The sequence below is a fragment of the Meles meles genome, chromosome 5 (assembly GCF_922984935.1).
Source record: "Meles meles chromosome 5, mMelMel3.1 paternal haplotype, whole genome shotgun sequence".
Taxonomy (NCBI): Eukaryota; Metazoa; Chordata; class Mammalia; order Carnivora; family Mustelidae; genus Meles; species Meles meles.
The window spans coordinates 123,442,646-123,503,593 of NC_060070.1; the positions used below are offsets into that span (position 1 = coordinate 123,442,646).

General features: G+C 42.5%; 1 protein-coding gene and 2 pseudogenes across 1 annotated transcript; 1 reads left to right on the forward strand and 2 right to left on the reverse strand.

The window, feature by feature from the left end:
* Positions 1–23,969: 23,969 nt before the first annotated feature.
* On the forward strand, positions 23,970–24,858 carry LOC123942216 (annotated as a pseudogene).
* A 71-nt stretch (positions 24,859–24,929) lies between these two features.
* Positions 24,930–32,906, reverse strand: LOC123942217 (annotated as a pseudogene).
* A 2,064-nt stretch (positions 32,907–34,970) lies between these two features.
* On the reverse strand, positions 34,971–58,091 carry LOC123941376 (butyrophilin-like protein 1). Its single transcript, XM_046004426.1, is given in 12 exon segments — positions 34,971–36,852; positions 37,267–37,293; positions 40,614–40,640; positions 50,214–50,240; positions 50,333–50,353; positions 50,601–50,743; positions 50,745–50,799; positions 50,915–51,185; positions 53,316–53,322; positions 54,245–54,596; positions 56,512–56,677; positions 57,777–58,091. Coding segments are annotated over 12 exon segments (1,809 nt in total). The 5' UTR covers positions 57,807–58,091; the 3' UTR covers positions 34,971–36,169.
* Positions 58,092–60,948: the final 2,857 nt, after the last annotated feature.

Below are 60,948 nucleotides of genomic sequence, written 5' to 3' on the forward strand. Positions count from 1 at the left end.
CCTGAAGGTATCTTGATGTTTTTGTTAAGGGACTCAACTTTCCTAAGTTACAGGGGGATTAGAAACTGGTTTGCCTATAGGGGTAGCATTGATTGGAGAAAGGGGATTACCTTGAAGTTTAAATCTATATGTACAGTAGAAAATAAAAATTAAAAAATAATAAACTAAACTAAGTTAAAATTAAAAAAGAATTTTAAAAAAATAGAAAAGCAAAAGAAAAACACGGGTGTATGTATCAAAAAGTTCAGGTTAGAAGGTTATTAAAGAATTTGATGTACTGGACATCTCAGTGTGATGGTAAATAGGTTAAAAAATTATCTGTATGTATAAAAAAAAGAACCAGAATATTGGTAAAGAGTTAAAAATAAAAGTTGTATTTATGAAGCAGTGGTTGTTGTTCTCGTGTAGTCTTTTTTTTTTTTTTTCTTCCTTCCTGGTTGGTTTTCTGGGGGAGGGGCCTGCCACGTGGGTTTTCAGACAATGATGTTCCCTGAGTTAGGTCCTCCCGCTCCCCTCAAGAGGGTGAGCTCTGAGGAAACTGTTTTTTTCAGGCTTTTGTTCTCTGGAGGTTTTTATGTTCTTTCATCTGTTTTCTCTCGTCTTGACAGCTTTTGATGGTTTTTGGAGGTTTAGAGGAGAGCAAACTGCACCCCGACTTCCCTCTCAGAGAGAAGCCTCAGAATGTTTTGCAAAAGCTGCTGGAAGAGTCGGTTCTGAGTCACTGTCCCTGGGGATGCAGGAGCTCCTTGTTGTACCCAAAACCAGGGCAGCGGTGGCTGTCTAGGCAGCTCCAGACCGCCAGAGAGGTTCCGAGCAGAGATCGTGCACAGAGATTTTCCCGCTGTCCCGGGCTGGGAATGTCTGGTTTTTCCGGATGCCAGAGCTCCAGGCTAGCGCCTATGAGCACCTATCTCAAAGGAGGGTGTGGGATGCGTGCTTTTCAGGATTGCCGTCTGGCCAGGCTCCCAGCCCCTCATGGGAGCCAGACCCCACTCCTTCTCGGGCGCGTTGGTGGCTCAGGCGCACTGGCGGCTCAGGGACGGAGACCTGATTTCTCCGCCGCACTCTCTATGGCTCAGCGCCAGGGGAGGCTGTCCTGGGTCCGGGCACTTAGGTCCCTGACCCTAACTGCCCAGGTTCCCACTATTACCCCCCGTGATCCTTTGCTCTTTGCTTTTTGAGTGCTTTCAACCAGACTCCAAGTTAATGCTGGTCCCCAGATGCAGAGCACTCTCGTGTTGGGGTATTATGTTCCAATTGGTTGCCTCTGGTGGCTCCCTCCCCCTTTTGTTTATCTTCTGATATCAGTCCGATGCTCCCAGTCTGCTTTACCTGCCACTGGCGTCTTCTGCTCCTGTAGAGATCCAGACGTGTATAATTCTGATCTCGGGCTGATTTCATGGGTGGTCGGAGTTCTTTGGTAGGTAATCAGCTCACTATAGGGTACAGGTTGAAACGGTGCCTCCTCCTACTTCCCCGCCATCTTGACTCCCCAGAGCCTCTTGTCATATACTTTTTTTTTAATTTTTTTTATTTTTTTTATTTTTTTATTTTATTTATTTTTTCAGCATAACAGTATTCATTGGTTTTGCACAACACGCAGTGCTCCATGCAAAACGTGCCCTCCCAATTACCCACCACCTGTTCCCCCAACCTCCCACCCCTGACCCTTCAAAACTCTCAGGTTGTTTTTCAGAGTCCATAGTATCTTATGGTTTGCCTCCCCTTCCAATTTTTTTTTTATATAAATATATAATGTATTTTTATCCCCAGGTGTACAGGTCTGTGAATCGCCAGGTTTACACACTTCACATCACTCACGATAGCATATACCCTCCCCAATGTCCATAACCCCCTCCCCCTTTCCCAATCTCATGTCCCCCCAGCAACCCCCAGTTTGTTTTGTGAGATTAAGAGTCATTTATGGTTTGTCTCCCTCCCAATCCCATCTTGTTTCATTTATTCTTCTCCTATCCCCCTAACCCCCCATGTTGCTTCTCCATGTCCTCATATCAGGAAGATCATATGATAGTTGTCTTTCTCCGATTGACTTATTTCACTAAGCATGATACCCTCTAGTTCCATCCACGTCATCGCAAATGGCAAGATTTCATTTCTTTTGATGGCTGCATAGTATTCCATTGTGTATATATACCACCTCTTCTTTATCCATTCATCTGTTGATGGACATCTAGGTTCTTCCCATAGTTTGGCTATTGTAGACATTGCTGCTATAAACATTCAGGTACACGTGCCCCTTCGGATCACTATGTTTGTATCTTTAGGGTAAATACCCGGTAGTGCAATTGCTGGGTCATAGGGTAGTTCTATTTTCAACATTTTGAGGAACCTCCATGCTGTTTTCCAGAGTGGTTGCACCAGCTTGCATTCCCACCAACAGTGGAGGAGGGTTCCCCTTTCTCTGCATCCTCGCCATCATCTCTCATTTCCTGAGTTGTTAATTTTAGCCATTCTGACTGGTGTGAGGTGATATCTCATTGTGGTTTTGATTTGTATTTCCCTGATGCTGAGTGACGTGGAGCACTTTTACATGTGTCTGTGGGCCATCTGGATGTCTTCTTTGCAGAAATGCCTGTTCATGTCCTCTGCCCATTTCTTGATTGGATTGTTTGTTCTTTAGGTGTTGAGTTTGCTAAGTTCCTTATAGATTTTGGATACTAGCCCTTTATCTGATGTGTCGTTTGCAAATATCTTCTCCCATTCTGTCAGTTGTCTTTTGGTTTTGTTAACTGTTTCCTTTGCAGTGCAAAAGCTTTTGATCTTGATGAAATCCCAATAGTTCATTTTTGCCCTTGCTTCCCTTGCCTTTGCTGTTGTTCCTAGGAGATGTTGCTGCGGCTGAGGTCGAAGAGGTTGCTGCCTGCGTTCTCCTCAAGGATTTTGATGGATTCCTTTCTCACATTGAGGTCCTTCATCCATTTGGATTCTATATTCGTGTGTGGTGTAAGGAAGTGGTCCAATTTCATTTTTCTGCATGTGGCTGTCCAATTTTCCCAACACCATTTATTGAAGAGGCTATCTTTTTTCCATTGGACATTCTTTCCTGCTTTGTCGAAGATTAGTTGACCATAGAGTTGAGGGTCGATTTCTGGGCTCTCTATTCTGTTCCACTGATCTATGTGTCTGTTTTTGTGCCAGTACCATGCTGTCTTGATGATGACAGCTTTGTAATAGAGCTTGAAGTCAGGAATTGTGATGCCACCAACGTTGGCTTTCTTTTTCAATATTCCTTTGGCTATTCGAGGTCTTTTCTGGTTCCATATAAATTTTAGGATTATTTGTTCCATTTCTTTGAAAAAAAATGGATGGCATTTTGATAGGGATTGCATTAAATGTGTAGATTGCTTTAGGTAGCATCAACATTTTCACAATATTTATTCTTCCAATCCAGGAGCATGGAACATTTTTCTATTTCTTTGTGTCTTCCTCAATTTCTTTCATGAGTACTTTATAGTTTTCTGCATATAGATTCTTAGCCTCTTTGGTTAGGTTTATTCCTAGGTATCTTATAGTTTTGGGTGCAATTGTAAATGGGATTGACTCCTTAATTTCTCTTTCTTCTGTCTTGTTGTTGGTGTACAGAAATGCAACTGATTTCTGTGCATTGATTTTATATCCTGACACGTTACTGAATTCCTGGACAAGTTCTAGCAGTTTTGGAGTGGAGTCTTTTGGGTTTTCCACATATAGTATCATATCATCTGTGAAGAGTGATAGTTTGACTTCTTCTTTGCCAATTTGGATGCCTTTAATTTCTTTTTGTTGTCTGATTGCTGAGGCTAGGACTTCTAGTACTATGTTGAATAGCAGTGGTGATAATGGACATCCCTGCCGTGTTCCTGACCTTAGCGGAAAAGCTTTCAGTTTTTCTCCATTGAGAATGATATTTGTGGTGGGTTTTTCATAGATGGCTCTGATAATATTGAGGTATGTGCCCTCTATCCCTACACTTTGAAGAGTTTTGATCAGGAAGGGATGCTGTACTTTGTCAAATGCTTTTTCAGCATCTATGGAGAGTATCATATGGTTCTTGTTCTTTCTTTTATTAACGTGTTCTATCGCATTGATTGATTTGCGGATGTTGAACCAACCCTGCAGCCCTGGAATAAATCCCAATTGGTCGTGGTGAATAATCCTTTTAATGTACTGTTGAATCCTATTGGCTAGTATTTTGGCGAGAATTTTTGCGTCTGTGTTCATCAAGGATATTGGTCTGTAGTTCTCTTTTTTGGTGGGATCCTTGTCTGTTTTTGGGATCAAGGTGATGCTGGCCTCATAAAATGAGTTTGGAAGTTTTCCTTCCATTTCTATTTTTTTGAACAGTTTCAGGAGAATAGGAATGAGTTCTTCTTTAAATGTTTGGTAGAATTCCCCTGGGAAGCTGTCTGGCCCTGGGCTTTTGTTTGTTTGGAGATTTTTGATGACTGTTTCAATCTCCTTACTGGTTATGGGCCTGTTCAGGTCTTCTGTTTCTTCCTGGTTCATTTGTGGTAGTTTATATGTCTCTAGGAATGCATCCATTTTTTCCAGATTGTCAAATTTTTTGGCATAGAGTTGCTCATAGTATGTTCTTATAATTGTCTGTATTTCTTTGGTGTTAGTTGTGATCTCTCCTCTTTCATTCATGATTTTATTGATTTGGGTCCTTTCTCTTTTCTTTTTGATGAGTGTGACCAGGGGTTTATCAATCTTATTGATTCTTTCAAAGAACCAGCTCCTAGTTTCATTGATTTTTTCTATTGTTTTTTTGGTTTCTATTTCATTGATTTCTGCTCTGATCTTTATGATTTCTCTTCTCCTGCTGGGTTTAGGGTTTCTTTCTTGTTCTTTCTCCAGCTCCTTTACGTGTAGGGTTAGGTTGTGTACTTGAGACCTTTCTTGTTTCTTGAGAAAGGCTTGTACCGCTATATATTTTCCTCTCAGGACTGCCTTTGCTGTGTCCCACAGATTTTGAACCGTTGTGTTTTCATTATCATTTGTTTCCATGAATTTTTTCAGTTCTTCTTTAATTTCCTGGTTGACCCATTCATTCTTTAGAAGGATGCTGTTTAGTCTCCATGTATTTGGGTTCTCTCCAGCTTTCCTCTTGTGATTGAATTCTAGCTTCAGAGCGTTGTGGTCTGAAAATATGCAGTGAATGATCCTAATCTTATGATACCGGTTGAGACCTGATTTGTGACCCAGGATGTGATCTATCTGGAGAAGGTTCCATGTGCACTAGAGAAGAATGTGTATTCTGTTGCTTTGGGATGAAATGTTCTGAATATATCTATGATGTCCATCTGGTCCAGTGTGTCATTTGAGGCCTTTATTTCCTTGTTGATCTTTGGCTTGGATGATCTGTCCATTTCAGTGAGGGGAGTGTTAAAGTCCCCTACTATTATTGTATTACTATTTATGTGTTTCTTTGATTTTGTTATTAATTGGTTTATATAGTTGGCTGCTCCCACGTTACGGGCATAGATCTTTAAAATTGTTAGATCTTCTTGTTGGACAGACCCTTTGAGTAGTATATAGTATCCTTCCTCATCTCTTATTATAGTCTTTGGCTTAAAATCTAATTGATCTGATATAAGGATTGCCACCCCAGCTTTCTTCTGATGGCCATTAGCATGGTAAATTGTTTTCCACCCCCTCACTTTAAATCTGGAGGTGTCTTCGTGTCTAAAATGAGTTTCTTGTCGGCAACATGTAGATGGGTTTTGTTTTTTTATCCATTCTGATACCCTGTGTCTTTTGATTGGGGCATTTAGCCCATTAACATTCAGGGTAACTATTGAGAGATATGAATTTAGTGCCATTATTAGCCTGTAAGATGACTGTTACTGTATATTGTCTCTGTACCTTTCTGATCTACTACTTTTAGGCTCTCTCTTTGCTTAGAGGACCCCTTTCAAGATTTCCTGTAGAGCTGGTTTGGTGTTTGCAAATTCTTTCAGTTTTTGTTTGTCTGGAAGCTTTTGATCTCTCCTTCTATTTTCAGTGATAGCCTAGGTGGATAGAGTATTCTTGGCTGCATGTTTTTCTCGTTTAGTGCTCTGAATATATCATGCCAGCTCTTTCTGGCCTGCCAGGTCTCTGTGGATAAGTCTGCTGCCAATCTAATATTTTTACCATTGTATATTACAGACTTCTTTTCCTGGGCTGCTTTCAGGATTTTCTCTTTATCACTAAGACTTGTAAATTTTACTATTAGGTGACGGGATGTGGACCTATTCTTGTTGACTTTGAGGGGGGTTCTCTGCATCTCCTGGATTTTGATGCTTGTTCCCTTTGCCATATTAGGGAAATTCTCTCCAATAGTTCTCTCCAATAGACCTTCTGCTCCCTTCTCTGTTTCTTCTTCTTCTGGAATCCCAATTATTCTAATGTTGTTTCATCTTATGGTGTCACTTATCTCTCGAATTCTCCCCTCGTGGTCCAATAGCTGTTTGTCCCTCTTTAGCTCGGCTTCTTTATTCTCTGTCATTTGGTCTTCTATATCACTAATTCTTTCTTCTGCCTCATTGATCCTAGCAGTGAGAGCCTCAATTTTTGATTGCACCTCATTAATAGCTTTTTTGATTTCTACTTGGTTAGATTTTAGTTCTTTAATTTCTCCAGAAAGGGCTTTTATATCTCCAGAGAGGGTTTCTCTAATATCTTCCATGCCTTTTTCGAGCCCAGCTAGAACATTCAGAATCGTCATTCTGAACTCTTGATCTGACATATTACCAATGTCACTGTTGATTAGGTCCCTAGCCTTTGGTACTGTCTCTTGTTCTTTTGTTTGTGGTGATTTTTCCACCTTGTCATTTTGTCCAGATAAGAGGATATGAAGGATCAAATAAAATACTAAAAGGGTGGCAAACACCCCAGAAAAATGTGCTGTAACCAAATCAGAAGAGACCCCAAATTGTGGGGGGGTGAAAGGGGATAAAAAGAGGTTCATTGAGATACCACCTGACACCAGTTAGAATGGCCAAAATTAGCAAGACAGGAAACAACGTGTGTTGGAGAGGATGTGGAGAAAGGGGAACCCTCTTACACTGTTGGTGGGAATGCAAGTTAGTGCAGCCACTTTGGAGAACAGTGTGGAGATTCCTTAAGAAATTAAAAATAGAGCTTCCCTATGACCCTGCAATTGCACTGCTGGGTATTTACCCCAAAGATACAGATGGAGTGAAAAGAAGGGCCATTTGTACCCCAATGTTTATTGCAGCAATGGCTACGGTCACCAAACTGTGGAAAGAACCAAGATGCCCTTCAACAGATGAATGGATAAGGAAGATGTGGTCCATATACACAATGGAGTATTATGCCTCCATCAGAAAGGACGAATACCCAACTTTTGTAGCAACACGGACGGGACTGGAAGAAATTATGCTGAGCGAAATAAGTCAAGCAGAGAGAGTCAAGTATCATATGGTCTCACTTATTTGTGGAGCATAACAAATAACATGGAGGACATGGGGAGATGGAGAGGAGAGGGAGTTGAGGGAAACTGGAAGGGGAGATGAACCATGAGAGACTATGGACTCTGAAAAACAACCAGAGGGTTATGAAGGGGCGGCAGGGGGGTGGGGGGGGGGTGGGAGGTTGAGGAACCAGGTGGCGGGTAATAGGGAGGGCACGTACTGCATGGAGCACTGGGTGTGATGCCAAAACAATAAACACTGTTATGCTGTAAATAAACAAATAAAAATAAATATTAAAAAAATAAATAAATAAAAAATAAAACAAAGAAAAAATATAAAAAAGAAAGAAAAAATATATATATTTAGATAAACTAGTCAAAAAACGTTAAAAAAGAAAAGGGTAAAAGTTTTAAAAAATTTAGCAGAAGAAGAAAAAAGAAAAAAAGAAAAAAAATGAAAAAAGAAAAAAAAATTGAAGTAGCCGCAAGACTAAAGAATCACGGCGAGAAAGCCATGAGTTCCGTGCTTTGCTTTCTCCTCCTCTGGAATTGCGCTGCTGTCTTAGGAACTGAACCTGCTTTCCTTGATAGATGAACTTCGTCCTGGCTGGATATTTTGTTGATCTCCTGGGGGAGGGGCCTGTTGTAGTGACTCTCAATTGTCTTTGCCCGAGGCGGGATTGCATCGCCCTTACTTGGGGCCGGACTAAGTAATCGGCTCGGGTTCGCTTTTGGGAGCTTCTGTTTCCTGAACGCTTTCTGTAGAGTTCCGGAGGACGGGAATGAAAATGGTGGCCTCCTAGTCTCCGGCCCGGAGGAGCCGAGAGCCTGGGGCCCCACTCCTCAGCGCGCCCCCAGAGGACAGCACCTAATCACTACCGTATCTCCAGTCTCCAGCCGCGCTCCGAGCTCACCCAGTCCGCGACCAGTTCAAGGTAACCCTGAGCTGAGAGTTCAGTCCTCGGCTCTGTCTCTGCAGCCAGCTTCTCTGTTCTAATACCTGCGAGCTCTGTGACACTCCGACACCCCCGATCCTTCTGTGACCCTGCGGGACCTGGGGCCACGCTGACCCCGCTTGGGCTTCACAATATTTTAGTCTCTGGAGCAATGTCCGTCAGTGGAACAGACTTTTAAAAGTCCTGATTTTGTGCTCCGTTCCTCTGCCGCTTGCCAGGAGCCGGCCCCTTCCCCCGCGGTCTATCTTCCCTTCGTTTTAGATTCACTTCTCCGCCAGTCCTACCTTTCAGAAAGTGGTTGATTTTCTGTTTCTAGAATTGCTGTTCTTCTTCTCTTCGATCTCCCGTTGGATTTGTAGGTGTTTGCAATGTTTAGATGAGCTATGAAGCTGATGTCCTGCTACCTGATGTAGTCTCAGCCTGCTACTTCTCCGCCATCTTGACTCCTCCCCCTTGTCATATAACTTTATCAGTCTTTTTGTTTGTCTGTTTTTGTTTGTATACTTCATAAATCTTACCTTGGGGCACATTTGGGCTGAGCCTTCTCTTTAATCTTCCCTTTTTCTCCTGTCTCTCTCTCACTCTCTCTCTCTTTTTCTTTCTTTCTTTTTTTTTTTTTGTCTCTTTCTTCTCTATTTCTTTTTCTTTTCTTTTTTCTCTCTGGGTGGTGAATCCTGATTACACAGAAGCATTCCACGGTGCACCTTGACTGCACCATAATCGATACATCCAGCTGCCTCTGTTCAGTCATCTCTCACCAAAATGACTAGGAGGAGGAATACCTAACAGAAGAAAAATACAGAGGATGGGCCTTCTGCAACAGAGCTAATGGTTATCGACATAGACAATAGGTCAGAAAAGGAATTCAGACTAACAATTATCCAGGCAATACCTAGGTTGGAGAAAGCCATGGATGACCAAACAGAATTGATTAGGGCAGAACTGAAAGCCACCAGGGATGATGTTCAAAATGCTCTCAATGGGTTCCAATCTAAACTAAATTCTCTAAAAGCTAGGGTAACTGAGACAGAAGATAGAATTAGTGATCTGGAGGACAAACAGATAGAGAGAAAGGATCAGGAGGAAGCCTGGAACAAACAGCTCAGAAGCCACGAAAACAGAATCAGGGAAATAAATGATGCCATGAAACGTTCCAACATCAGAATTATTGGAATCCCTGAAGGGGAGGAAAAAGAAAGAAGTCTAGAAGATATAGTGGAAGAAGTTGTCTATGAAAATTTTCCCAATCTCACGAATGGAAACAATGTTCGTGTACTAGAGGCAGAGCAGCTTCCCCCCATGATTTTAGATTCTCAAAAGTCCTCACGACACCTAATAGTTAGAATGAGGAATTATGTTTCAAGAGAGACCCTCTTAAAAGCAGCTAGGGCAAAGAGGCTCCTTACATAGAGAGGAAAGCCCATTAGAATAATGTCAGACCTGTCCACAGAGACCTGGCAAGCCAGGAAGGGCTGGCAAAATATATTCAGAGTACTAAATGAGAAGAACATGCAGCCAAGAATACTCTATCCAGCAAGACTGACATTCAAAATGGATGGAGAGATAAAGAGTTTCTAAGACCGGCAAGGCTTAAAAGACTATGCAACCACCAAGCTGACACTGCAGGAAACATTAAGGGGGGGTACTATAAAAGAGAAAAAATCCTAAGAATATCATTGAACAGAAATATAGAGACAATCTAGAGACAGAAAGACTTCTAAGGCAACACGTTGTCAATAAAAACCTATCTCTCAATAATCACTCTCAATGTGAACGGCCTAAACGCGCCCATAAAATGACACAGGGTTGCAGATTGGATAAAGAGACAGGACCCATCCATATGTTGTCTAAAAGAGACCCATTTTAAACCTAAGGATACACCCAGACTGAAAGTGAAGGGATGGAGAAGCATCTTTCATGCCTCTGGGCCTCAGAAGAAGGCCGGGGTAGCGATTCTCATATCAGATAAATTAGATTTTAAACTAAAGACTGTAGTCAGAGATACAGAATGGCACTACATAATTCTTAAAGGGCCTATCCACCAAGATGATCTAACAATTGTAAATATCTACACCCCCAATATGGGAGCAGCCAATTACATAAGAAAACTATTAATCAAGAAAAAGGGTCATATTGATATGAATATATTGATAGTAGGAGATCTTAATATGCCTCTCTCAGTAATAGACAGATCATCAAAGCAGAAAATTAATAAAGAAATAAGAGCATTGAATGAAACATTGGACCAGATGGACCTCATAGACATATACAGAACTTTCCACCCTAAAACAACAGAATACTCATTCTTCTCAAGTGCACATGGAACCTTCTCCAGCATAGACCACATACTTGGTCACAAACAGGACTCAACTGATACCAAAAGACTGACATTATTCCCCGCATATTCTCAGATCACAATGCTTTGAAATTGGAGCTCAATCACATGGAAAGTTCAGAAGGAACTCAAACACCTGGAAGCTAAAGACCACCTTGCTTAAGAATGCTTGGATCAACCAGAAGATCAAAGAAGAACTTAAACAATTCATGGAAACCAATGAGAATGAAGACACTTCAGTCCAAAACCTATGGGATACAGCAAAGGTGGTTCTAAGGGGGAAATACAAAACCATCCAAGCCTCCCTCAAAAAAATGGAAAAATCCAGAATACACCAGCTGTCTCTACACCTTAAAGAACTGGAGAATCAACAACAAATCAAACCAACTCCACATGTAAGAAGGGAAATAATCAAGATTAGAGCAGAGATCAATGAGGTAGAAACCAGAGATACAGTAGAACGTATCAATGAAACTAGAAAATGGTTTTTTGAAAGAATCAATAAGATTGATAAATCATTGGCCACACTAATCCAAAAGAAAAGAGAGAAAGCCCAAATTAATAAAATTATGAATGAACAGGGAGAGATCACAACTAACACCAAGGAAATAGAAGCAATCATCAGAAATTATTACCAACAGTGGTATGCCAGTAAGCTAAGCAACCTAGATGAAATGGATGCATTCCTGGAAAACTATAAACTCCCAAAATTGAACCAGGAAGAAATTGACAACCTGAATAGACCGATAGCTAGTAATGAGATTGAAGCAGTGATCTAAAACCTCCCAAAAAACAAGAGCCCAGGACCTGACGGATTCCCTGGGGAATTCTACCAAATTTTCAAAGAAGAAGTGACCCCAATTCTCCTGAAGCTGTTCCAAAAAATTGAAGCAGAAGGAAAACTTCCAGACTCTTTTTATGAAGCCAGCATTACCCTGATCCCCAAACCAGGCAAAGACCCTACCAAAAAGGAGAATTTCAGACCAATATCACTGATGAATACGGATGCTAAGATTCTCAACAAGATCCTAGCAAACAGGATCTAGCAGCACATTAAAAAGATTATCCACCATAACCAGGTGGGATTCATCCCTGGATTACAAGGATGGTTCAACATTCGCAAATCAATCAATGTGATAGAACAAATCAATAAGAGAAGAGAGAAGAACCACATGGTCCTCTCAATTGATGCAGAATAAGCATTTGACAAAATCCAGCATCCGTTCCTGATTAAAATGCTTCAAAGTATAGGGATAGAGGGAACATTCCTGAACTTCATAAAATCTATCTCTGAAAGACCCACAGCAAATATCATCCTCAATGGGAAAAAGCTTGCAGCCTTCCCGTTGAGATCAGGAACACGACAAGGATGCCCGCTCTCACCACTCTTGTTCAACATAGTATTAGAAGTTCTAGCAATGGCAATCAGACAACAAAGAGGAATAAAAGGTATCCAAATTGGCAAGGAAGAAGTCAAACTCTCTCTCTTCGCAGATGACATGATTCTTTATATGGAAAACCCCAAAGACTCCACCCCCAAACTACTAGAACTCATACAGCAATTCAGTAACGTGGCAGGATACAAAGTCAATGTACAGAAATCAGTGGCTTTCTTATACACTAACAATGAAAATACAGAAAGGGAAATTAGAGAATCGATTCCATTTACTATAGCACCAAGAACCATAAGATACCTGGGCATAAACCTAACCAAAGAAGTAAAGGACCTGTACTCGAGGAACTACAGAACACTCATGAAAGAAATTGAAGAAGACACAAAAAGATGGAAGACTGTTCCATGCTCTTGGATTGGAAGAATAAACATTGTTAAAATGTCTATACTGCCTAGAGCAATCTATACTTTTAATGCCATTCCGATCAAAATTCCACCGATATTTTTCAAAGAGCTGGAGCAAATAATCCTAAAATTTGTATGGAGCCAGAAGAGACCCCGAATTGCTAAGGAAATGTTGAAAAACAAAAACAAAACTGGCGGCATCACGTTACCCGATTTCAAGCTTTACTACAAAGCTGTGATCACCAAGACAGCGTGGTACTGGCATAAAAACAGACACATAGACCAGTGGAACAGAGTGGAGAGCCCAGATATGGACCCTCAACTCTATGGTGAAATAATCTTCGACAAAACAGGAAAAAATATTCAATGGAAAAAAGACAGTCTCTTCAATAAATGGTGCTGGGAAAACTGGACAGCGATATGTAGAAGAATGAAACTCGACCATTCTCTTCCACCGTACACAAAGATAAACTCAAAATGGATAAAAGACCTCAACGTGAGACAGGAATCTATCAGAATCCTAGAGGAGAACATAGGCAGTAACCTCTTCGATATCAGCCACAGCAACTTCTTTCAAGATATGTCTCCAAAGGCCAAGGAAACAAAAGCAAAAATGAACTTTTGGGACTTCATCAAGATCAAAAGCTTCTGCACAGCAAAGGAAACAGTCAACAAAACAAAGTCAACAAAACAAAGAGGCAACCCACGGAATGGGAGAAGATATTTGCAAATGACAGTACAGACAAAAGGTTGATATCCAGGATCTATAAAGAACTTCTCAAACTCAACACACACTACAGAACACTCATGAAAGAAATTGAAGAAGACACAAAAAGATGGAAGACTGTTCCATGCTCTTGGATTGGAAGAATAAACATTGTTAAAATGTCTATACTGCCTAGAGCAATCTATACTTTTAATACCATTCCGATCAAAATTCCACCGGTATTTTTCAAAGAGCTGGAGCAAATAATCCTAAAATTTGTATGGAATCAGAAGAGACCCCGAATTGCTAAAGAAATGTTGAAAAACAAAAACAAAACTGGCGGCATCACGTTACCCATGGCAAGGAACAAAGCAGGGATCCTACCACAGAAAACAAAAAGAAGGAGCATCGAGACCTGCGGTAGGCACAGAAGGCAGAACTCTTCTCCCCAAACATGAGGGTGGGAAGTCCACTGTCCAGAGTTACAGAAGGAGGAATTTGCTCTCAGATTCCATCCTTCTCTGCTCTTCTCACCTCACACACTCTCCAGGTCATCTGCACACACACTGCCACTTGGTACATCACTTCACCTTCAAAAAATCAAACTACCTCCTGAGCATCCTCCCTAATATCCACATCCCTGAGGGTTACCTCTGCCTGAATTCCTCACAGATGCTTCAAACTCAAATCCTGAACAGGTTCATACTTGGTCCCATCTTTGATAGCCTGATGATAAAAACATTCCAGTCCTTCAGCCTTCCTTACATCCAGCTCAGCCTCGGCCGCATACTGTTAGTGCCTTCACACACTGCTTCTAGGCCCCATCATGTGACTCGACTCAGCCACTGAGAGTTCAGGGAATATGACTCCAGCAGTGGTTGTAAACTGTTTTTGCCATTTGCCTTGCTCTCTCTTATGAAAGGACATGCTCAGGCTAGCGCTGCCTTTCTTGCTAAAGTTTAGTCCTAGACCATCCAAGAGCCAGCTAAACAACACCCATGTGAGCAAACCCAGCCAAGGTCCACTGTCATGACAAATAAAAATTAAGGCAAAAAGGCTTAATTGTCCCTTTTTAAAATAAGAGAAAAGAGATCCTTCCTTTTTTATTTTTTTCATCATTTATTGAGAAAACGTGTGACTGTGGGAGCTTTCTCTCCTCTTTCAAACGTATGTAAGTCCATTGAAAGGATAGGCAGATAGGCCTTTTGCCAGCTTTGTGATCCAGGAATGTCTTTCTCAAAGATCTGGGAACCTTCTCTTTGAACGGCTCACTCAAGGAAGACAACACCCCTCTCTCCTCCTTCCTGTGCCATGGTATGGGCCTAACCACAGTGGGCACCAGGATCCTCCTGTAAAACTGCTTCCTGGTATAAAAATGGGAGAATTTGTTTTCTTCTGGATGAGGCCAACTAGCTAACATAGATGGTCACCCTATTACTATGTAAATCCGGGGTGAACTGTTTGTGACAGATGGTGCTGTCATGTCCACTTACTTGAGAGCTAGTAACCATCTATCCTGAGAATGTATGTGTAATGAGCTGTGTCTGCATGGCTATGGAAAAGAGTGGTTTTCTTTGTCTTTGCATCTCTTCAAAGATTGCCAATGATACACCTCACATGTTGGTAAATCTAATTCTATAACAAAAGGGTTTTCTTTCCACTATCTGTGTGAAGGAGATTTCTCAGAGATTTCCTTTTAATTATATTTCCCCAACATGACCAAAGATGTATGAGCAAACCCAGTTAAGAGTAGCTGAATACTGCTCCAAATGGCTAACAGACACATGAAAAAATGTTCAACATCACTAACCATTGGGGAAATAAATACCAAAACGACATTGAGGGGCACCTGGGTGGCTAACTGGGTTAAGCCTCAACCTTCAACTCAGGTTATGATCTCAGGGTGCTGAGTCAAGCCCTTTCTGCTCAGTGGAGAGCCTGCTTCCCCCTCTCCCTCTGCCTGCTGCTCTGCCTACCTATGATCTCTCTCTCTCTCAGTCCAATAAATAAATAAAATCTTAAAAAAAAAAACACACATTGGAGGCACCTGGGTGGCTCAGTGGGTTAAGCCTCTGCCTTCAGTTCGGGTCATGGTCCCAGGGTCCTGGGATCGAGCCCCGCATTGGGCTCTCTGCTTGGTGGGGAGCCTGCTTCCTCTCTCTCTCTGCCTGTCTCTCTGTCTACTTGTGATCTCTGTCTGTCAAATAAATTTTAAAAAAACACACACATTGAGATAGTACCTTACATCAGTTAGAATGGCAAAGATTAACAAGGCAGGAAACAACAAATCTTGGAGAGGATGTGGAGAAAGGGGAACCCTCTGACACTGTTGGTGGGAATGCAAGTTGGAGCAGCCACTTCAGAAAATAGTGTGACAATTCCTCAAAAAATTAAATATAGAGCTACCCTATGACCCCACAGTTGCACTACTGGGTATGTACCCCAAAGATACAGATGTAATGTTCCCAGGACATCGGGATAGAGTCCAGCATTGGGCTCCCCACTGAGCCTCTCTACCTACTTGGCTCTCTCTCTCTGTCAATTAAATAAACTTTTTTTAAAAAATTCTCCTATTAAAAAAAAAGACACGGGGAAGAAAGTCATATTTTATTGAGTACCTCCTAAGTGCCAGGAACTAAACTATACAAGTTGTATTCACAAAACACGATTCTCACACATGCAAACAGATGAAGACTTCAGTCCTGTTATCTAGTAACATTTCATGCAGGAGTTTTCCAGAGGAGGGAGGGCTAGAGCTGCAGAAACACTGTCCCATACACCCCTCCACACCCCAGTCCTCAAGCCCACCCCAGCCCTCAACTCTGTACAATGCAGGGTGAAAGAGGAGGAGGAAGGGGACCTTGGACCCAGCAATGATGCAGATGATAGAGCCTGAAAGCTTATCTCCCTGCATACCTGCCCTTGGACCCCATGTTGAGAGGGGAGAGAAAGGAACAACAAAGCACTGGGAAGATTTTCCTGAAGGATAGTGGAAGGATATCTGAAGACACCTTGGAAAGGAAACAAAACAAAAAAGGCAGCAAACTCCACTGCCTCCTCCAGCTTATCAGGCTTATGTTCTGACTGTTTTATCTACAAACACTGTTCACTGACCATGAATGATTTTTCTTGCTCTAAATATAGATTATTCTGATGCTAATTGAGTTAATATACTATCTACTTTAAGAGCCATATAGCAAATCTTTTTAAAACATTTTTATGTACTTTTTAATTTCTTTTCAGTGTTCCAGAATTCATTGTTTACGCACCACACCCAGTGCTCCATGCAATATGTGCCCTGCACAATACCCACCACCAGGCTCACCCAAACCCCCACCTCCATCCCCTCCAAAACCCTCAGTTTGTTACTCAGAGTCCACTGTCTCTCATGGTTCATCTCCCCCTCCAATATTTGTCTTAATTCAATTATTGAAATATAGTATATTATTAATTTCAAAGGTAGAATTTAGTAATTCATTAATTGCATCTAACACCCAGTGCTCATTACATCAAGTGTTACCTTTAATGCCCAACACTCAGTTACCTCTTCCCCCCCACTCCCCTCCCCTCCAGCAACCTTCAATTTCTTTCCTTTACTTAAGAGTCTCTTATGCTTTCCCCCCCCCCTCTGATGTTTAGTTGCTTCAAGTGCCTTTGAAGCAGTTTCAGAGAAATACCTAAGCCAGGGCTAAGATAAAATGAATTATGATTTTATAATGTGCCAGTTGGTGGAAAGATTTAAACTCACTTATCAAAAACATGAAATAAAGTAAAGTTTAATTTATTCTAAATTTTTATTAATTTTTTAATTCGAGTATACTTGACAATGACACATTCATTTCAGGTGTACAACATAGTGATTCACAAGTTAAACATTATGCTATGCTCACCATGAGTGTACCTCCCATCTAACTGGGAGCCTATCTCCCTCTCTTCACCATTTTGGCCCATCTGCCCACCCACCTCCCTCCTGCAACCACGGGTTTTTTCTCTGTGTTTATAGACCTGATTCTGCTTTTGTTTGTTGTGTATTCATTTGTTTGGAGTTTTAGATTTCACATATGAGCAAAATCATATGATATTTGTCTTTCCCAGTCTGACTTCTTTCACTTTGCTTAATACCTTCTATGTCTATCCATGTTGTCACAAACAGCAAGATTTCATCATTTTCTTGGCTGCATACATAATATTCCATTGGTTATAGACCTCCTCCTCCTTATCCATTCATCTGTCAGTGGACTCCTAAGTTGCCTCCGTATCTTGGCTTTGATAAATAATGCTGCAGTACACATAGGGATCCATATATCTTTTCCAAATTAGTGTTTTCATTTCCTTTGGGTAAATACCTGATGAGAGAAAACAGAACAAAGGCTCGACTTTGTTGCAGCTTGTAGTCTCCAGGCTTATAGATGGTAACACTCCTGCAGCTCCCTCAAGGACTTCCTTTCATGCTTTACCACTATAGCTTTGTTCTTCTTAGTGTTGCTCCCCTGTGACAGTAGTAAATAATCTTATCTTAATAGTAGCAAGCCCCGCAAGGTCCTGGAAGTCTTCCTTCCAAATACCTTAGAGACTTAACACTATTCCTAACCACCACTAAATAAAAAAATATATATAACCAGCTGCATCTCACAATACCCATGCAACTCTTTCTGCCCATGGGTCCTGTCCCTGTGCTAAGCATCTTTTTGCACCAAAAACATTTCAAGAATTATTTCTTGACTGTTTGCTCACTGGCCCCACATCAATATCCATAGTAATATTATTGGATCACATGGTCTTTCTATTGTTAATTTTTTGAGAAAACTCCATACTGTTTTTCACACTGGCTGTACAATCTTACAATCCCACCATCAGTGTACAATGGTTCTTTTTTTTCCTCATCCTTACCAATACTTCTTATTTCTTGTATTGGTTTTTGCCATTCTGACAGGTGTGAGGTGATCATCTCCTTGTGGTTTTGATTTGTATTTCCTTGATGATGAGTGATGTTGGGCATCTTTTCATGTGACTACTGGTGATCTGTATGTCTTCTTTGGTAAATATCTGTTTAGGTCCTCGGTCCATTGGTTAATTGGATTGACTGGGGGTTTTGGAGGGTTGAATTGTATGGGTTCTTAATAGACATTAACATGTTATGGGATAGATCATTTCCAATATCTTCTACCAAAGAAGGTTACCTTTTGTTTTGTTGATGGTTTCCTTCGCTATGCAAAAGCATTTTATTTTCATGTATTCCCAATACTTTGTGTTTCTTACCCTTTCCTTTGTCTGAGGAGACATGTCTAGAAAAATATTTCTATGGCTGATGTCAGAGAAATTACTCTCTCTGTTTTCTTTTTCATTTATTTACTTGAGAGAATGAGAAAGCAGAGACAGAGCACAAGTGGAGGAGGAGGGGCTGAGGGAGAGGAAGAAGCAGACTCGTCCCTGAGCCAAGAGTCCAAAGCAGGGCTTTGATCCCAGGACCATGAGATCATGACCTGAGCCAAAGGCAGACTCTCAGCTGAGTGAACCATGCAGGCATCCTTCCGTATTTCCTCCTAGAAGTTTCATTATTTCAGGTCTCACCGAAATCAGTCTTTAATCTACTTTGACTTTATTCTTGTATCCTGTGCCACAAGTGATCCAGTGTCATTCACAGATACGCAGCTGCCCACTTCTCCAAGCATCTGTTTGGGAAGAGACTGTCTTTTCTCCATTGTATGTTCTTGCTTTCTTTGTCATGGTTTCATGTACCACAGATTTGTGAGTTTATTTCTGTACTCTCTATTCTCTTCCATTAACCTAGGTGTCTATGTTTTTCAAAGTATTGTACTGTTTTCATTACTACAACCTTGTAGTGTGTCTTGAGATCTGAAACTGTGATACCTCCAGCTTTGTTCTTCTTTTTCAAGAATGCTTTGGCTATCAGGGTCTTTCATGGTTCCATAAAAATTTTAGTATTGTTTGTTCCAGTTTTGAGAAAAATGCCATGGATATTTTTATAAGGATTCCCTGAATTTGTAGATTGCTTTGGGCAGTAGGTATGGACGTTTTAACAATATTAATACTTCCAATTCACAAGCATGTGTATCTATCCATTGGTTTCTGTCATCTTATTTTCCTTTGATCAATATATTGTAGTTTTCAGAGTACAGGTCTTTCACTTCTTTGGTTACGTCTTTTAGGTACAATTGTAAATGGATTTCTTTTCTTAATTTCTCTTTCTGCTACTTGTTATTGGTGTAACAGAAACACAACTGAACTGTCGGTATTAATTTTGGATCCTGCAACTTGACTGAATTCATTTATGATTTCTAGGAGTTTTTGGTGGAGCTGTTAGAATTTTCTATGTACACTATCATTTCATTGGCAAATAATGACAGTTTAGGTTCTTCATTACCAAATATGTATGCCTCTAATTTCTTTTTCTTGTCTGACTGCTGTAACCAGGGCTTTCACTGTTCTTTTGAATAAAAGTGGAGAGAGTGATCATCCTCGTCTTACTTCTGATCTGAGAGGAAAACCTCTCAATTTTTCTCCGTTAAGATGTTATTTGTGGGTTTCTCATAGATGGCCTTTTTTATGTTGAGGTACAATCCCTCTAAGACCACTTTGTGGAGGGTTTTTATCAAAATGGATTTTGAGGGGCAGCTGGGTATCTCAGTTGGTTAAACATCTGCCTTCAGCTCAAGTCATGATCCCAGACTCCTAGGATCAAGCCCCCGCATTCGACACCATGATCAGTGGGGAGTCTGCTTCTCCTTCTCCCACTCTCCCTGCTTGTACTCTGTCTCTCTCTCTCTTTCAAATAAATACATTTTTTTTTTTTTTTTAAGAATAAAAGGGGACGCCTGGGTGGCTCAGTCAGTTAAACAGCTGCCTTCGGCTTAGGTCATGAACCCAGGGTCCTGGGATCGAGTCCCACATCAGACTCCTTGCTCAGTGGGGAGCCTGCTTCTCTCTCTGCCTCTGCCTGCCACTGTGGCTGCTTGGGCGCACTCTCTCTCTCTTACAAATAAATAAATAAATAATTTTTTTAAAAAATAGAATAAGAGGATGTTGAATTTTGCCAAATGAGTTTTTTCTACATCTATTAACATAATCATACAATGTTTTCCTTTATTTTGTAGATGAAATTTATCACATTGGTTGACTTGCAAATACGGAACTACCCTTGCATCCCCAAACTAAATTTCACTTCATAATGGTGAATGGTCCTTTTAATGTATTGCTAAATGTGGTTTACTAATATTTTCTTGAGGCTTTTGCCTCTATGTTCATTAAGGATATTGGCCTGTGTGATCTTTTTAATTTTTGATGTTTTTCTGTGGCTTCAATATCAGACTAATTTTGCCCTCATCAAATTTATTTGGAGTTTCCTTCCTCTTCAGTTGTTTGGAATAATTTGAGGAGAATTATTGATAACTCTTCTGTAAATGTTTGGTAGAATTCACCCATGAAGCCACCTGTCCTGGACTCTAGTTTTTTGATGTTTTTTTTTAGTGACTATTTCAATTTCAATTGTAATGGGACTGTTCAAATTTTTATTTCTTTCTGATTCTATTTTGGAGTATTATATGCATCTAGGAATCTATCCATTTCTTCTAGGTTGTCCACCTGTTTGCATATAGCTTATCATGGTGTTCTTTTATAATCCCTTGCATTCTGTGCTGTCAGTTGTTCCTTCACCTCTCTCATTTCTGACTATTTATTTGGGTCTTTTCTCTTCTTGAAGAAGAATTAAGGAGGACACATGATGTGATGAGCACTGGGTGTATATGCAACTGATGAATCATTGAACACTGCATCGGGAACTAATGATGTACTATACATTGGCTAATTGAATTCAAATTTTAACAAAATGCTTTCTCTGTGTTCAAAGATTTTTTTTACCATTGGCTCATCATTTTCATTATTTTTATTTTTTTTATTATGTGGAGACGATATTTTTGTTTCTTCATGTTTCCACTTTTTATAGATATTTATATATTTATATATATTTCCCATTTTTATTCCCTTAGACTGCTTTGTTGAATCACTGTTTGTTTAGTATCATGTTGTTTAGACTCTACGTGTTTGTGTGTTTCCCAGTTTTTTTCTTGTGGTTGATTTCTAGTTACATACCATAGGGGTCAAGAACAGTTGCCTGGTATGCTTTCAATCTTTTTAAATTTGCTGAGGCTTGTTTTATGCCCTAACATGTGATATACTCTTGATGTTCCATATACACTGGAAGAAAATGTGTATTCTGTTGTTTTGGGATGGAATGATCTGTATACATCTGTGTTGTCCACATGGTCTCATTTCTCATCCAAAGACATCATTTCCTTATTGATTTTCTGCCTTGGTGATCTATCCATTGATGTACTTTGGGGTTAAAGCCTCCTACTCTTGCTGTGCCATATCATCTTGTCCATTAATATTTGCTTTCTGTTTTTAGGTGCTTCAGTGTTGGGTGCATAGATATTTAGAATTGTTATATCTCCCTGTTGGATTTACCCCTTTGCATTATGTAATGTCTTTCTCTATCGCTCGTTACAGTCTTTGTTTTCAATTCCATTTTTTCTGATATAAGCATTTCTTCTCTGGGTTGTTTTTGTTTTGTTTTGATTTTGTTTGTTTGGTTATTTTTTTGCTTCCAAACACATGCATCTACGTTTTTCCATACCTTAGCTTTTACTCTGCGTGTATCTCTACATCTGAGATGATCCCTTCTGGGCACCATATAGATAGGTCTTGCTTATTTATCCATTCTCTACCTTGTCATTTGATTGGAACATTTAGGCCCTTTACATTTAACGTAATTATTGACACATATGTCCTTATTGAAATTTTGTTATTTGTTGTCCCGTTGTTTTTAGTTTTCTGTTCCTGTCTCCTTATCTTCCTCTCTTTCTTTGTGATCGACAAGTTTCTGTAGTGTTGTTTGGCTTTCTCTTTTTTTAATTTTGTGTATCCACTACAGGTTTTAGGTTTGCCATTACCCTGAAGTTCTTATATAATATCCTGCGTTATAGCAGTGTATATTAATTGGACAGTCACTTTAGTCTAAATACATTTTTTTAAAGATTTTATTTATTTATTTGACAGAGAGAGAGATCACAAGTAGGCAGAGAGGCAGGCAGATAGAGAGGAGGAAGCAGGCGCATCCCTGGGTGGCTCAGTTGCTTAAGCATCTGTCTTCAGCTCAGGTCTGATCCTAGGGTCCTGGGATGGAGCCCTACATCCAGCTGCCTGCTCAGCAGCCTGCTTATCTCTCTCCCTCTGCCTGCTGCTTCCCCTTCTTGTGCTCTCTCTCTTTCTCTTCCTGTCAAATAAATAAATAAAATCTTTTAAAAATAAATGCATTCTTTAAAAAAATATATTCTCTTCCTTTTTCCTTATATCTTCCATATTTTATGTACATGCTATCATATTTACAAATATTTTTGTATTTTACATCTTTTTACTCATAACTTACTTATGCAATTTCTGGCCGTTCATGTTCCATTTCATTTTTTATTTATTTATTATTTATTTATTTATTTATTTATTTGACAGACAGAGATCACAAGTAGGCAGAGAGGCAGGCAGAGAGAGAGAGAGGAGAAAGCAGGCTCCCTGCGGAGCAGAGAGCCTGATGTAAGGCTCAATCCCAGGACCCTGGGACCATGACCTGAGCCAAAAGCAGAGGCTTTTACCAAGTGATCCACCCAGGCGCCCCTCATTTTCCATTTTTAAAGGTCAGTTTCACATTTATTGTAAGACTATTTTAGTGGTGATAAACTCTGTTAACTTTCATTTATCTAAGAAAGTGTTGATCTCTCTTTCAAATCTGAACAATAGTCTTGTCAAGTACATTCTTCTTGGTTGTACTTCTTTTTCCTTTCAGCACTTTGCCACTTATTCTGGCTTGCAGAGAGCTTCATTTATTTTGACACTGTTAAGAAGAAGGGTTCACTGGGTTATCTTCTACTGTGGGGTAAAGTTTTTTGCTTGTTTGCTACCTGGAAAGATGTGGAATATGACAGTGCACACACACACACACACACACACACACACACACACACACAAACACACACACAGAGTCATAGTATTCTTTCGAACTTTCAAAATTTTCCTTCCTCCTCTAACCAGCATTACTCTAGCTGGGGGGCTGAGTTTTGCCCTGGCAGCCTGCTATGAGATGTCAAAGGGTACAGCGGGAATGTTCACCATCCTCTAAGCCCACACATCTGCCCCTCTGGTGAGCACAGCCCCTCTCAAAAGATTGTCATCCCATAACCGAAGTATCAAAACAAAGGTGTCCTGAGAATACCTTAAGGAACTCCCAAGGGTCGGAGTATGCTGGTGTGCATGCAGAGGTCAGCTGCGCAGTGCATGTGACAGTGGGCACCTGTCCCAGCACCCTCTGAGTAGGCGATCCACTCTACTTCTAATATCTGAGATCCAAGGAAAGTGAGGAGGCATCACTCCCACCAAAGCCATGAGCTATATAAAGGCAAAGGACTCACACATAAGGAAAAAGACATTCTTATAGATACTTGGAGAAATTTTATTTTACTCATTAATTAACAATGAATAAATAAGAAATTAAAAGAAAAGCAGTGCAGAGTAGACTCCTCCGGAAGTGCCCCTGTGTAAGCAGCGGGAGCATGTCTCCAGGCAGGTCCCCGTGCAGTTACTAGTTACTCTAGAAATGTGGGAAATCTGGCACAGATGCGGTTACAACCCGCACAGTTCTTTTTCCTAGCGAGCTGTGAGCCTGTCTGAGGGCCCTCTGGCACGACACCATGGGAGTAGTTGAGGCCACCGCGGCTCAGCTGGAAACTCTGAAATTTAATGGCACCGGTTTGGGGGATGACCAAGGTCAGGCGGTGCAGTCTCGGCGCTGTATACCTGTCTCAGGGTCACGGCCGTCACTGCAGTCGCATGAGGTGTCCCCAGACACCAGACAGGCCGCGGAGGTTCAGCCTGCCAAGGAACAGCCACCTGAATTCCCTCCACAGTCAAGGCCAGGACCTCCCCCCAGAGGGAAGGAACTACATTACTGGCCCTGGGCGCTGTAAGCTGGTGGGGACCGCAGACTCTCTAGAAACTTTGGACTCGGATTTGGACTTGGACAGTGAAACAGATTCGGGTAGTTCAAGTGCCTCCTCATTCTCATCATCTTCCTCTTGTATATCACTTCCTCCACGGCTGTCAGGCGGAGAAGATGACTGACAAACTGAGAAGGAAAACAAGAATTTTCTTCTTAAAACAAAAGATGAATTACTCCTTAATGAACTACATTCTGTTGAAGAACTCACTATTATTCTGTGTGAAGATACTGATTTAATGCCCCTTGGGATGGTTTCAAGTATTATTGAGCAACTGGTAATAATTCCTTTTATGATTAACCTACCTCCGGTTAATGGGACTGTAATTTTTTTTTGAGACTGTAATTTTTAAAAGCAATCGACAGGCAGCAGGAAAGATATTTGAGATATTTGAACCTGTTGCACATCCATTTATGTGTCACGGTTTCATTCTTCAGAGCACATTGAGAGTAAAGCTATGAAAATACAGAACATTATGTATTTTGCTCCATCAGTGAAAGACTTCACTCAGTATATATTCACAGAAATGCCCAGAGTGTCTCAATCTCAATCCTCAGTCCCTCAATTCACTCAATGTCAGTGAATCATTTGCATAGAGCAAGTGTGACCTGGAAGAATGTACTCACTCTCTCAGTCCCATGTAGGTCAGACTCATCAAAGGTCAAGGCTGAAATGGGCAAATCCTAGTGGGAGGGATGTGAGTGCCAAGTTATGGGAAAAGGCCTGGAGAACTGGCACTTTGGCCTCTCACCTTGAAAGCATCAAGGGAGAGAGGCCTGGGGCAGAAAAAGCAAGGGAGACCCTGACCAACCCTGAGAGGCTGATTGGAATCAGCCTCTGTCAAAGTCTCTGTCAGAGAAACTTATCTGCAAAGGCTGGACTGTAGGCTGAAACCATGAGGCCAGGATCCTCTGCTCACCTTCACCAAATAATCAGGCCCACCGTTCACCAGGTGCCATTTCACTCCGAACATTATGTACTTTGTTTCAATAAATAATTTACTCTAATCCTCAGAGGAGAGTCTTTCCTCATTTAAATTTGATTTTCATTCAAAATTTCATTTAAATTTGAGAGACAGGAGAGCACCTGTCAAGGGTCATTTGGTTGTGTGGCCAAATCCTACAGGAGCCAGGTGCACCCCAAGCTCAGCTGAGCTCTAAACAGAGGGCATCAGATTGGGAGCACCAGCTAGGAGTGCTCCAGAGATCAGACAGGCAGGAGGGGAGACAGAAATCATATTAGAACTTCTACTATAAAAAAGGGAACTTCTATTAGAAAGCTTTGAACTTAACTCTCTTAACATGTTGCTTGAATTTCTGTTTATAATCTGCATAATGTCTGTGCATATTTGTTAGCTGCACATTGAAAATATATTCTGAAAGGAGAAGATGATCCAAAGAGTTCATTGTTCTGCTTGTGTTTCTCCAGTGTTCTCAGCACCATTTCTTGAAGGGACTATCCTTTTCATTGGGTGTTCCTGGCTTCCTTACCTATTATTGGTTGATCACATGTTGACCACATGTGTTGGGATTTAATTCTGGGCTCTCTATTCTGTTCTATTGGTGCATGTGTTGCTTTTTGTGCCATTACCACATTGTATTCTGTTACTCTGGCTTTGAGATATGGTTTGAAATGAAGAAACGTGCTACCTCCAACTTTGCTCTCTTTTTGCAGGATTGCTTTGGTTATTTGGAGTCAAATTTCAGAAAGATTTCTTCTATTTCTATAAGGAACGCCTTTGGTATTTTGATTGAGATCACATTGACTCTGTAATGGCTTTGTGTAATACGGTCATTTCAACAGTATTAGTTCTTCAAATCATAAACATGGGATGTGTTTCCATTTGTTTGTGTCTTCAACTTCTTTCAGGAAAGTCTTGTCCTTCACTTCCCTGGTTTCTTATATTCCTATTTTGTTGTTTTTTATGCTGTTTTCGTTTTCTGATGCTTCACCATTAGCGTACAAGGATGCCATTGATTTTTGTAAGTCAATTTGTAATAGGTCACTTTATGGAATCATTAATTACTTTCAACATATATTTTTATTGACTTTTCAGATTTTTCTGTATGTAAGATGATATTTGCAAAGAATGACATTTTCACTTCTTTTCTTCCTGATGTGGAAGGCTTTTATTTCTTTCTCTTGCCTAATTGCTCTAGCTAGGACTTCCGCTACTATATTGAATAGAGGTGGTGAGAGTGTCCTTCCTTGTTATGCTCCTGTTCTTAGAGGAATGCTTTCAATTTTTCATCATTGAGTAGGATGTTTGCTGTGGGTTTCCTATAGGTGGCCTTTATTATGTAGAGGTATGCTCCTTCTATATCCAATCTATTAAGAGTTTTATTATAAAAGAATGGTATATTTTGTCTAATTTCTTTGGGCAACTTTTGAGATGATCATGTGATTTTTAACTTTCATTTTCTTGATGTATTGAATTACACTTATTGATCTTTGTAGGTTCAACTACACTTGCATCCCACAGATAAATCCCATTTAGCCATGGTGTCTAATTTTTTTCATGTGTGAACTCAATTTCATAACACTTTGCTGAGAATTTTTCCATCTGTATTCATCAAGGATACTGGTTTATTGCTTTTTTGTTGTGGTGGTTTCCTTATCTGGTTTGCTATCAAAATAATACTGCCTTTGTAGAATGAATTTGAAATGGCTGCCTCTTCCTTAACATTATGGAAGAGTTTGAGGCGTATTGGTATTAATTTTCCACTGCATGTTCATTAGAATTCACTAGTGAGGGGCGCCTGAGTGGCTCAGTGGGTTAAAGCCTCTGCCTTCAGCTCGGGTCATGATCCCAGGGTCCTGAGATCGAGCCCCGCATCAGGCTCTCTGCTCCGCAGGGAGCCTGCTTCCTCCTCTCTCTCTGCCTGCCTCTCTGCCTAGTTGTGATTTCTCTCTGTCAAATAAACAAAATATTAAAAAAAAAAAAAAAGAATTCACTAGTGAAGCCATTTGACCACGAGGTTTTCTTTTGGGAGTATTTGGGGGTTTGTTTTGTTTTGTTTTTAAATTTTTTAATTTTTTTATAAATGTATAATATATTATTAGCCCCAGGGGTACAGGTCTGTGAATCACCAGGTTTACACACATCACAGCACTCACCGTATCACATACCATCCCCAATGTCCATAACCCCACCACCCTCTCCCTACCCGCCTCCCCCTGGTCACCCTCAGTTTGTTTTGTGACAGTAAGAGTCTCTTATGGTTTGTCTCCCTCCCCATCCCATCTTGTCTCATTTATTCTTTTCCTACCCCCCAAACCCTCCACGTTGCATCTCCACTTCCTCATATCAGGGAGATCATATGATAGTCTCCCTGATTTACTTATTTCACTACACATAAAACCCTCTAGTTCCACCACATCATCACAAATAGCAAGATTTCATTTCTTTTGATGGCTGCATAGTATTCCATTGTATATATATACCACATCTTCTTTATCCAGTCATCTCGTGATGGACATCTAGGTTCTTCCCAAAATTTGGCTATTAGGGACATTACTGCTATAAACATTCGGGTGCACGTGCCCCTTTGGATCACTATGTTTGTATCCTTAGGGTAAATACCCAGTAGTGCGATTGCTGGGTCATAAGGTAGCTCTATTTTCAACTTTTTGAGGAATCTCCATGCTGTTTTCCAGAGTGGTTGCACCAGCTTGCATTCTCACCAACAGTATAGGAGGGTTCCCCTTTCTCCACCTCCTTGCCAGCGTCTGCAGTCACTCCAGCCAGGGCTGCCACAATCTCCTTACAATAACCTGGGGAGGACTCTCCTGGGAGGATGATGTTAGGCCCTGAGCCATGGAAGGAACAGAGGGTCAATTTCTGGTGGTTGAGGGCATATGGGTCCTATAGGCCGCTAATTGGCCCCTTGTCCCCTAAAAATAAAGGCCCCTCAGAAAAGCTGGGGATCCAACACCAGGCTGGTTGATGGGCTTCCATGCTAAACCATTCCTGCTGCTGAGACAGAGTGTGTGCACGCCGGAGGACAAACAATTCAGAGCAGCAGTCATCAAAGAGCATGCTGTGAGGAAACAGGTTTCCTAGGCTGAAGTCCTTCACTGGCTGATGGTAAAATGCTTGATCATGCCCATTGAGTTGGGTGGGTATAGTGTCCCACAGTGTGGTGGGCTGCCCCAAGGCTGCCCACCTGAAGGTTGCTTTGAGCAGGCCTGAGAGGACATCGCTGGATGCTGTAGAGGCTTTGGGGTAGGTGGCTGCATGGGCAGAACCAAATTGGGGGGGCTGTATGGATATGGAGGCAGCCTCTGGTCAGTGGACAGTTTGCTGGTATCCAGGGGGACACCCTGAATGATGCAGGACAAGGCAATGACATTGTTGTCACAAACTTTTTGGGCAGCTGCTCTTGGGTGTCAGCTGGGCCCTTGGGCAAGTCCAGGAGGCTGAGGGGCACATGGTGGTGGCAGGAAGGGATTCCAGGGGAAGAAGCTGGGTGAGGTAGGTACCCAGCACAGGAGAGGAAGCAGAGGTGGAAGAAGTGGAGGATGAGAGAGCCAGAGCACTGAGTGAGGGGTGGCCCAAGGAGGAGGCTAACAGTGAGGGGTGGCTATCAGAGCATTAAACATGGGGGTGGGGACTGCTTCAGGAAGCCTAGGGGTTGGGATTGCTCAAGGAAGACCACAGGATGGGTAGCTGAGCAGGGAGTAAAGTCCAAGCTTGGTCCAGGCACTGGCTCCCACTGATTCTGAGGTGGATCATGCTGTGTCTTAATTTGGAATTACTGATGCCTTCACTCAGGCTGGGGTAGGCTGTCTCCTCAGGGCCCTGGGGGATGGGAACGTGCAACGTGCAGGTAGGTGAGATCAGGTAGGGAGCGTCCTGTGTTCAAGGCTGGTGGAAGGACAGGCACATTGGCAGACTGATCAGGGAGAACATGGTGTTCTGATTAACATCAGAAAGGTGTTCATTTCAGGGAGTTCAGAGTACTAAAATCAGGAAGACAGCTTCCAAGCATGTCATGGCTTCAACAAATCTTTGTCCCCTAACAAGTTCGCTTCAGTAACAGGGACTTTAAAGTGCACTTTGCCATTCAGAAAACCTCCATGGTGGCTGTGCAAGATGCTAGGAGGGGCGGGGCCTGGTTAAGTATCCTTAGGGCTGAGGTTCCTCACACTGGTGTGAAGGCAGAGTCAGTACTTGTCCTATTCAGTCAGATGGTAGTAGAAAGACCTGCCCCTTCTCAGCAGAGACATTGTCCCAGGCACATCCTCCACCAGCTGGCTCTGGGGGAAGAGACAAATAGGCAGGACCCCAGGGAGAGCTGTCTTTCGGGCAGGGGTAGTGGTGGAGTGGGGATGCCATTTTTCTGGAATCTCTCTGTAACTGTTCCAAAGCTCCTGGTGCCCAGGGCTCCACACTGAATACAGAAGCAAGTTGAGGGGGCTCTTGGAACTCAGCCAGGTCATTGCTCATCTGCTTATCAGTGGGCAGAGAACGGCCATAAGGAGAGCTCCTTGTGTATGCCAGTCGCAATGTGGGGGCCTGTAGGCCCCATGTGTTCCTCAACCCCAGGCTCTCTGGTGTCTGTGCCTCCCCTACAAGCCTGTCTTCCTGCCCTTCAGCCTCCACCTGTGCCTCTCAGATGACTGGACTAGTCTGTTCAGGTTGTCTACATCTTCCTAAGTCTGTCTTGGTCAGTTGTGTTTTTCTAAGAATGTACCCATTTCCTTTAGAGATGTAATTTGTTGGTATGCAATTATTCATAGTCTTTCCTGATTCTACATATTCCTGTCCATTCTGTTGTAATAACCCTCTTTTATTTCTTCCTCTTTTTATTATATTAGTCACCATAGAGTACTATGTCTCTTTTTTTCTTAGACTAACTTTTTGCCAGTTTGTGTTCATCATTTTCTAGAACCAGCTTTTAGTTTCATTGATCCTTTCGATTATTTTTCTGGTCTCTAGTTCCTTCACTTCTGCTCTGATTTTTATAATTTCTTTCCTTCTGTTAACTTAGGGCTTAATTTGTTCCACTTTTTCTAGTCATTGAAGGGTAAAGGTAGATTGTTTATTTGAGATAGTTTTCATTTTCTGTTGCTCTAAACTTCCTCTCTGAACTGCTTTTACTGCAACCCACAAAATTTGATATATCCTATTTTCATTTTCACTTGTTTGAGACCATTATTTATTTCCTTTTTTATTTCCTCTTTGATCTATTAATTGTGTTACAAACTCAGGCAAGCTGAGCACCGAATGCCCAGTAAGCTAATGTCTGAGACATGGGTTTTGAGGCAAAGAAAGCCTCATTATCACAAGGAAAGCCCAGTGAGAAGGCTGGCTCTCATTCCCAATACTGCATTGCCCTCTGGAGGAAAAGGGACAGCCACTACTTGTTTCGGGAAGGAGGTGAATGTATGAGAGGAGGATGAAGTGTTTCTGGAAACCTTGAGAGGGTGGGCCTTGAAACAATCTGGAGCTCTATATTCTATAAGGCACCCCATTCAGGACCTGGAATGATGAGGAATGTCAGATAATTTTGAGACAAGTGTTTCTTTCGACTCCCCATTAGGTCCCTATAATCAGTGGGTAAACAGGGAGTAGGGGTAAAAAGCAAAGTAAATTATTAATCATGCATGAGGTTAAGAGATGCAAAAAAGTCCTTAGTAGGGAGTAAAACATGATGTGCAGCTAAGGTAATAATGCAACTAATACAGTATAGTTCTGCATAAGCTTTCAAGAATAGTCCAAGAGCCAGGTGTCTGCCCTCAGTTGTTTAAAATTTTGTCATCTCTTTCCCACATATTTTTAGGTCTACTCAGTTTCCTCTTGTTCGTTTTTACTTTAGCTTTTTTTAGCTTTCGTTATTTTTAATAACTTTAGCCATTGCTGTTATCATTAAGGGTTTAATGCCCTATTCTAAAATAAGGTTACAGTTTCTCACTCTGTCTGCCAGCTTACTCAGAGTCTCTGTACCTTCATCTTTTCATTACAGTATTAAAGTTCCGCTCAATATGTCTTGGAGGCAGGACTAGTGATGGGGAATTCCCTCAAGTTTTCTTTGTCTGGGAAAGTCTTTATTTCTCCTTCATATCTGAAAGATAAATCCTGGATACAGATTTCTTGTCTGGCAATATTTGTCAATGCTATGAATATGTTATTCCATTCTCCTGGCCCACAGAGTTTCTGCTGAGAAATCTGCTGATGTTCTCTCTTATGGGGGCTCCATGTTAGGTTACGTTCTTCTATCCTTTCAAGATTCCTTCTTTATCATTGATATTTGACAGTGTCATCGGAAAGTGTCGTAGAGATGATATTTTTGTATTGAGATAATAAGGTTATATATTAACTTCACAGACTTCTATGTCCACTTCTTTCCCCAGGATTGGGAAGTTCTCAGTCAACACTTTTGTAATAACAACTCTGCCCCTCTTCTCCTTCTCTTCTCCTTTTGGTATACCCACTATTCTTAACTGGCTTTCCTAATGGAGACTGGTAGCTCTTGCAAGATTTCTTCATTTTTTAAGCTTGTTTTCCTTTTAAGTAATCTCTACATGCAACGTAGGGCTCCAGGTCACAACCCAAAGATCAAGAGTCAGATGCTCCACTAACTGAAGCAGCCAGGCACCCCCGGGTTTCTTCACTTAAAAAAAATTAAACCTTAGTTCTCTTCACTTCCATCTGAATCATTTCTAGATTCCACCTTTCAGATCATGTATTCTCCCTTCCACCTCATCTGCTCTATTTCCAATGTTTCTAATGCATTCTTCATCTCATTTACTGAGTTCAGCTCCAGAATTTTCTGTCTGGTGCTTTTATAGCAATTCAGTCTCTTGGGTAAAGTACTCCTTCTATCCATTCATTTTATTACTGAGTTCATTGAATTGCCTGATTCTCTTGTATCTTGTTGAATTCTGTTTAGACAGTTATTTTGAATTCTCTATTACTTAGATCACAGTCTTCTGTAAATGGAGGCTTTGTGACTGGAGAACTGTCATTTTCTTTTAGCAAAACCATATTACCATGATTTTTCATGCTCTTTAATGAGATTTTCCTCTGCCAAGTAGTTTGAAGTAGCCAACACCTTTTGTATGTAGGTAGAAATTTATTAACTTTGATTCTACCAGTTCATGGGTGGGAGGTTAGAGACCCTTCCTTAGTATTACAGGAGGTGCAGAGGAGCACAAGTTTCTAGTTTCTCTTACCAGAGTAGCCCTGGTGGCTGTATAGACCAGGCTTAAAGAAAAACAAAAAAAAAAAAAAGGAGGAGGCTGGCTATTCTGTAGGGGCCAGTATGTATTAAGCCCCTTGGGTTTGGGGCATGCCCCACACTCCAGGAGGAGGACCTTCAAGTTCGGGAGGCCCACAGAGCTCAGAGTTCTCTTGCTGAACTCTCAGGGCAGACAGTATACAAAGTGTTTTTTCTTCTCTGCCTCCCTCCCTTGCCTTTTCCTTCCCCCCACTGTCCCCTCCTGGTCACAAATACCCTACCTCAGAGGACCCTGCTCTGTGGCTTCATAGCTATGGGGTCCTCCAGTCATAGCCCACAGAGCCAAGTAGCCTTTCACTCACCCTGTTTCACCCCCACCTTCTTGGCCACAGAAGTCACAGGTGAGCGTTACCACCACTGTAAAAGCCAGGGTAACAGGCCCTACCATGCTGCCTGGGCTCTGGTCTCCATGACACACAATCCACACTGCTTCAGATGTAAACATGGATGGATCTCTTTGGCATCTGGTGTGCTGTGCAGAGGAACCTTTGTTGGGTTTTGGAATCCTACTAGTTGTAAACAGAAAGGGGGAGACAAATGGAAGGACTCATTCTGCCATGATGCTGACCTCACTTCTCCCAGGAATGACGGTTTTAACCATTCTTTCTGGAATTACATGGGCACCTGGTCCACTAGTTTCAAAAGATTTCTCTTTTTTATGCGGATAATTCATATCACATCCATATCTTCCTCTACTCTCCATTTCAAAGGAAACATACCCATAGCCCATCTGAAAGGAATCCACTGTCATAAAGCCACAAGGTACACTGAAGGAGGAGATGAACATGTCAGATAATATATTAATACATAGAGTACTTAAAATATATACAAAGATCCCAAAGAGTATATTTATGACTGTATTGTTGGGGTAAACATTTTGATAAATTTAAAAATTCCTCCACTACCCTTTCCCAAGTACTGTGAGCAGTGCAATGCCCTCCTCCAAGATAGAGTTTAATTTAGAGGTTTGTATTACTCAGTGTCCAGTCAGGAGGCAGAAACCTCATCACTCATGTTAACAGGGAAAATCTGATATAAAGAATTATTAAGAAAGAGGTATTTAATTATGAAAGAAATAAAAGAAAGTTCTATGGAAACCAAAAGTAGAAGGTATAGGAAGGAGACATTACATCTAGGGCTGAGCATCCAAAAGACGTAATACCTTTGAAAGAATAAGACTGACATTCTGTTTATTGGACAAGGTGGGACAGCCTTGTCCTACCTTGTCCAGGGAAAGAAATTCACCAACAAGCTACAGATGAAGCCTGTTGGGCAGGAAAACTCTCACTAGAGAACTGGCAAGATTCCCTAGGAGGCAGCCGTCTGGAACACAACCTGCTACAATGCTATACTCATTCACCCAAAGGCAAGGGAAACTAAGTCTTCTCCAGGCCACTGTCAGTAGCATCGAAAGATCAAGGGGTAAACAACACCAAAAGTGGGACACCTAGGTGGCTCATTCAGTTAAATGTCTTCCTTCAGCTCAGGTCATGATCCCAGAGTCCTGGGATATAGTTCTGCATTGAGTTCTCTGCTCAGCATGGAGTCTGCTTCTCTCTCTGCCTGCCACTCTCCCTGCTTGTGCTCACTCAATCTCTCTCTGACAAATACATAAATAAAATCTTTTTTTTTTTTTAAGGTTTTACTCCTGCTACATCTTGCTGTGTTCCCTCTGGTGCCCTGTAGGAATTCAGTGTCTACATAGACAAAATCTGACTTGTATACGTCTCCCTGGATGAGACTAATTGAAAAACAAAGGAGGAATGCCCAGAATGTTAGGCCTCCATTGAAATTTCCTGGCTGAAAGTGGACACATTCTTATTGCGGCTCAAGGCTCTCATCTAGGGAGTAAATGTTTAAATTTCAAGGAGAAACAGGCACATGTGGTGCTCATGTACTTCATGAACTCCTAGTCTCCTTGCCCGTATCACACACTGTCCCATATATTATTGTCCTGACCATTAAGGCTACACTTTCCTGCTTGCTTTGTGCTTGTGCCTGGTGTATTGATATGACCCCAATGAAACTGGAGACAAAACTTGGCTGGAGGCCTTTTGCCACTAGAGTGTCTGCTCCCCAGGCCTCTCCTTTCTCCTATGAAGGTGTCTGGAGTAATCTTTTCATTCTCCATCTCAGAGTTTGCTGGCCAAACCCAACAGTGCACTGACTGACAAAGGTGGTGCCAAATGTGCCACATGGCAAAAATGAAACGTTTATGACCTCTAGTATCAACAAGTAGGGCACATACAGGGTAGATTTGAATCAAAAGGCAATGAATTGATAAGGGGCAGATTTCACACTTTTAGTTCCTCAGCTTCCACATACACCATTTACTCACATTGGAACTTCCATATAACAACACAACAACTCCACATTTTCACCCATCTGCAGGGCCACACTAACAAGTGAAAAAGTTCTCACTCTTGCCCCAAAATGGAACAAACAGGCAGTCTCAGGCATTGAATCAGTTTTATTTATTCCTTAAGTCCAGCCACACTCATTTGACTATTCTGTTACCTAGAGATTATATTTGAAATATTACCAGGGACAACATGCATAAAATCACACTGGTAAGAAGGGAGAAGGAAAATAGATAATTAATACAAATGACACATCTACATGACAAGAGAGAAAAATATGCAAAGCAACTCCAGTCCTTTTCCTATTTTTGGTCACAGGCAGGAACTGAAATCGGTGACCTCCTTCTTCCACTTCCAATTCTGAGTCTTCCTCATCTCTCCCAGAACCACAACAGGTCCGTGTTCTCTACTTCAGGAGCCAACAAACCTTTATTCATTAAGGTCTGAGTCCTCAACAGTCTGGCTTCCTTCTGTTTCCTGTGGGTTCCATCCACCTTTACAATTGGACTAGAAGTGCTGAGAAGCCATACATAGATCCTGGAACTGTGCTCATGGTCATAGCTTTCTGCAATTCACCCAGGGTCTGAAAACACTCATCTTCATTTACCTCTTTATTGTGGTAGCAGTTCTGTTCTCTCCAATTGCTGTTGACACACAAGGAAACCCAAACTCTCATTTTCCATTCCCTGAATTAATACAACACCAGTATTTCAGAAATAATAAATATTTACTAAGGTTTGTTAAGATAAGTATGTCTCATCCATTCCAGAATAGGAAGCATGTACAATAGAATATTACACTCCAATCTTCTTCAAATCCATTAGCCATACATTTCTTCAGAAATGTTCAGATAACCAATGTTTTTCAGTCAGGATGCACATTTCCTAAAATAGAGCTGGTAACCTACCTGTATTCTCTGGATTCATCTGTACAACTCAAACTATATAAAATAAACACCGTTTAATTCTTCAGAATAATTCAGACCTCATATTATTTCATATCATAACAATACAAAGACCCCGTGAAATAATGTTCATGATCAAAAGAAACATGACTTCCAATAGCAAAATTCAGTCAACCCCATTACAGGTGAAAAAGTCAACATTTATCTTCTAATACCTGAGCACAAGGCATGAACTGACTATTCTCATAACCACACCCCAGCAGTCTACACCCAGAAGAGAAGGGCAAGACACCAGGTCTTCCTGGACTAACTTCAGAGCCTATAACCTCATGGATTCTGCAGCTCCAGGAAGAGCCACCATGAGGAATCTGGAACCCTGTTGGGACCCTATGAGGACATAACTTCACAGCCTAAAGGGAGTAATGGAGATTCAGCCCCTGGGAGATCACCATCAACACCACAGCCTGAGAGCCTGAGAGAACCCCTGCCTGAGAGCCTCACAGGCTCCTCTGAAGAACAAGGAGAATTGTTAACGGGAACAGGGGTCTGCACAGGCCCACCCACCCCAGAGCAGATGGTCAGGGACACATCTCCTGACCTCAGCCTGAAGTATGGAAACAGAGTCCCACAGGAGGAAGTGAGAGGGAAGGAGAAAATGTGGGAACCATCAGTCATGTTGTAGAATGAGACATCCCCTTCCTTCAGGTCCAGGAAAACCCCTACCCTCTGGGGAATTGGCACAATGTGTTCTCCCTTCCCTCTGGGAAGGGAACAGAATGTATTTTCATACATCCCCACAACCCAGAACCCCTTTTCTGGGGATTCCTGGTACCAGTCATTCCTCTCCACATCTCTCCTACAGACTCCCACCACCCACTCACTTCTATCTGCATTCCTGATATCCACCTCCCAGTAGGAGCACCCTGATGTGATGCCTTCATGACCCAAGATGCTATAGACTCCATCTCCATTTGCTGTCTCCTTGGATGAGTCCTTGAAGGTCACACTAGTCTTGTCATCAGAGACAGCAAGGCTTTCATGGGAAGACTCTGGATCCAGTCTGACAGACACTGCAGAGAGAGTTGCCAATCATTCAAAGACTTATCCTACCACAGAACAAGGCACACAACCACCACCCAAACCCAGACACCTAGCTGCATGCAGGGAGGGCTAAACCTCCTGAGAAGAGAGCCTACTGACTCGAGAATACAGCCCTTCAACCAGAAGACATAAACATGAGACTGATCTGGGTGTTAGACATGTCACAGGGTACTTGAGGGCCAGACTGGACTCCAACACTAAAGAATACCCACTTATATCCAGTATCAGTCACATCCAGTAATCTCAGCTACATGACTTTCACTGCCCCATCCCACCCCACCACCAATGATGATGCCAGCATCTGTATCACCACAGCAAGCTGAAGGAGATGTCAGCAGCCATGGGATAGCAGTAGGAGCACCCAAACAACAGAAGTAACTCACAGGCCTGGAACTTCTCCTTCCGCCAATCTACAAGAAAACCACATTGCACAAATGTGAACCACAAATCAGAGACTTGAGGAAACTGTACAGACCAGTGTTGGTACCTATCTCTGAAATACACTGAACCAAGAGTTATAGGGAAAAATTATTTGGAAGCATTCATCTGATGAATTTATTTTTCACTCACAGTCTTTCTCTCTCTCTCTCTCTCTCTCTCTCTCTCCTCTCTCACATACACAGATGCTAACACTCTCTCTCATACACCCACAGCCATCATGCTACACTGTTCCCATGAAACCCAAGCCATAAAGCTTAACACCATTGAGGGACTGGGTACTGTCCTAAAAAGAAGGCTTTTTGCAAAGATTGCCTTATCAAAATATTCATTCTCAGTCCCTAGCCTCACATCCATCCTGAAAACTAAGTTTTGTTGAGAAAGAACTGAGGAGATCAAAATTTCTGAGGCCTCCATTTACTTATAACGAACTGGCAGAACTGAACTTGCAGATTGATTCAAAAAAAATGGTAGAACAATACAACTTGGTGGAGCTGCACTTGGAGGATGACTCTCAGCTATGGGTGAGGAGAGTTCACTATGGCACCAGAGAAATCTTGCCCCATCAAGAGGTAATGGAGAAGATTCAAGGAAGGAGAGAGAAAACTTCAAAGCAAGAAAGACATACAACTAGTGAAAGAAAGTAATGAATTTGCTTCCCTGTATCATGGAGTATTGCAAGGAAACACATCCTTGAGTGTAAGGGGAAACCCAAAAACATTGGGTCTAGTCATTTGCATTCTCCCTATAATCACCTAGAAAGATCAAAAGCAGCAGGAGACACCACACATGATCAGCCCCCAAATACGGCTGTGTCTTATGCCCCAGAAACTGTGAATATGTTTTGGCAGAGAGGACTTTACAGATGTGAGTAAGATTAAGGAACAGGAGATATGAATGGGGCAGGGGTGGAATAACAATTTCTCCAGAAAACTAGACGGAACCTCAAACCCAATTATCCTAAGGACCATATGAAGCTACCCTCTATAAAGTGAGGTCCTGAAATGAGCAAGAGAAGAATACAGGGACCCCGTCCCTGAGTGACACAAAGCATAAACTCCTCCAACATTCATACTCCCCTTTGGGAAGAAGAAAAGAAGCTAACTGATCACAGCAAATGTATATCTGTCATAAGACCCTGAAAAGTCTGCATGGTAAAACTGTTACCTCCAATAGGACAGAGACTCCAGAACAAAATTAGAACGAGTATAAAACAAGAACGGGACACTTTCTTGAATATTTGCCAACAATGTGGGACCCCTATTCTCCCACAGGTTTATTCAGATAAAGTAGTACGTCCAGCTCTGTTGATTTGCTTATACCACCAGATCACATGAAGTGGGTGGACATGTCACATTTTGAGAAAAGGGAACTATACTTTTTCTTCACTAAGACATTAGCTGACAGCAAACTCTACATTTCTATATGACAGCTGACACAGATTAGCAAAGAAGAGGAATCAAGCAGAGGAGAAGAAGGAAGAGGAGAAAGGGAGTTGGTGTTCCATTCTGAGACACTACAGTGAACTTGAGCTATGCTGTGCACTTCTGTGGTCCAAGCACACTCTTCACCTCATTTCACAGCAAGCTATTTGTTAGAAATTATTCTTCCAGTTTCATTAATAAGATCAGATTAGACATTTGTTCACATCACATTATCAGCCCACCAACATGAAAGTGTTGATTCTACTCTAAGTGTGTCTGTCCTTACAAAATAAAAAGAATGCATGTAAGGCATACTTTGAAACACAGGCATTTCAATCCAGTAGAGAATGGGGTGATGCTAAAAGAAGACTATTTAATCCACATTTTTAACAGGTAAGTCCCAAGATTCAGTGAGGCTCTCTAAAGAATTTTCCTCACACATCTGGTCCCCATAGACTCTTACACCCCTGGCTCCCCCTTTTCTCTTCTCATAGACTGTGTCCCTGATCATAAATACAAATAGCCAGGACAGAAAAGGCACACATTACATATTCAAAAGGCCCAGATTCATAACCCACCCAGGGCTAGAGGGTGCTCTGGATAAACTTTCATTGCATTAGCAACCCGAGGATCATACTCCTCCCCCCAACTACAACTGGAATGGTGAGATGGCCTCATTATGTGAAGCAAACCAGTTAGAAAATTAATTCAAAACACCTTAAAATAAATATAAGTCTTTTCAGAAATCTCTAAAACATGCATCAAGGAGTTTATTACATTTTGCACACCCAATAACTTGCATGTTCTCTGTGTACTTCCCACTCTAACCACCATGGCTGTCATTTGTGGTCTCTCTTCTACTCTCAGCCACCCAAAGTGTCTCTGAGAGGAATCACAGGCTCTATACTTTCCTTCTCATCTCCTCTCATCTCCAATCACCTTTTCTTTCACTGATTTACTCCCAAATTTTCTCTGGTAAACAATTTTCACTCCTCTTATTTTCTCCTACTGCACTCCTCACACATTGCCCCTAATAAATCTAACCAGTACTGAGCCCATCAGGTAAATCCAGAATTCTCCTAAAAGGAATGATAATGGTTGTGAACAATTATACATTACTGTCCTTTTAAAAATTAATTTCTTAACGCCGTCATACAAACACGTACATAGAATTTTGTTTATAATGGCGAGTATCTCACAAACCTACTACCAGGACTCCCTAAATATCCTGGAGGCTCTGGATCTGAGAATCAGAACAGCTAACCTAAAGATAACTACTTCCAAAACAACCATGGAGGTTTAGAGGAACATACCTGGCTTGGACAAGGAGTCAGAGCATGCAGAAGCAAAATGAAGACCATCACTCCAGAGAAACAACAAAAACAAACAAACAAAAAAAAAAAAAAAAAAAGGGAAAACCAAAGCAATATCCAAAAAGAGGTAGGAATTTCAGGGTAAAATGGATTCAGAAAAAAAAGATCCCTTATGGAAGACCTGAGTCCTAAGCAGGAAAGCTTGATTTCTGAAATCTTCCAGAGACAGCAAATTCTGAAGTAAATTATCAATGCCATGGTCCAACTGCCCTTACAAATGACCATTCTGTTGTCACTGGACCAAGAAAACTCTCCGTTGAACAAAGTGTGTCCAGAGGGTGTTGTTAATTCTAACAGCAACCTACAGTAGAGGATGGGTCAGAATAGAGGCACAACTGTGTTCCCAAGGACAGTCCCTGCAGTCTTCAGAAGGACACAACAAACACAACACGGAGATCAGGGACATCAACCCCATCCTGGTGTGTGGTCCAATGACATAGAAGGTGTCACAGTGGAGGCTGGGGAGGTAAAGCCACAGGAAACTGAGTCACTTACCTGCATACAGTTTTGCCTTCTTCAAGGCTGAAAGGCAAGACACCCTGATGAGACATGGGCCAGAACAAGTCTGCATAGTATTGATCTACTGGCACATGACTCCTGTGCTACAGGTGACACTATCAATAGAGTAAGGAAAGAGTCTGGAGAGGAGATACCCTCCTGACACAGGCAAACAATAGGATGTTTTGGGAAATTCCCTGAACCGCAGGTCAGAGAGCCGGCATTGCAGGCTGAGTTCCATACCTGCCTATTGCTGCGGTATGACCTTTGCCAAGGTTATTGTCCTGAGTCTTAAAAACCACAACATTAAAAATAAAAACACTGAGAAACAAACCAAGGGTTTTGGAGGGGAGAGGGGTAGGAGGTTGGGTGAGCCTGGTGGTAGGTATTATGGAGGGCACAGATTGCATGGAACTGGGCGTGGTGCATAAACAATGAATGCTGGAACACTGAAAAGAAATACAAAAAAAAAAAAGAAAATGTAGTTGAATAGCAAAACTGTCAAAATGACAGTTAAATTAAAAATCAAAAGAACTTTTGAGAGGAGTCAAGATGGTGGAGAAGTAGCAGGCTTAGACTACATCAGGTAGCAGAAGATCAGCTAGATAGCTTATCAAACCATTCTGAACACCTACAAATCCAACAAGAGATCGAAGAGAGGAAGAACAGCAATTCTAGAAACAGAAAATCGACCACTTTCTGAAAGGTAGGACTGGCGGAGAAGTTAATCCAAACCGATGGGAAGACAGACCGCAGGGGGAGGGACCGGCTCCCGGCAAGGGGTGGAACAACAGACACTAAATCAGGACTTTTAAAAGTCTGCTCCAAGACAGGAAACAATGTGTGTTGAAGAGGATGTGGAGAAAGGGGAACCGTCTTCCACTGTTGGTGGGAATGCAAATTGGTGCAGCCACTTTGGAGAACAGTGTGGAGATTCCTCAAGAAATTAAAAATAGAGCTTCCCTATGACCCTGCAATTGCACTGCTGGGTATTTACCCCAAAGATACAGATGTAGTGAAAAGAAGAGCCATCTGTACCCCAATGTTTATAGCAGCAATGGCCACGGTGGCCACTGTGGAAAGAACCAAGATGCCCTTCAATGGACGAATGGATAAGGAAGATGTGGTCCATATACATGATGGAGTATTATGCCTCCATCAGAAAGGATGAATATCCAACTTTTGTAGCAACATGGACGGGACTGGAAGAGATTATGCTGAGCGAAATAAGTCAAGCAGAGAGAGTCAAGTATCATATGGTCTCACTTATTTGTGGAGCATAACAAAGAACATGGAGGACATGGGGAGATGGAGAGGAGAAAGGAGTTGAGGGAAATTGGAGGGTGAGATGAACCATGAGAGACTAAGGACTCTGAAAAATAACCAGAGGGTTTTGAAGGGGAGGGGGGTGGGAGGTTGGGGAATCAAGTGGTGGGTAATAGGGAGGGCACATATTGTATGGAGCACTGGGTGTGGTGCAAAAATAATGAGTACTGTTACCCTGAAAAGAAATATTTAAAAAAGTGAAAAAAAAACTTAAAAAAAAAGTCTCCTCCACTGAGGGACATTGCTCCAGAGGCTAAACTGGGATGAAGCCCATGCAGGGTCAGCATGACCCCAGGTCCCGCAAGGTCACAGAAGGATTTGGGGTGTCTGAGTGTCACAGAGCTCGCAGGTATTAGAGCGGGGAAGCCAGCTACAGACAGAGCTGAGGAGTGACCTCTCAGCTCAGGGTTACCTTGAACCGGTTGCAGGCTGGGTGAGCTCCGAGCGCAGCCAGAGGCCAGGGAGACAGGAGTGATTGAGTGCATTTCTCTGAGGGCACACTGAGGAGTGGGGCCCCGAGCTCTCAGCTCCTCTGGCCGGAGACTGAGAGGCCGTCATTTTCATTCCCGTCCTCCAGAAGTCTATGGAAGGCATTCAGGGAACAAAATCTCCCAAAAGCAAACCCGAGCAGATTACTTAGCCTGGCCCCTGGTAGGGTGTGCAATTCTGGCTTGGGCAAAGACACTTGAGAATAACTACAACAGGCCCCTCCCCCAGAAGATCAACAAGAAATCCAGCCAAGTCCAAGTTCACTTACCAAGGAGAGCAGCGATATTCCAGAGGAAGAGAAAGCAAAGCACAGAACTCAAGGCTTTCTTCCCATGATTCTTTAGACTTGCAGTTAATTTATTTTTTTCTCTTCTGCTAAATTTTTTTGAACTTTTACCCTTTTCTTTTTTAACGTTTTTTAACTATTTTATCTTAGTTTCACAAAAATAATCTTTCATAAAAAATAATAAAAATAATAATCTTTTTTGAACCTCATTATTATACCATATTTTATCATTCATTGTATTTAGCTTAATTTTTTGTATACAAATAGGTTTCTTTCTTCTGAAAAATTTGGGGTACAACTTCTTCTAATAGATCAAAATATACCGTATTCAGCTCCGGGCTTGTTCTAGCTCCAGTCTGAGCAAATTCTCTCCACTTTCTTTTTCTTTATTCTCCCAAACAACTTGCTTTATCAACTCCCTTTTTAGAAACTTAAAAAAAAATTGTTTTCACCTTTATTGGCATATTCCATTTCTTCATTGTGTTTACCTTATATACGTTTTTCATTCTTTAAAATTTTGGGAGGTAGTTTCTTCTAAGAGACCAAAATACTCCCAAAATTAAATGGGTAACCCTTTTCTAGTCCCCAGTCTAACTTATATATTTTTTTCTTTTTTGTATTTTTTCTTTATTTGTTTTCTTTTTTAAAAAATTTTTTCTGAACTTCTTTTTATCTGCTGTCTCCCCACCCCCCACGATTTGGGGTCATTCTGATGTAGTTAAAATGCATTTTCCTGGTGTCTTTGCCACCCTTCTAGTATTTTATTTGCTCCCTCATATACTCTTATCTGTACAAAATGACAAGGTGGAAAACTCACCACAAAAAAAAGAACAAGAGGCAGTACTGAAGGCTAGGGACCTACAATACAGACATTGGTAATATGTCAGATCTAGAGTTCAAAATGATGATTCTCAAGGTTCTAGCCAGGCTCGAAAAAGGCATGGAAGATATTAGAGAAACCCTGTCTGGAGATATAAAAGCCCTTTCTGGAGAAATAAAAGAACTAAAATCTAACCAAGTTGAAATCAAAAAAGATATTAACGAGGTGCAATCAAAAATGGAGGCTCTTACTGCTAGGATAAATGAGGCAGAAGAAAGAATTAGTGATATAGAAGACCAAATGACAGAGAATAAAGAAGCTGAGCAAAAGAGGGACAAACAGTTACTGGACCACAAGGGGAGAATTCGAGAGATAAATGACACCATAAGACGAAACAACATTAGAATAATTGGGATTCCAGAAGAAGAAGAAAGAGAAAGGGGAGCAGAAGGTCTATTGGAGAGAATTATTGGAGAGAATTTCCCTAATATGGCAAAGGGAACAAGCATCAAATTCCAGGATGTGCAGAGTACCCCCCTCAAAATCAATAAGAATAGGTCCACACCCCGTCACCTAATAGTAAAATTTACAAGTCTTAGTGATAAAGAGAAAATCCTGAAAGCAGCCCAGGAAAAGAAGTCTGTAATATACAATGGTAAAAATATTAGATTGGCAGCAGACATATCCACAGAGGCCTGAAAGGCCAGAAAGAACTGGCATGATATATTCAGAGCACTAAACAAGAAAAACATGCAGCCAAGAATACTCTATACAGCTAGGCTATCATTGAAAATAGAAGGAGCGATAAAAAGCTTCCAGGACAAACAAAGACTGAAAGAATTTGCAAACACCAAAGCAGCTCTACAGAAAATATTGAAAGGGGTCCTCTAAGCAAAGACAGAGCCTAAAGGTAGTAGATCAGAAAGGTACAGAGACAATATACAGTAACAGTCACCTTACAGGCAATACAATGGCACTAAATTCATATCTCACAATAGTTACCCTGAATGTTAATGGGCTAAATGCCCCAATCAAAAGACACAGGGTTTCAGATTGAATAAAAAAAAAACAAAACCCATCAATATGGTGCCTACAAGAAACTCATTTTAGACACGAAGACACCTCCAGATTTAAAGTGAGGGGGTGGAAAACAATTGACCATGCTAATGGACATCAGAAGAAAGCTGGGGTGGCAATCCTTATATCAGATCAATTAGATTTTAAGCCAATGACTATAATAAGAGATGAGGAAGGGCACTATATCATACTCAAAGGGTCTGTCCAACAAGAAGATCTACCAATTTTAAATATCTATGCCCCTAACATGGGAACAGCCAACTATAGAAACCAATTAATAACAAAATCAAAGAAACACATCAACAATAATACAATAATTGTAGGGGAAATTAACATTCCTCTCACTGAAATGGACAGATCACCCAAGCAAAAGATCAACAAGGAAATAAAGGCCATATATAACACACTGGGCCAGATGGACATCACAGATATATTCAGAACATTTCATCCCAAAGTAACAGAATACTCATTCTTCTCTAGTGCACATGGAACATTCTTCAGAATAGATCACATCCTAAGTCATAATTCAGGTCTCAACTGGTATCAAAAGATTGGGATCATTCCCTGCATATTTTCAGACCACAAGGCTCTGAAGCTAGAACTCAATCACAAAAGGAAATTTGGAAAGAACCCAAATACATGGAGGCTAAACAGCATCCTTCTAAAGAATGAATGGGTCACCAGTAAATGAAAGAAGAATTGAAAAAATTCATGGAAACAAATGATAATGAAAACATAATGGTTCAAAATCTGTGGGACAGAGCAAAGGCAGTCCTGAGAGGAAAATATATAGCAGTACAGGCCCTTCTCAAGAAACAAGAAAGGTCTCAAATACACAACCTAACCCTACACCGAAAGGAGCTGGAGAAAGAACAACAAAGAAAGCCTAAACCCAGCAGGAGAAGAGAAATCATAAAAAATTAGAGCAGAAATTAATGAAATAGAAACCAATAATAATAATAATAATAGAGCAAATCAATGAAACTAGGAGCTGGTTCTTTGAAAGAATTAGTAAGATTGATAAACCCCTGGTCAGACTTAACAAAAAGAAAAGAGAAAGGACCCAAATAAATAAAATCATGAATGAAAGAGGAGAGATCACAACCAACACCAAAGAAATACAAACAATTATAAAAACATACTATGAGCAAACAAATTTGACAATCTGGAAGAAATGGATGCATTCCTGGAGACATATAAACTACCACAACTGAACCAGGAAGAAATAGAAAACTTGAACAGATCCATAACCAGTAAGGAGATTGAAACAGTCATCAAAAATCTCCAAACAAACAAAAGCCCAGGGCCAGATGGCTTCCCAGGGGTTTCTACCAAACATTTAAAGAAGAATTAATTCCTATTCTCCTGAAACTGTTCCAAAAAATAGAAATGGAAGGAAAACTTCCAAACTCATTTTATGAGGCCAGCATCACCTTGACTCCAAAACCAGACAAGGATCCCACCAAAAAAGAGAGTTACAGACCAATATCCTTGAGGAACACAGATGCAAAAATTCTCACCAAAATATTAGCCAATAGGATTCAACAGTACATTAAAAGGATTATTCACCACGACCAAGTGAGATTTATTCCAGGGCTGCAAGTTTGGTTCAACATCCATAAATCAATCAATGTGATACAACACATTAATAAAAGAAAGAACAAGAACCATATGATACTCTCAATAGATGCTGAAAAAGCATTTGACAAAGTACAGCATCCCTTCCTGATCAAAACTCTTCAGTGTGTAGGGATCGAGGGCACATACCTCAATATAATCAAAGCCATCTATGAAAAACCCACCACAAATATCATTCTCAATGGAGAAAAAATGAAAGCTTTTCCGCTAAGGTCAGGAACTCAGCAGGGATGTCCATTATCACCACTGCTATTCAACATAGTACTAGAAGTCCTAGCCTCAGCAATCAGACAACAAAAGGAAATTAAAGGCATCCAAATCAGCAAAGAAGAAGTCAAACTATCACTCTTTGCAGATGATATGATACTACATTTGGAAAACCCAAAGGACTCCACTCCAAAACTGCTAGAACTTGTACAGGAATTTAGTAAAGTGTAGCATATAAAATCAATGCACAGAAATCAGTTGCATTTCACTACACCAACAACAAGACAGAAGAAAGAGTAATTAAGGAGTCAATCCCATTTACAATTGCACCCAAAACCATAAAATACCTAGGAGCAAACCTAACCAAAGAGGCTAATAATCTATATGCAGAAAACTATAAAGTACTCATGAAAGAAATTGAGGAAGAAACAAAGAAATGGAAAAATGTTCCATGCTCCTGGATTGGAAGAACAAATATTGTGAAAATGTCTATGCTACCTAAAGTAATCTACACATTTAATGCAATCCCTATCAAAATTCCACCCATTTTTTTCACAGAAATGGAACAAATAATCCTAAAATTTATATGGAACCAGAAAAGACCTCGAATAGCCAAAGGAATATGAAAAAGAAAGCCAGGGGCGCCTGGGTGGCTCAGTGGGTTAAAGCCTCTGCCTTCGGCTCAGGTCGTGATCCCAGGGTCCTGGGATCGAGCCCCGCATCGGGCTCTCTGCTCTTCAGGGAGCCTGCTTCCTCCTCTCTCTCTGCCTGCCTCTCTGCCTAGTTGTAATTTCTCTCTGTCAAATAAATAAAATATTAAAAAAAAAAAAGAAAAAGAAAGCCAAAGTTGGTGGCATCACAATTCCAGACTTCAAGATCTATTACAAAGCTGTCATCATCATGACAGCATGGTACTGGCACAAAAACAGACACATAGATCAATGGAACAGAATAGAGAGCCCAGAAATAGACCCTCAACTCTAAGATCAACTAATCTTCAACAAAGCAGGAAGGAATGTCCAATGGAAAAAAGGCAGCCTCTTCAATAAATGGTGCTGGGAAAATTGGACAGCCACATGCAGAAAAATGAAATTGGACCATTTCCTCACAGCACACACGAAAATAGACTCAAAATGAATGAAGGACTTCAATGTGAGAAAGGAATCCATCAAAATCCTTGAGGAGAACTCAGGCAGCAACCTCTTCGACCTCAACTGCAGCAACACTTCCTAGGAATATCGCCAAAGGTAAGGGAAGCAAGGGCAAAAATGAACTATTGGGATTTCATCAAGGTCAAAAGCTTTTACACAACAAAGGAAAGAGTTAAAACCAAAAGACAACTGACAGAATGGGAGAAGATATTTACAAACGACATATCAGATAAAGGGCTAGTGTCTAAAATCTATAAAGAACTTTGCAAACTCGACACCCAAAGAACAAATAATCCAATCAAGAAATGGGCAGAGGACATGAACAGACATTTCTGCAAAGAAGACATCCAGATGGCCAACAGACACATGAAAAAGTGCTCCACATCATTTGGCATCAGGGAAATACAAATCAAAACCACAATGAGATATCACCTCACACCAGTCACAATGGCTAAAATTAACAAGTCAGGAAATGAGAGATGCTGGCGAGGATGCAGAGAAAGGGGAACCCTCCTCCACTGTTGGTGGGAATGCAAGCTGGTGCAACCACTCTGGAAAACAGCATGGAGGTTCCTCAAAAAGTTGAAAATAGAACTACCCTATGACCCAGCAACTGCACTACTGGGTATTTACCCTAAGGATACAAACATAGTGATCCGAAGGGGCATGTGCACCCGAATGTTTATAGCCACAATGTCCACAATAGCCAAACTATGGAAAGAACCTAGATGTCCATCAACGGATGAATGGATAAAGAAGATGTGGTATATATATACACAATGGAATACTATGCAGCCTTCAGAAAGAAATGCAATCTTGCCATTTGCAAAGATGTGGATGGAACTAGAGGGTATCATGCTTAGTGAAATAAGTCAGTCAGAGAAAGACAACTATCATATGATCTCCCTGATATGAGGAAGTGGAGAAGCAACATGGGGGGTTTGGGGGGTGGGAAAATAATAAATGAAACAAGATGGGATGTTCAGGGAGACAAACCATAAGTGACTCTTTATCTCACAAAACAAACTGAGGGTTGCTGGGGGGAAGGAGGTCGGGAGAGGGGGGTGGGGTTATGAACATTGGGGAGGGTATGTGCTATGGTGAGTGCTGTGAAGTGTGTAAACCTGGCGATTCACAGACCTGTACCCCTGGGGATAAAAATACATTATATGTTTATTCAAAATTAAAATTAAAAAGAAAATCAAAAGAACTTTTAACTATTAAACTTCTATTCTCCTACAGACAAGTAGTCTAAAGGGTCAACCAAGAAAAACAATTTTAACCAGAAGAGACAAAATTTTAAAAACAATTAAATAAATTCAGAAGAGTCCAAAGAGACAAATGAAAATAACATAAAATTGAATGATTTATTATGGCATTAAGAATCTCTAAGGTAAAAAAACTCTTAAGTTATTCATTCAATTTTATGGCCACAAGCATTGCAAGGCCAGTTATCTATATGCATTTGATTTTCTGAACAATAGAAGAGACACAACTTCTGTGGAAACACTGAACCCGTAAAAGTCAGGTAGATCTCCTGGGGCCAGTGGAGAAGAATTTGAATCTCTAAAGAAATCTCATGTTTAAAAAAATTGGTAGCAGTGTGAGGTACTCAGCATAAATATAGTCAACATCTAAATCTGTTTCTTCTTTTTTTATGGGGTGCAGGGGTATTCAGCAATAAGTCAAAATGTGCGTTTCAATAAATTTTCAATAAAAAATAGTAGTCCTTCAAAGAACAATACACTATGTCCAACCATTCTTGATTAACAAAAGAAAATACATAATACTAACAAATTTCATCCACAGAATTTTTCTGAAATGAATCCCAATATCAATTGCAGACCAAAATAAAGAAATTTTCACTTGAAAAAAAAGCACAAAATTTTTATTCCATCTGCTTTCAATGTGCTTTAAAGGTCAAAAATCATACAATGTATGAAAATGTTTTAGGGAATAAAGTATACATTATTCCATGAATGTAAGAAGTTATTATTACATCCAATGATTTCCAGAAAAGAGAGATATGCGAAATAACACAAAAGGGGAGATGAAATAAGGACCGGAATGTTAGGTGAGCTCTAGGGTAAAGGTGGCCAAATGTTCTCAGAAAACTCATCACTGGACCACTAACAACTTATCCCATGACATTCCCACCCAAGCTCTGCCCAGTCCTCTACCCAACACTTTGCGATCAGTACCTCCAGGAACTGGAAAGAAAAGACTCTCCCATGATGGCATTATGTGGAGAGATCACATTCCTAAATTTAATGACGCTTTTTATTTATATAGTTTCTCTAATATATTCCAGAATGTTCAGGTTAACTGAGAACCAGTTGCATTGAAGGCTGAAAAGCTACAAAGGAAGTGGGTAGATCAATCCAAGATGCATGACAGACTCCAGTGACCACCATCATTCCAGGTTTCAAAGCACTGTGTGCAAAACAATAGCCCAGAGGGGGAAAGCCCATGGAGCAACTTCTGCCTCCTGCCAGTTTTCACTTCAGCACGAGGGATGGGTCCACATGTCTCTGCATGAAACAGAGAGGGGACACTATGGCTTAGGGGGCTAGAGACCCAAGGATAGCCGGACAGTCACTCACCAGCCAGGTAAACAGATTTCCTCCAGTCTGAAAGGCAACACAGGACATGGGTGAGCTAAGAATCAGAATGTCTCCTACAAACATGACACAGAAACTTCTGGGAAAAGGACACAACGTACCAAGATCTGCTTGGAGTTCATCTGAAAACAAAGTGAAAAATACAGTTAAACTCCCATCACTAAGAGCAGCAAAGACTGCACCTGGAACACCCACAAAAGCATCTGTATGTCTCCTAGAAGATCTAACTCCAGACCCCTTGAGCCTCCACAGCCCTACCTGTCCTCTCTGGTCCTCCTCAGCCCCCTGATCCTGGACAAGGGCCCTACTATCTGCTTTTCCTCTGCACCAGCTTCCACACTTGTCTGCCTTGGCCCTGTCCTGCCTTACCTCTGGCCTTCAGTGCCTCCTCCTTTATCTGCTGGTCCTCCTCCTTGTCTCTGTGCAGTTTCTCCCATTCCTGAATTTCCTGGTGCTTTGCAGTATGTTCTCTCATTATGTAGAAGACAGCCCCAAGGAGTAGGAGCATCAGCAGTCAGGATCACCATGAAAGCCAGCTTCCAGGGAGAACTCCGAGGGAAGAAGGGTTCTGTGCCCAGTCAGACACCCCATCAGGGGCACTGTTTTGGACGGCCCAGCCCAGCACACACAGGGATCCCCAACCAGACCATCCCACCCTTCTAGGAGTGGGAAGTAGTACTGACCTGGGATGAAAATGGTCATTGCCTTCTCCTGGCCCAGGATGAGGTTGAGGACTGAGCAGGTCACATTTCCTGAAGAGCTGTCCCTCACCACAAGAGTGGCCTCTATGGTGAACAGCCCTGAAGCATCTTGGGCTTGGGTCTCAGAGAACATCAGGAACTTCTCTCCACTGAGAGCTCTCCACTGCACTTGGGGCTTTGGGAACCACCCTGAGGCCATGCACACAACTTGGACCCCATCCTCCTCTGGCCCTGAGATGTGCAGAGCCCATACCTGAAAAGAGAACCTGGAGAGCACAGGGAGGCCACCCAGAGCCCAGGGATTCCAGCAGAACCTTCCTCTGTACTCAACTGCAAGGGAAGCATGGCATTTTTGGGGATCCTTGTGGGAGTGTTTCCTATGAGGATTAATGTAAGGGGTCCTGCCATGGGGAACAGAAGGAAGGATCATGGGGACCTACAGCAGACCCAGAGGGCAGGCTCTTCTCCCCAGCCATGAGTGTGGGAATTCCATCACTCACAGTGATGGAGGAATTCAGTTCCAGGGTCCACCCTTCTCTGCTCTTCTCAACTCACACACTCTCCAGGGCATCTGCGGGCACACCCACTGGCACTCGGTCATCACTCCCACCAACCTACATACCTCCTGAGCTCGCTCCCTAATACCCACATCTCTGGTTTAGCTGTGTCAGAATTCCTCACGGATGCTTCAGACTCAAATCCTGAACTAATTCATGTTTGGCCCCATCTCTGAAGATAATGACGAAAATACCCCCAATCTTTCATTCTTCTTTACAACCAGCCAGCCCTCTGCCACCTACTGTTAATGCCTTCACACTCTGCTTCTGGGCTCCATCCTGTGACTTAGCCCCTGAGAGTTCAGGGAATGTGACTCTAGCAGAGGTTGGAAACTGCTTCCATCATTGCCTTGTCCTCTGCCACAGGACAGACATCTTCAGGCTAGTGCAGCCTTTTCAGCTGAAGCTGTCCCAGATCAACCAATAGCCACCTGGACAACACCAGCTGAGCAAACCCACCCAAGGTTCACTGGCAGGACAAAATATATTAAAAGTAAGAAGCTTATTGTCCCTGTTGAAAATAGGGAAAGGGAGCCCCTTCCCATCCTTTTCTTATAGCATTTACTTGAGGAAACTTGTGTTTTGGGTGTTTTCTCTCCTCTTTGAAATGTATATAAGTACTTAAAAAAAAAAACAAAAAAACGGGCCTTTTGCCAGCTCTATGATCCAAGAATGTGTTTCTCAAGGACCTGGGAGCCCTCTCTTTGAACCGCTCACACCAAGGAAGATAGCAACCCTCTCTCCCCCTTCTCTGCCAGGTAGGAGCCTAACCTCTGTGGGCACCACAATCCACCAGTAAAATCACTACCTGTCATCATGATGGGAGAATTGGTAAAAAAAAAAAAAAAAAAAAAAAAAAAAAAAAAAAAAAAACAACAAATAAACCACACTGTAACTTTTATTTGTCTGGGAAACTCTTCATCTCTCCTTCTATTCTGAATGATTCCCTTGCTGGATTTAGCTACACATAATTTTTTTTTCCTTTTAGCACATTGAATATATCACACCACTCCATTCTGGCCTGTAGAGTTTCTGTTGAAATTTCAACTGAGTATATATGAAAGTGTTGAATCACTATATTGCACACCTGAAATGAATATAACACTCTATGTTAACTACAATGGATTTCTTTTTATTATATTTAAGATAGGAGAATTTGGTTTTCCTCGGAATAAAGCCAATTAACTAACTTATATGCTCACCCAATTTCCAAGCAAATATAAGGTGCACCATCTAGGACAAATAGTGCTGGCAAGTCCACCTACTTGAGGGCTCATAACTGTTGATCCTGAGAATGTGTATGGGATGAGTTCTGTCTGCATATGGAAGAGATGAGATTTCTTCTGTCTTTGCATTTCTTGATAGAAACTCTGTGATGCACAGCACATTGTAGTTAATGCGAATTTAATAATAAAAAGGAGCTTTCTTCCTACTATCTTAGGGACAAGATTCTGAGTTGGAAGATTATAGTTTTAATTATATTTCCCCTACGTGACCAAAGATTTATGATTAAGACCTCTTAAGATTAGCTGAACACAGCCCAGATGAGCTGACCTCCCTGAATGCCAGATTAAATACATGCTTGTTGTTATAGGCCACTGAGATAACTATGTCTGTGTTACACAGCATTATAGCACCAATCTGCAGCTTACACATAAAAGCAATATTTCTACCACTAAACAATCAATTAAAAAAAAAAAAAAACCTGTGAGTACCTGAAGTCCATTCTCTCCACGCCTCCAAACTCTCCTTGTCCCCAAATCTCCTCACTCAGCTGGGTCTACTTTCCAAAACTTTATGATGCTGGAGTGCTCTCTTCCCACCACACTGCCCCTACATGAGTGTAGGAGGCCACCCTCTCCACCCCATAATTACATCCAGGCCTCCAGTCTTGCTCACCATCCATACACCCTCCATTACAGCTGCCAAAGCAAACCTGCCCTCACACACCTCGCTGCACTGCTCTGTTGAAAATTCCCTCAGCCCTGCATCTAAATGGCATAAGAGCACACGAAGCCCTTGATGGTCTGGTATTACCACCCCCACTGCCCCACAAACGAAACTCCTATCCACTTCCTCCCCAATCCCACAATCTGCACCTTTCAGCGAGTACACACTCCATTCCCAGGACAATTGGGTTGACTGCTCAGACCCACAATCACCATGCTGTGTATGCCCCACACAGATCCATCAACCAGAAGACCATTTCAGAACGCTGTCTGCTTCACTCAAATATCTGCTCAAGTGTGCGTTACTCATGGGCTTCTCCTGATAAATCCCTTCTCTGTGCACCTGGACCAGGAACACCTCTATATTCCGGATAGTCACTTCTCACCACCCTCCCATTCACCTCCACACCAATCATGTGGCCTCTCTCTCTGCCCAGACTCACCAGCCACTCTCCTCCCTCAGGTGTCTCACGTGGGTGTTCTTCTGCTTAGAACTATCACCCCTAAAATATTTATTTGGCTAAATCTCTACTCACCACCATCTAACATTGTCTATAACCTATCTATTTGGCTATTTATTGTCTGTATAATATAAACTCTAAGGGCAGGGAACTTTATTTGTTACACTGAGATATCCAGGTGCAGAGAACAATAGCTATCACGTACCAGGAGTTCTATATATTTAAACTGAATAAATGAAGAGTGAAAGACCCATTTTCCCTCTTTATAAATTGAGGACTATTAACTTAGACCCTGAGGTGGCTCCAAATTCAAATACTGCAGGTCTCTAAATATAGATCAGCAACCCACCTGCCACCTTCAGTTCCACACTGGCCTCTTCATAGAAGATTCCCATTCTGAAGAGGCAGGTATACAGCCCGTTGTCGAAAGCCTGGACATTGTGGATGTGCACAGCAGCCTCCCCCTGGGAGAGGAAATCCTTCACCAATGAGGTTCGCCCTCTGTACTGAGCTAACTGCTCTTCTCTCCGCTCCCGCTGGTTTTGATAGATGAACACTGCTTCTGAGAACTTGGAGCGGAACCAGCGCAGCTCCATATTCTCCACATCCATCGCAGGGGACACATGACATGGCAACATGATGTCCCCACCCAGCACTGCCACAATGGGTTCCGAGGGGCCAATCACAATAAACTCCTCTGTGGACACAGACATAGGAGCGAGAAAGATGGAGAGATGCAGGACAGGGAAGGGAACACGCTGTCAGGAGGGAGGCCCTGAATAAGGGACTCAGCTGTGACAAATCCTAATGGGACAAATTAATCCTCCTCAGTAGTCTGTGCTCCTGACTCCAGGCCCTTCCATGAAGGACTCTCTAACTTAGTAGGTCCAACCTTCCACAGGCATCACAATCACTAGGAAGGCCTGTGAAACACAAACTGCTAGGCTCTACCCCCAGACCTCCTGGTTCAGTAGGTCTGGAGTGGGTCCAAGATTGTGCATTTCTAAGGAGGTCGTGAGAAGCTTATACTGATGTTCCAGGACCACAGCTCTAATCTGCCTCCTCTGGGGCAAGACTGAAAACTCACTAAAGAGCACTACTGTGGCCTAGTGGTAACATCCTACTCATTGCATCACACCTAGTACTTCCCTACACCCACACCTAAAGTTATTGTTTTTGCCCATGTCTTTTTCTTCTACTTAATTATATGTGTGCTAGAAACTAGACCTCTCAGCTACTTCCATTAAAACCTGCCTTCATGGGGCTCCTGGGTGGCTCAGTGGGTTAAAGCCTCTGCCTTCGGCTCAGGTCATGATCTCAGGGTCGTGGGATCGAGCCCCACATTGGGATCTCTGCTCCGCGGGGAGCCTGCTTCCTCCTCTCCCTCTGCCTGCCTCTCTGCCTAGTTGTGATTTCTTTCTGTCAAATAAATAAAATATTACAAAAAAGAAAAAAAAAAACCTGCCTTCATTGCACTGCTCACAGGACCCAAATCACCACCTATTTCCAAAGAAGGTTCATCCCACTGCCCCCAGCCCCTCGCAGGCCTTGGTCTTCTGAGACCTGGTAGATATGTCACAGCAGGACACTTCTGCAGGACAAACCCCACCAGACAAACAAACACTGACTTCTCAGATCCTGTGCTCCTCAAATTTGCTGAGTCTCTATCTGTCTCGCCTGGGGGATGACAATTACTAGTCTCCATATGACATTCTCTCTCTAGTCAATGTCTGTGAACCTTTAAACCTATAAACAAAACCATGACCCTCCTCTTCCAAAGCCTTTCAATGATTCTGCAGTTGCCCAAGTGATCCAAGCCCATTAAGGAAGACCCTCCCTGCTCTCTGATCCCCAACTCCTGCTTCTCTCCGCCTCATTCACTCTGCTCCAGCCAACACTCACCTCCTCTGCTCCTTGAACACACAGGCACACCACCAGCTTTGTCTGGCTGCTCCTCCCTGTGGAGAACCTCTTTCCATGGGATGCAGACAAGTTCCTCCCACCTCCTCCATGACTTTGTTCCCATCTCACTGCATACAGTGACCACCTTACGGAGCACTGCTGCCTGCCCACATACCATCCTACAGCCCTGACTGTCCCACCTGCTCTATGTCCTTGTCCCATGCTCTCCACTCCTCTAGCAGACATAGACTGTATGGGGTTGTGGTATTTCATACTCACTGTCCCTGCCAGAATGTAAGCTCTGTAAAGATAGAGACTGTCTGCTTTGTGCACAGAGTAGCACCTAACATGTACTCAGTACCCTATAAATATTTGTGAAATAGAAGTACCAGTAAAGCAAGGAAACAAAAAGCCAATAAAACCAGGAAAAAAAATAGAATTATTTTCATACTTTTCATAGTGAAATTCACATTTTTTACTTTATAAGACATAAACTCATTAGAGAACTGTCATGCTCCCCTGCCCTTATTTTGCAATTCTGGGATTCTTCTTATGTGTTTAATTTCAAATAGCAGTTGGGGCATCTCCAGAAACTGCCTAGAGCCAGGGACTCCACCAATAGCCATCTGTCCTGAAGGAGAAACCAACAGAGCTCCAGGGGCTCTTACCCACCCCCGGGATACACAGGGAGGGGGAGGGGACACACTCACCTGCAGAGCCCCCAGCAGGCAGCTGGAAGAGGAGAAGCAGGGAGGGGAGATGGGAGACCAAAGAGCCCCTGCAGCAACCTTCCATTTCTTGAGAGCTGGGGAGACACAGGGCAGGAGGCAGGTGACACATCCAGAGAGGAGGCAGGGCCATCCCACAGGTCTGGGCCTCAGAGGAGACAGCAGGGCTCAGGGCTAGCAACTGTCCCCAGCAGGAGCACAGCCTTTCCTACTGCTCAGTATGCTGATCAGTTGGAGGCCCCACAACCCTGATGCCAGGAAAGCCCTCCCAGCCCTTTGGAAACTTTCCCAGCCTGCTCTGCTCTTCCTGCCTCAGCACTGAGGCCTCCTCCATGTCTGCATGAGTCACAGGACACCTCCATGCCTGTATGACTCACAGGACACAGGACACCACAGACTTCCAGGGACACAAGGTATAGACTCAGGGCCCTCCCCATGAAGGACACACCGGTTCCTATGTGCTGTTCTTCTGCTACCCCCTAGTTATGACCCTTAATTATGACCATGAGAAGCATGACAGACTGTGTCCTCCTCAAGGACACTGTGGCTCCCACCACAAGCACATTGTTCTGGGGTCCTTTGATAGGTGAGTTCACCCTGATTTCAGCTCCTGCCTCCTGCAGCCCATTTCTGCTCAGGACCAAGGACGTGGACTTGTTCAGAGCTGAAGCCAGACAATTCCCCAAGAATGGTTAATCCTCATCTTCTCTATCTTTGAGGAGCTTCTGCCTCAGGTTAAAGGATCCCAGCAGAGCAATGGGAAGCACAGGATAAAATGAGACCTGGTCAAAAAGAAGGGCTTCAAACCACTGACTCTGAGGGGAGAGGGGTGCCAATGGTCCTGGGAAGGACAGATTCTGGGGCTGACTGCTAAGGTCTCCTCCACACTCAGCCACCTGCTATGGAAATCACCTGAGGCAAGTTTCTTGACCTGCTCTGCCCCAGGTCCTATCTGCCTTATGGAGAGAGTAATAAGATCTCATCCCATGGTATAAGAAATACCTATGAATGTATGTATGGAGAGTCAGTGCACAAAGAACAGTGCCTGTTCCTAGGAACATTACACAAATGTCATTAAGTAAATGAATAAAGTGGAGCCACCACTGTAGTTGTCCTGGGTCATCTCAGAGCCTCATTCTTATTCACACCAGCCCCCCATCCCCACAACGATCTCGGCGCCCTCCTCCTAAGCATCTGCTCCCCACTTTCCTCTTCTTGTCCAGCAAGTGTCTTCAGAACCCACTCACCTGCTTGAAAACCTGGGGCTTCTGGAGCATCTCTAACTCAGTGCTGTGAGACCTCAGCCAGCCCCAAATCTGCTCTCAGAGATTGCACATGCGGTTCACTGCTCAAGCCCCAAACCCTGCTCCAGATCCAACCTTGATGCCACAGGCTCCTCTTGTGAGAGGCAGCTGGTTCCAGGAGAGCGGAGAAGCACAGCCTGGCACAGGTTGCAGAGGTCTCAGCTGAAACAGGGACCTGGGGCACTCAGCACTCCCAGACGGAAGAATCCTGTGCTGACTCCTTCCACCATTTGAAAGTGAAAGCTTACAAAATGCAACCCTAGCAGACTCTACCCTGCCCTCTGGACGGTGCACCCTAGTTATCAGGAAGGAAACAGCATGATCAGAGCCACAGAAACAGGGCAGGTACAGATACACAGACCCACTCTGCAGGGGAACACAGAGACACAGACTCCGTAATCCTTTGTTGAACAACTGCCAGTCTCCAGGTTAGGTAGCTTCTAGACCAGAAGTAAGGAGTGTGTGTGGCACAGCCAAGATTTAAAAAGCCGTATGCTTGGGGCTACTTGTACTTCTGTTCATTACCAAAACTATTCTGTTGGTCGGTGAGTGCTGTCAGCTGGTGAACGCTATGTGGCTGGAGCCTTTGAAACGCCAACAGTGCAGCTACTTTGCTTTTCTTCACCAGGAGATGACCCAGGTGCTCCTCACAGTGTGGCAACGGAGGGGTTAAGCCTGAGCATCACAGAATCTTCCAGGACCAGCTCCAGGACCCTGGCCCTGCCCCAGCTGAATGGACAGCACCCTGTGGCTTCTTAATACTGTACTATCACACAAGGCCTGGGTGCACCATTCAGCCCCTCCCCACCAGTGTGCACCAGGAAAGGTGGATTCCGTCATCTCTGAAGGAACATGGAGCACTAGGGCTTCCTTTCCAGACCCTCCCTTCCTGCAGTTCCCCATCTCAGTAAAGGACACCTGGGGTCACCCAGTTATGCCTGCCAGAAACTGGAAGGTCATTCCACCACACACTCCATTTTCCCACCCAGTCTGCTGCCAGTGCACCAGAAAGTTCAAGACTTTTCTCTAATCCATATCCATGCCTACCTTCTCGCTCCACACCCATCTCACTTCTCCCTCTCCCAGACACGGTGTCCCTGCTTCCCCATGGGCGTCCCCTGCCCACCTCCAGCCTCGCCCTCTGAAGTTCATTTTCCATCCAAGGTTATAACCTCTCAAATCATCTTATATCAGCTCTGCTTCACCCCTTCCAGGGATCCCCCTGCTAAACCTCTTGTCTGTGGCTCCTGGGCCCCAGCTTCTCTCTGACCTCATTCCACTGCTCCCAGTACTCCCTCCTAGCCTGGCAGCGTTCCTTCAGTTCATGGAGCTTTCCTAGCCTCAGGCCTTCTCACAAGTCTCTGGATGTTCCTGTTCTCTCTCATCCCCCAAACCGGTCACCATTCCAATGTCATCTAAAGTAACCTCCCTCAGAGCGGCCTTTGCCAACCTGCTTATCCACATCTGAGCCCATACACATGCTTGTTGGGGTTTAGTGGTGCCCTGTCCTCCTCCACAGCCCTGACATGTGATCTTCTGTGGAATGTCCGTGGCATCCACAAAGGGAGGTACTGTGTGCCCTGGTCACGTGTCCAGCACACAGCAAACACTCAGGAAACTTTGCCTGAGCTCATGTGCAGAGAAGTCACCTCAGTAGCACACTGGCTTCTCTGTCCAATTTGGAAAACACTTTAGTCCACTGGGAAACAGGAAGACTTAACTCTTACCTAATAAGTCAGCCGCTGGGCGGATGCAACAACTGCACCAACTTCCCTGCTCTTTTGTTCTTCCAACCCAAACGTATATGCATCATCGGGCTAGAAATGTCAGACTCAACCACCTTGTTTGTTCCCTCAAGCCCGCCCAGTGCTCAGGTGTTCATGTGTTACGTGACTGGAGTTAAGACACCAGTTTGGGCTAGAGCCTCCCTGGCCCCACTTCTGCCAGGTTGTTGTCATTATTGTCTTCATTCTCCGGGTGAAGAAGCCAATGTCTCAAAGTTCCACAACCACACACCCAGCAAAGCCTCTCCCAGCCTGTGTTCACTCTCAGTTGTTCTGAATGATCCACTCTATCTCGTTTCATGAAGCAAGGACTGATGGACCCATTGGTGCATGGGAGTGATTGGTTTCCACCCAGGTGTCTGGTCTGAGATATTAAACTCTGGGCAAACCTGGGGCTTCTACATATACCGGAATACATCCCACGTTATCATCCCCAAAGGTCTCTTCTGAAAATATCCACTTGGACTCAGGAATATTGGGAAAATCCATCTCAAGTGAAACAAAACAGACAAGGGCCAATATCATCCCCTAAGTCCACCCTCCATGGCCACCACCAATCTCTGCCCAATGGGAAGATTCCTCAAGGCCTGAGAACATAGTGGAATTTTGTGAAAAGTCAGAGGGAAGAAAGCCAAATTTTCTTGAGTACCTACTAACCTCCAGGAACTGGACTACACAAGTTGTACTTATGACACTTCATTCTCAAACATGCAGAGATGAAGGAAGATAGGAGTCCTGCCACCTGGTAACCTTTCATCCAGGAACTTCCTGGAGGAGGGAGGGCTGGAGCTGCAGGGACACAGCTCCCCACACCCTCACACACCCCAATCCTCAAGCCCAGCCCAGCCCCAGCTCCACACAACTCAGGGTGAAAGAGGAACAGGAAGGGGACCTTGAACTCAGACCTGGCCCAGCATGATTGAGCCAGAAAGCTTATTTTCCCTGAATGCAGTCCCTGGATCCCCTGTCGGGAGGGGAGGGGAAGGAATGACAAAGCACAGGGAAGGTTTTCCTGAAGGACACTGGAGGGACACCTGAAGACACTGCAGGGAGAACACCAAACAGCAAACTTCACTGCCCTCCCCCCACTCAGCAGGCTCAAATTCCAGCTGCTTTATCCAAAACACTGTTCATTGTCCATGAATGATTTTTCTTGCTCAAAATAAATTATCCTAATGGAAATAGGATTAATATTATACTTTCTACTTCCACAGCCATATAATACATCTTATGTTTAGTTGCTTCAAGTTCTTCTGAGCAGTTCCAGAAAACATGCCATAAAACATGGACTACGATAAAATGAAGTGTGATTTCATAATATGCCACTCGGA